Here is a 72,089-nt window from a genome sequence, read left to right as displayed (position 1 = left end):
TAGAGTATGATTTTATTATTATTGTTGTTGTTGTTATTGTTATTTGTCCACAAGAGACTCATTAGATTTACAGTACGGTTCTTTATGTGATGTACTTTATATTTCTCAACTAATTTTAATCATATGGCTGTATTAACTAATGCAACATAAAATATATTATTTTTCTCCAATTAATTGAACTATGTATGTGGTTCATTGGCCAATATAATAACATGATTGAATTTAATTTAAGGAACACAATATAAAACATTGAAGGAATTGTACCTATACTTTTTCCCTTTCCACACTACAAAATGAGAGGTACTAATTTTTCCTTCACTTTAGTACCGAAGACTTTAATATATAGTTGACACCCATTTGAGTTTGAGCTTCAAAGTTCAAACCCTTTGACTCGAGCATCTCCAACAATTTAATTAGTCATATTTTGGTGCTATTTGGAGAATAAAAGGTTTCCTTTGCCTTTTCTTACCTATTTTTTTAAATATACCTTTTAACAAACTCTCTATTCTTTTTCGATCACCTTTAAATATTATTTTGCCTATATACTTTTTAGTTCATCTTAAAAAAAATTTAAGCCAACAGATTGTTTTGCTCATCTACAGTACTCTCCACACAAAGAGAGTGACTGTAGATGAGCCAAAAATAATTGCCTATTTTGCAGATATTGTTGGACTTGATTTTCAAGACTTTCATTCTCTATTTTGCTTATAATTTTGGTTCTATTGGAGATGCTGCACTGATCTGATTACAGGGGATAACTACCTATGTAATGTATTCGAACCCACTAGTCTTGGGCTGGCTAGCAACACCAGCCATAGGCCCAATCCATATGGGGTCCGTATGTTAGTGATTGACTGACCTCATAAAGGGATCTGCCATAGCCGAAAATGAAGTCCACTGAGCCCTGGATAAAGCAATTATTGAAGAAGTGAAGGCCCTTGTGATCATAAAGTGTGTCTTGAGACCCATAAAAACTACAGTTGTAGAATGCTGCCTTTGTTCCAGAAATGCGAATAGCCACACCTTGCTCTCCAATGGATCCAGTCTCATGTGGAGCTGTGTTCTACATTTACAGAAATTTTAGTGAACAAATTAAAATTTTGTATGATATACTAATTTTTATTTCATAGTGATTGGTTTTACCTGAATGAAAACATAATAAAAAAGATAGAAAATGGTGATTGGCCTTTGACAAGGGTGAGTATATAGTTGGGAAAATTCATAATTACTTTATATTCTTATAAGTATGATTAAATTCATAATTTTTCAACCGTTTAAACTTTTGGGAAAATTGGTAATTTATTACACATTTCACTTTTTACATGGAATCTTAAATTTAAATTGTTGCCTAATGCTTCCAATTTTGAATGTTCTGATTTCTGAACATGGGTGGCATTTTTGTTTGGAGTTTTGGAATGTTTCACGCAGAATAGAATCTTTGTCTACCTTGTTATACGTGTGAGGTACTCTTAAACAATTATAAGATACAGTAGCAGTTGACAATATAACTATAATTAATATGAGCTATAAACTTCTATAATTCATTCTTGCAAATAATTTAAAATCGCAATTAAAAAAGCACTGGGATTAAAGAAATGTAGCTTCAAAATTCGAACCACATTGCACATTCCTTATTTGTAAATTTTGGTGTTGAAAACATACGTATGGCTCTGAGTTGCTTGGTGGCAAAGAATTCAAAAGTGAGTAATAGATAGTGGTGTTTTCAAGAAAGAATAATGGTTTTGAACTATTGGTGACTTGCCTAGAGAATGTGCCTAACAAAATGTTTTTCATCAATTTCAAGATACTGATATATTCACAAGTGTCATCAAGTTAACTCCAAAATAATGAACACTAAAATGACATCAAAATTATATATTCCAATGTAAATTTATTTATTTTTTGGAGTTAACCTCATGACACTTTTAACTGTATCAGTAGTTTATAAATACATGATATTAATGGACAAATGTGTAATTTTAAATTGATAAGAAAGAAAAATTATGACACTAAACCAAAAAAAAAAAAAAAAGGTCTCATCACATGCGTGAAGCACATGTGATGAGGCTAGTTTTATTACATATTGGTGTACCTCAAATTTCATGTCAATGGCCACAAAGTAATTAGCATCCACAGAAACTGTTGCACTCTCAAATGTCCCTATTGGGCTCCCATCTCTTCTAGCCACCGATGCTGTGTCATTCCCAGTAATAGTTGGTGGGTCATTAGCATCCCCTAAAAATGTGACAAAGGGCAAAGTTCTGGGGATGGTAATCTTTTCCCTACAATCCCAAGTTAGCATTTTTAATATGGTCATAACGTAATGTTATAAATCTTGCTTGCAAGGTACATGGGAAAATAAAAAAGGCTAGAATATATTTTGTAAATGAAGAAAGAATTAAGCTTCAGTGATTACTAAATAACATACCTATAAACACCTGGTTTGATCACCAATATTAGTCTCCTGGTGTTATATAATGGGATACTATTAAGAGCTTCTCTAATGGTCTTGAAATCACCAGTCCCATTTTGACTTACACTTATTGTCACTTTGTTCATCTCAGCCTTCCTTAGCTTCAAATCTAGAGCTTTCCTGCCTGCAGCCCCTGGTGCCTGAACAATGGATTCTGCTTTCAAAGTGGTTTTCTGCTGGTAATTTTTTATATTCCATGATATCCAATTGTTGTAGTCCACATTTTTCTCAAAACGCCAAGAAGAGTAGGCCAAAGTGGCATTGAATAGAAAGAGAAACAAGAGAGTGAGTTGGAGATGGTGGGATAAGAAAGCCATGAGAAAGAATGTTAGTGCTAAGAATATAAAACACAAATGGATGCATTATTTATAGTATACATTTGGAGGTGGAATTATTAAAGTTGCATTCTCTAAATGCGTAATTACCATAATGACCTTCAGTTATGCTCTCCACAACTCATGTCTGGTTTTGTTAAACACCATATTAACAGTAACACAGCTAACATAAGATATAAGATATGAATCCTGAAAAGAAGTAACCTTATGTAAACCTCTTTTTTTTTTTTTTTTTGAGAAACCAACCTTATGTAAACCTTGTCTAAACTTTACGCTTACTATTTGTGTGTGTATATATATATATATATATATATATATATATATGAAAAATGATATGTCCACAATATTTTTACAACAAATCTTAAGTAGTAGGTTGTTATTGATTATTATTATTAGAGCAAAAAAGTAATTTTAGTGTTAAGTTCAAATTTGAACCAATAATAACTAACCACCTATGATTTGTTATGAAATTGTTGTAAAAATGTTATGGATGTAGGATCTATATATATATATATATATATATATAATAAAAGTTAAAACAAATGTGTGTGTGTGTATATATATATATATATATATATCCATTATTTCGTAGTTAACAACCTTACTTGACATTATTACAATGGAAATACCTATTGGATGTGCACTCCTAACCAAAAAATAATCTAAGGTTACCAAGAGAATCAAAATTTAAGTAAAATAATTTCTTTAAATAACTATATTAAAGACTGAATTTGTTGCTTTTAAAAAAAATGTTATGTGAGGAATTACATTTTTATTGGTGAAGAATTCTAACAAATGTGTGGGGTTTTGGATATATATATAAATATATATATATTTGTCCTTTTATTATTATTTTTAATAAGAAAAGCTTATAGCCTAGATTTTCTTGATTTCACTTGAGTTTTCAATTAAGAACGAAATAAAAGAAAGGTAGCTAGAGAGGGATAGGTGATACTGGTAGAAATCCAAATTTAATGCAAAAAATTTTATTTGGTGTTTGAACTATTAATTTAAGCCTAATTCTTTTGTATCATATTCAATATGATGAACTCATATAATATAATTAGTATGCTCATAGGCATTTTAATTTCCATTATGCTAAACATTACATTAGTTTTTTGATACATCATCTTTTGATGAAAAGGCAGGTGTTTTATTCATCACAAAATCAGTTTACATCTCTATGTGTTATATATCTTTATGTGTAGAAGGTTCCGTTTAACCAAAACGGAGCATTTTAGAACCATACATCAATTTTGTTGGTGCCAATTACTTGCATATCCTTATGTTCCTTTGGTTTTGATGGCATGGAAGGTTCTAGGAATAAACTACAACATGAAGGTTGCTTTTATTTTAGTCCTTCCATCTCTATTCATTATTCCCACAGTTTCACACCCAAAACAATATTGTTTTGGAAAAAAAAAAATTCTAAAGGGGAGATTGGATGAAACTAGACAAAACACCTATAAATGAATTAAATTTAGACGATTGAAATGATAAAAAAAAAAAAAAATGAATTGGAAGTTGTAGAGAGGGAAAATTTCTGATCTATCACAAGCTGACACGTCATACTACAAAGTTCACAAAATACAGCCAATTATAAAGCACCACATGTTACTGCTAGGTTTTGCTATCACTACTCAGAAACTAACAGAAATTTGCCAAGTGTCATGCAAAAACCAATCACACATCAGTGCGTGTAAGCGATGACATAAGTAGTCCAGCATGTGTAAACGATGACATATGTAACCCAGTCGTGTAAGCAATGACATAAGCGGACCAATCAGGCTGTGACATGTGTCACCAATCAGACTTCGTCACGTGTCGCTCACCTACCCCAAACTCCTATAAATAGAAGCCTTTCTAAAGCATTTAAAGGAACCAAGCCATCTAGAGCACAAGCAACATCAGAGAAGATTCAGAAGCATCAGAAGTACAGAAGCTCTATAGGAATCAAGCCTCAAAACCTTCAAGAATTTCAAGAACTTCAAACTCAAAATCGATGAACACTCGAAGCAGAATCATCCAAACTATCTGCCTAGATTCTAAAATTTGCTGGAATCAAGCTCAAAAGCCTCCAAAAGCATCAACAAATCACAAATCAGTGAAGCTCTACGGATTCAAGCCTTTAAAGCCCCAAAGAACTTCCGCCACAAACCTTCGAAGACGAAGAACACACGAAGAACGTGAAGAATAAAGGATTTCTAACAAGCTCATAGCCAGAGATTCATTATAATTCCATTTCAGCAATCTTCGATCCATACCTCAATCAAATTGAAGGATATTTTGTGTTCAAGTCAAAATCAAATTACCACAATTCCAATCAATAAGTCTTGCAAGGAGATCGAATTAGAGGATCACTCTTTTGTAATTTCAAAGAATTGCACCACACAATCATTAATACAAATTTGCATTTGTGAAACTATTTTACTTGTTTGATTTTTTTCGAACTAGAAATTTAGTCGTCCATAGAAGCATGTCAAAATCATAGGGTTTAATGTAGCTTAAAGATTTTTAGAATTTAGCCTTCTTTTTAGAGTTTTTTTTTTTGGGTAGAAAATATTTTGAGTATGAATTTTTGTTATATTGGTCCATCAATTCCATTGCCCACATATAATTAAGGTGATACCATCTCTAGTCTTTTATTAAAGGGAGTTTGTGAGTTCATCACTCCAACATTGAAATATAAATTTACTAGGGAGTCAAAGTTGAGTTTTTTCCCCCTTCCAATCTTTTATACATAGTTCTTAAATTCCTAGTTTTTTAGAGAAAATTCAATTAGATTCTACAATTGAAGTCCAATTTTGTGCTGTGTCATAAATTATTTATTTTAGAAAGAGTTTTGTTTTCTAATTTTGGAGTTAAATGTGGGATCACATCATAAATATCCTTTTTTTTTTTTTGAGAAACCAGACTAGCAGTGCCTGGCAATTTATTCATAATGAAGGAAAAGAAAGTTCAATGAACATCAAAACTAGCTAGAGAGGCTATGTCCTTAGGTAATTCTTCTCACCAAACCTGGGTGCCCCTACAAGTTTTTTGCTTTTTTGGCTAATGCGTAGCGACAACATTACAAACTCGTGAAACATGAGTGAACACAGAAAACTGAAAGTCCAAAGCTAGAACGCGAATATCATCTATGACATGCCCGTACGGTAAGACGTCAAAAGACCCCTCCTGTATTGCTTGAATGACTGTGAACGAGTCACCTTCAAAAATGACTTGTGTAAGGCCTATCTTCTTGGCAAACTGCATTACTCTACGACACGCCAGTGCTTCCAACTCAACCACTATCTGAGCTAGGGGGACTGACGTGTATAATGCACCGATAGCCTCACCACACCAGTCCCTAATTACGACAACTAAGCCAACCAAGTTTTCTGACTTAAACACCGTCGCGTTGAAGTTGGCCTTGAAGATGTAAGCATCAGGTGGGCACCACTGCTAAAGTTTTTGGATCGGAGGTGGCTTGGGATTAACTTTGGTGGGTTCTTGAGTGTCTAGGAACTCCTGGAGTAGACTTCTTGCCATTTGGGTGATCTTGTGCACGGTTTGGGTGGGCCGCCCCACTTTTAAAGCATTGCGATGATTCCACAGAAGCCATGCGATGGTGATGAAAATCTCCTTCCTGTAATCTTCGTTGGTCTACATAAACTGCTCCAACAAATCCTTGAAGCTAGAGACCTATACATCGGCAGCTTGTTAGGTCCAGTTTAGAAAGCTCCAAACCTCGGCAAGCTTCGAACAGGACCAAAGAGCATGGAGTTCACCTTCAGGCTGAGTCTTGCACACTTTGCACCTATCCAAGACAGAGATATGCCTGTGTTGAAGGTTGACCATGGTTGGAGGGGAACTGTTACACGCCCGCCAAGCGAAGTGTTTTATTTTATTAGGAACTCTTAGCTGCCAAAGGTCTTTCCAGAACTTATTTTCTTGTGCCAATGAAGAGGTACCTGTAAGGTTAGTTGAAGCATGGGAAACTAAAAGTTTATAAGCACTCTTAGTTGTGAAAGTACCAGAGGGAGTAAGGCCCCATATAATCTGATCCCGTGGAAGTCTAGTGCTCAATGGGATGCCACAAATAGTGGCTGCTTCATGAGGCAAGAACAAACACTAGATTTCAGAGACATTCCACTCACCTGTCTCTGCCTTGATGAGTGTATTCACTCTTGCACCCAGTTCAATAGTGGGCATAGGTGATACAACATATTTGTGTGATTGGACTGGCAACCATTTGTCTTCTTTGATTCTGACAGAGCTCCCATTCCCTATCCTCCATACCATCCCTTTTTGGATTACATCTCGAGCACTTAAAATGCTTTTCCATGCATAGGAACCAATGGTAGACTCCTTGGCTTCAAGTATCGAACAATCGGGAAAAAATCTGGCTTTAAAGACTCTATGGCACAGGGAGTCCAGATTATTTATCATACGCCAAACTTGCTTTTCCAACAAAGAATCATTAAATTTCTCAATGTCCTTAAAACCCATTCCTCCTTTCCCCTTATCATCACAAAGCCTTTCCCATTTCACCCAATGCACCTTTTTAATGTTACCATCATACCCCCACCAAAACTTCCTAATGAGCATTTCCAATTCCTTAATCAACCCCTTAGGGAGTTTGAAACAAATCATCATATATGTAGGGATGGCTTGAATGACGGATTTAATCAAAATTTCCCTACCAGCTTGAGAAAGGAGCTTCTCCTTCCACCCATGTAACTTTCTCCATACCCTTTCTTTAATGTAGGCAAAGCTTTGTTTCTTCGCTCTACCTACTAGTGCTGGCAATCCCAAGTATTTCTCATATTAGTGAATAGCATGCACACCTAGGATATTTTGAATCTGGGTTTGCATATTTGGTTGAGTGTTGGTGCTAAAGAAAATGTTGGTCTTTTCCCTGTTTATTTTTTGCCTTGAACCTCTTTCATAAACTGAGAGTAGGTCAAGAATTTTTTGGCACTCCTCCTCCTTTGCTTGACAAAATAGGACATTGTCATAAAAAAAAAAAATAAGTGGGAAACCCGAGGGCCATTCCTGCATATAGAAACACCTCTGATATCCCCATTTGCTTCTGCCTTTTTTAACAACCCCTGTAATCCCATGGCACATAGTAAAAATAAATAGGGCGATAAAGGATCACCCTATCTGATCCCTCTAGTTGGCTTAATGTTTCCCACCGGTTGGCTATTGAGCAAGACAGCATTAGAAACTGAAGCCAAACAAGATATAATACAAGTCACCAGTTTATCAGTAAAACCCAATTTCTTCATTATTTTCTCCAAAAAGACCCATTCTACCCGGTCATATGCCTTACTCATATCAAGTTTTAGTGCCATAAAACCCAATTTACCTTGAGTTTTTCTCTTAAGATAGTGCAAAGTTTCAAATGCAACCAACACATTATCTGAAATTAATCTACCAGATAGGAATGCACTTTGGGATTCAAAAACCAGATTTGACAAGATTTTTTTCAACCGATTAACCAACACCTTAGAAATCAGCTTGTAAACCACATTGTAGAGACTGATAGGTCGAAAATCAAAGACTCTTTTTGGGTTATTTATTTTTGGGATGAGAGATATGAAAGTGGGATTTAGGGACTCATGAACCACACTAGAATTTAAAGCATTTAAAACCATAGTAGTTACATCCTTACCAACTATGTGCCAATAAGTCTTATAGAAAATAAGAGACATACCATCAGGCCTCGGGGCGGTAAGAGGTGCCATTTGTTTAAGAGCTTGGTCCACTTCCTCTGCCTGAAAGTCACAGTCAAGGCTGCACACATCTTAACTGTCACCACTGGTTCTATCCCATCCAGAATTGTATCAAACCCATCCGGTTGAGAAGTAGTAAACATGTCCTAGAAATATCTCTCAACAATCTTTCCCATCTCAGCCTCATCCTCCATCCACAAACCAGCCTCGTTTTCTAAACCTGTAATATAATTTCTCTTGTTCCTTTGGCTAGCTTGGCAATGAAAATACCTGAGTGTTTAGATCACCCTCCTTCAGCCATGCTGTTCTTGCCCATTGCTTCCACATGCATTCCTCTTTCATTTTCAACTTATCAATGTCACTTCTCAGTTGGTACACACGGTTCGGGTTTGTAGTGTACCCACCCAATTCCTCCACAGATTGCAACTCCTTAAGCTACTTTGTTAAGGTGTTTCGGACATGACCAAAGGTGGACTGATTCCACTCCAATTTTTCTTGGCACATAAGGATTTTCTGGTTGAAACCCATGACCAAGGCAACCTCATTGCTAACACCCCATGAATCCCGAACCACATGTTTCACATGACTCCTCTTTTATCCACATCGCTTTGAATCTAAATGGACAACCTTTGTGGTAAAAACGTTTGAATTCTGAGTCTGTGCATAACAATAAAGGCTTGTGATCAGAATGAAAGGCATCAAGGTGATGGACACGGGTAGATGGAAAACGCAGCATCCAGTTCACAGTGGCTACACCCTTATCTAACTGAATCCACACATTATGAGCTCCCGGTCTCCTATTGCACCAAGTGAAGGGAAATCCACTGAACCCCAAGTCCTTTAACCGACAAAAATCTAAAGCAACTCTAAAGGATTACATCTGTCTTTCCGGTTTGTCAAGCCAACCCTACTTTTCTTCAGCTAACAACATCTCATTGAAATCACCTAAACAAATCCAATGAAGAGAAAATTGACTGCTAAGATCCCGAAATAGAGACCAAGAGTTTTCCCAGCTGACGGTATCAGGGTCACCGTAGGAACCTGTGAATCACCAGGCGTCATCAACTCCATGGTCAATAATGGCATCAATATGACGCTCAGAATAAGACTGAACATCCATCCGAAAATCTATTTTCCACAGTAGTGCTAAGCCCCCTCCATTGTTAACCCGTGGAACTACAAAGTTATTTGAAAGCTGTGTCTTTTTGCCAACTCTCTCAATCGTAGACTTCTCACATTTTGTCTCCATCAAGAAAACCATTGAGGATCTTTGTTGCCAACCATAGCAACCAGTTCATCTTCTGTTTGTGGGTTCCCAAGCCCACAATAGTTCCAACTAAGGCAACTCATTGGCCTAGGTGGGACTGGGAACCAGTCTCCACTTGAATATTTTCCTTGGATTGCTTTCCTTCAGCCAACACCCACTGTCTTTTAATCCCCTGTACTTCTACAGAATTCGATACAGAGCGTTTTACCAATACACTTATGTTTGACACTACCTCATTACTAGGCACAATATTATAAGCAAGCTTCTTAAAAGTTTTGAGGGAAGTGGGTTGAAATAAGGGACATAACTGGTTTGTGTAATCTCCCAAAGGAACCTTTACGTGAGCCCTTTCTGCATGGCTAGTAGTAATATCTACCAACCCACTAAAAGTGGGGGGGGGGGGTCATATGACCCACGGTATGTTCCCTAGCATCATGTTTATCCACACATAGCTCTTGAATTCTTTTAGCCAAAAAAATCTGTGCTTCCATTATTTGAAATACTATTCACGACCCTACCACTGTTTGAAACAACCTCACCCTCTTGGACCGGCTTGAATGGGATTGCATCTTCCATGATAACTTCCTAAAAAGAGCTAACCACTTCCCTTACCACCACCTCATGCCCTAAACCTGGTTCTGTCCTTTTCACGGAGTTTGTGGATGGAGTTTTTTCCTTGTTGCCTGGTTTCCTCCACCATGGTGCATGTCTTTGAGCACACCCCGAAATTACCGCAACTGATTTTCTCGAAGATCAAAGCGTTTCTGCCCTCATCCAATCCCCAAATTGTTGCTCATCTTTCTTCAAACTACCCTTGCCCCTAAGCCATAGTTCGCAGTCTCTTTTGCCATGTGTTAGACGCCCACACCAATAACAAAAATTGGGAAGGCGTTCGTACTTGAGTCCCACCCAACCTAACTGCTTCCCTTCAGACCAAAGCTTATGACATCTCGGTAGTGGCTTGGTAATGTCAATGGATATATGGACCCTCATAAACTCTCCACCCTCCCCATCATCCTCTGGGTCAACTACATCAATAACCTTCCCAATGGAATTACCAATAGCCTCCCCTGTAGCTTGGTTGAGACTTGTTGGTGGGAGATTATGCAACTGAACCCAAAAGTTAACCCTAGAAAATTCCAACAAGGGGATTTCCTCCACTTCAGTCACTTCTCTGAACACTACTATGTTTTTATCAAAGGTTCACGGCTCAAACTCAAGAACTCGGTCAAGGTCTAGCGCATCTGAGAATTCAAATAGAAGAATATTTTCACCAAGATCTCGGAGTTTTAGTTTGCTAGTGGGCTTCCATAGAGGTTTGAATATGCGCGCAACGGACTTAACATTTAATGTCCGCTTCATGAAAATCGGCCAGCCAACTGGTGCACTGTCTCCTCCACCAGTTTGGCACCTCCGCCCCATATTCCTCCTCATTGTCCAAAGTAAAATAGGACCACAAGTTCTCTAAACCATCCATGATAGAATGACTCTGACTTCCAAAAACCTGTAACCCCACACGTCGAAAGATACCACACCAACAAAGACAAACCACGAACAACGATCCGTCCTACTAGATTATGAGTACTCTGGAGGGTACAAAAACCTAAACCTAGGGAAGGGACAATATTCTACAGGCGGCGTGGGAAAACCCTAGCAGCCAAAGAAACCTTCAAAATCCATAAATATCCATTCAAGTGACTTATTGTGTTAAAAAACCAAAGAGTTTACAATTGATGAACATTAAAAAAATGAAAAATTTACATTTTATACCTAATAATATTTTTACAAGACTTTATACAGACTTAAAAAAATATAAATATAAATTATATATGTAAGAATTATACTATACATCTTAATCTATTTGTATATATTAAGTGGATTCAGAAAGTTAGTTTTATTTATTTTTTTTTTTTCTATGAAAAATTAACCTAAAGTAATTAACCAGCAACTTAAAAATGGGGTTAAAATAGTAAATTGGAAAAAGAAAGTTAGTTTTTGTTTTTTTTATTGTCAAAAATACCCCTACTTAAAATTTAAAAATGAGGTTAAAATAGTAAATTAACAAAAATAATAAATTCCTACTTTTACGTTGAAATGCCTTCCTGCTTCTAATAAACTCTTACTTTTACATTGATTTCAATTCCTATTTCTACTCACTAACTCCCTACAAAATAGGATTACTCTTTTGTTAGTTTTAAAACTCTTCCAATCTACAAAACTCACCCCATGTATTAATTTTTTTTTTTTTTTTTACAATGTATTTGTTTCTTCTGTCCTCCTTTTTTTCAATTTTTCTTTTAAACAATTTCACTACACCCTTAGGATTTTTTTTTTTTTTTTTTTTTTTGGTGTGATTGGAAAAAGTAGAATTCTCAAATTATAATAAATGCAAATTATTAATCTTTACCTAAAAAATAGAAGAGCCTCTGAGCACGCGCGTGAGCGCATGCTCAAAGGCTAGTGTCTTTTAAGTATATCTATGTATATACATGAAGTTATAAGCTAGTTTATAAATAATTGATAACCGCAAAGTAAATTAAGTTTTAGAATCTGAAAGAAATTAATATTGAATTTGAGCTGAAGTTGAAGAACCAAATTGCATGAAATTTGGTTCCTTAAGTCTTGGATTCCACCATTTTTTTTTTTTTTGAATTTAGACGTTTAGTATTCAAATTTCACTTTTCTTCTCCTCTAAAGCGAACATGGATTGAATCTAGATGTTGATCGTTCAGACTCCACCTCCCTCTCACTCTCTCCAGCCTGCTTTCGATTTCCATTTTTATTTTTTCCCTCTCTCCTTTTGGCCACTTTCTTTTTCCATTCAATTCTTTTCCCTTTCACAAACAATATGACATATTATCGAATAATGAGGGATTGAAAATTCATTGCTGAAAGCCTTGAGGGGGAAAAAATCAATTCACTCTTCCCATTTTTCAAACAAAATCTTAAACTAACTTAATATGTTATATTATAGATAAAGCTAAACTTAATTTTAAACTTATTCATTGTTTAAGGTTAAGTTTAAGAATTCTACTCATTCAGTCAAAAAAAAAAAAAAAAAGGTTAAGTTTAAGTTTAACACAATCTTAAACTTAACCTTAAGCTTTTTCATTCTTCTCTTTTTTGTCAATTCCTTTTGTTTGTTTTTAGACCCCTTAAAACACAACCAGATTAACCTAGTTATTTAGCCAAGTGATTACTTAGTAAAATTATCAAATCTAGGTTAACACACATATATCATATTATTGTAAAGTGCGGAAAATAAAGAACATAACAATATGATAACCCAGGAAAACCAAACCAGTAAAAAACCTGGGGAGGATTTAACCTAGCTATTCTCAAGATAAAAAGCAAATCCACTGTGAAAGAATTGAAGTTTACACAATAGCGACTTAGACCACTAAGATCCTATTGCTACCTCGAGTAGAAAACTTACTACCACGACCCCATGATAGCTCTGAGTCCACGGACTACTTCTTTCTTTGGCCTTTGCAAAACACAAACACCCACGTTTGTGACTTTGAGATCCCACTCAAAGGTTTACCAACACAAACTCTAATGTTTGTGACTCCAAGACCACCCTTGAAGGTTTAGATCATCAGCACCTTTGATGACAAGAGAAGGCAGCAACTTCTACAACACCGGATCTTGAAATTCTTCAAGTAATAACACCGGTAGAAAATATAAGAGAGCTTTTTAGAAACAAAACCCTAAATACAAAACAGACACACTCTTCTCTCTCTAAAAAGCCTTATAAAAACGTGTTTAGGGTTTCCTTTATATACTGGGAGAAGTAGATTAGAAACCCTAATCCTTAATGGGCTTGAACTGCTGTTTGAACTTAATTAAAATTCTGCAGATACGACTTTCAATCAGTCGAGCTTGTCTTTCGATCAATCGAACCAGGCAGATTATGAAATCTTTTTTCTGCAGCTTGTATGTTCTTGAATCTTAACTTGAATCACCTTGAACATTGTCTAATAATATCTATAGACTCTAAGATCTATATCTAGACAAGTTTTTGTTCACGATTTGTCAATTGTTCTAAATATTTAGAACCTAACACCTTTATTTAAGGTGACCTCCTAGTTGATATCTTGTCTTTCTTTTAGGAAAATAATGTTCCTATTTGATTGGAGTGCTTTATATTTATCCTTGTAAAAGAAAAGAAAAAAGTCTATATTTCAACTGTTTAGGGGAAAGAAAGCATATGACTTTACATTCAATAAAAATGCAAGATGGTTTCGTCAAAGCAAATTGACAATTTAAGCACATTGCCCAACTCGTGCACATTACAGTGTTCATCAGGTCAACTTGTGCGAAAAATCGTGCAATTAGTTCCCTCCGTACTTGTCTGGAAAAAGAAAGTGAAATCCAGATATATATTCAATGTTTGGTGATAATGGATGGTAACAAATGTTTTTGGGTACATCTAGGAAGCCATATATTGTGATATATATATAGATCGAATTCGTAGAAACATTTGAGAGAAAGCATCATCCTCACTAGATCTAGAGGATTCAATGGGGACCCCTAACTCTCAATTTTGATATGTGTACTTACTGGCCTCAACCTAATCCTGTCCCAATTTATGGTGGAAATTGGAAAGGACATCGCTGTATTCCATATTCCATTTGAAGTTGGTAGGTCTTAAATAATATAACAACTCTATCAACAACAACTAGGAACTACTCAAAGTCAAGTATGATTGTGTTTGACATGGTTTAAAAAGTCAATTTTTTTTTTATTATTTAGCTTATTTTTGCTTCTATTCATGAGTTTCATTGCATTTTTTGGTACTATTCATGAGTCTCAATATACAATTTCAACTACCTTTTAATTTTACCTACAGTACTTTCAACAAAAAGTTTTCAATTTCAATTAAATAAGCTGTACCTAAACAAATTTTATATATACTATTGGGGTCAAAAGTAATACAAAACTTGTGTCCCTTCTCTTCTGCCCCATTTCATTAGGGGCTATGGACCATGCCACCACTGCACACCCAAACCAAAAACTGAATTTATGTTAATAACAATGTTACATACACAAAAAATTTCATAATAGTTGAGTTGACAAATTTTTACTGGTTCTTGTTTGGGTCCACTACTAGCACTACTTTTTTACTTATCACTAATAATCTGAGCATCAATCAGAGTAAAATTTTTTGTCAAAATTTTGAAGTTTATAGACTTTCTCTCATGTTAAAATTCAAATGACTTGTAAAACATGTTCATTATAACCTAAACAAAATATTACTAGCTAGATGGAGTTGTTCTTTATAACCAAACAATGGGCCATTTGCCTTTTGGGCGGCCCCTAGTCCAAATGGGCCTATTCTAGATCAAAGAAAAGATCCTTCGCATAGCCTCATTAGAACATAGAAACTTTTCAATGGTTTCTGACCAACCTCGATTCAAGGCCAGCCCATGTAATTTTCAAAGGTTTCTGAATTCTGACCAACTTTTGTAATCCTGTAATTCCAGATTTTCGTACCTCTTATAATCGTCACTAATATTTTATACATTTTATTATTTCAACAATTCCTTCCTCCACTTCGTCTTCGTCCTTTTGTACATTACTTTTCTTTGGTTAATTATTATTATTATACTGTATATAAATTGATTAAGTGATTAAATTGTCATTGACCAATTCAATTCAAAGCATGTGACCCGGGGTGGAGGATGCATGGAATTTACTATAATTTATTATTTTGACAATTCCATCTTCTCCCGTCCTTTTTTCCCTTAATTTTCCTTCACAACTTAAAAAATCATTGACAATTCCATCAGTGTTGGGTTTAGAATAATTGGTAGTTCATTGTGATTTGTGATACTATAACAAATAGTCTTGAGTTGGGCGCTAGACTTCACGTTGTCTTTGTTTTCCTTGGTTAATAATATAACTACTAAAATATTCAATAAGTAAATCAAATTCACCATTTTGCATGAATTTAAGATATTTTGGATTTCCTATTAACTTAGACTTTTAGGATAGTGACAATTAATTGATCAATAATATAGATTGACAATGCTAATGGACATACACGAGAGACGAAAAGAGCAACAAAACACAGACATTAGTCAGAGAAATTCAGGAAGATGCCTAATCGTCTAGCCCAACATCTCCACCCACAGTACACTGCCTTAGGATATGCGCTTTGCCACTAATACATAGTTTTGTCGCAATTTATTAAGGTGAGAATTTGTATTTTATTTAACATCATTTTCATATGAGACTTTTATTAACACAAATTTATCCACCAAATTTTTTATGTAACTTCTAACTATTTATAACCCGTACCGTTTCTTCATAGTAAATTAATTTTTTAAGTGATTGTCTTTGTATACTTAGAGTGATTTTTCCTTTAATTAAATAGTTGCTATGTCAGTTTTTTACATCGTAACCAAATCATGTGTTATTGCTTTTTATATTTCCTTACTTCATGATTTGGTACACGATGAAATATAGTAGTAGAACACGTAAACATTCTGAGCTAAGTTGATAATTAACTAATAATTTCATTTGATGTTTAATCCATGGTTTCTCACTAATTAACAGCTAATGAAGCGTACGACCTTGTTTCAACAAAAGACAACTCAGGCAAGTTGCAAGTCAACTTGCAGTACACATAAAAGAAGATATGAAAAATTCTTAAAATATGTCTTATGAGTATCCTCATTTTCTTCGACTTGTTTAACTCATTCTACACTAGTAATTAAAGTCTTCTCAATCAATTTTTATTTTTTATGTTAGCTTCTTAGCATGATTGCAATAACATTTAGAAAAGTCCCAATTTGTAACCAAATATTTCAACTTTGTCTCCGCTGCTGCAGCTTCAAATTCAGTGTTTCAAAGAGTCAGAGGCAAGGTCGTGTGGCTGCTAAAATTTTCTGATCTTGAATTTCAACTTTATCTCCCACTCACTACTCACAGTTACATTACATATAAAGATTAAAATGTGGAAAGAGTCAAATGTCAATATCTTCATCCGCCCACCGCCTTCTACCATCTCTTTTCTCCCCATTTGGTACCGTTTTCACACCCGGATTTTACATTTTTTTTTTCTTTTTTTTTTTCTTTTTTTTTTTCCTTTTTTGTAAATTACAACTTAATTCGTACTACATACGAAGTGCACAGCTCCTAACTTTTTGTTTGCTGGTTTCTAGATGACGGTTGTTTGTATTAATTTATTCCATGTGAGAGAACAATCAGAATAGATGGTCGAAAACCAATAGCCAGATAGCTCGATTGGCACTCTAGATGTTTCTAATTAATGGAAACATCTAGAGTTCAAATACATTCCACCCCTTTTCATTATCATATTGTATAAAAAAAGAAAAAGAAAAAAACAAATGGTCGAGCCAACTAGAGTGAAACAACTATCAAAACTAACGGTCAAACTGGCCAAGTTTTGAATTGTTTACATTCAAATTATTGGGTTATGTGGAGCCGAATTTGTATTTGATCCAGATTATGACCAAATTCGATATAAAAGTATTACAATTTTTAATGAGAGAGGTTTTCTGATTAGGCTTTGATGTATTGTTTTAGAGACGAAAACTATACTGTCATATTTTGTATAATTTTCCTAAAAATAGTGAAATCACTATAACCCACTGGATGTAGGCAAATTGCCAAACCATTTAATTCATTATGTCGTATGATTGCCTTTGTGTGTGTTATATTATAGTATGTTTCTCACCTCTCACAAATATAAGAATTCGTGTAAGTTCCCAACACAAATATACCTCTAATTTATTATCATACATGTCAACCATGAAGTCCTATACTTTCCTTGTGTCCATTAATGAAGAAATATTATATTTATTTGAATGTGAGAATATTAATATTTAATTATTATGCATTTTACTAATGGTTAGCATCTCTCTCAATGAATTAATACTATTGAATTTGTATTTTTATGGAAATTATTTATGGTTTAGGAGTTGTGCCTTTACATGTGAATATGTTGTTTCTGAATTTATTTTAAAAATGGTCATGAATTAGATTAAAATTATGTCTACTTAAAGGATAAATAAACACAATAATTTTTTATATTTTATTATTTTCTAGTAGGCTTATAAAAGTTGTGGAAATACATTTGAAAGTTATTTAAACATTTGTAGATATATTTTTGTAGTAAATTTTATAATATTTACAAATTTTATACCTTTATTTTTAATTAATTATTTAATTATGACATTTTCATGGTTCGATCTCTAATCAAATTATAATTCAAAGAAAGATACATCGCATTTAAATCCTTCAATTTACTCCAATTGTTAGTTGGATATAAGAGTCGTAACATGTTTTTGATATATGTGATTTACGTAAGGTATTAAAACTATTGGATTTCTTCTTATTCTTCTTTTTTTTTTTTTTTGAAAATATCACCTGCATCACGTTTGACTAAAATTTTTAAAAATGAAAAGATTTAAATGGAAAATAAGCTACAACTAGGGGTGTCAATTCGGGTTAACGTGCCGGGTTCGTGTCGTGTCGAGGTAGGAGTATTCAACTAAATGGCTCAACCCTAACTTGACCCATTTAATAATCGTGTCATGATCCTTCAACCCTAACCTAACCTGTTAATAAGGCGGGTTGACCTGACCTAACCCATTTGACATACTTAATAAACGAGTTATGTTGGGTTGACATGAATGTAACATAACCCATTTCAACCTGCATAATATTAAATATAACATTCATCTAGAAATAATTTTTTTTACATCCCAAAAGTAATGTATACACTTCAAGTCTTTATCCCACATTCTTGTAATCTTTAAAAGCAATACCCATCAAATCTAGTTTATAAACTATCTCAATAAACTCACTTGCTAGATATGCAGACGGTGTCACACACACACACACACACACACACACACACACACACACACACACACACACACACACACACACACACACACACACACACGGCACAAGACAAAAGCTACAACTATGGCCTTAATTAACAATTAATATATCTCATATATTAAAAGACAAAAGCTACAACTATGGCCTTAATTAACAATTAATATATCTCATATATTAATAACAGCACATGAGTTCAAAGTTTATAGAACAAAAACATTATGCAGAAAAAATAAACACAAGAGAGAGAGAGAGAGAGAGAGAGAGAGAGCAATAACCGATTTGAGATTTTGAGTTTGAGAATTGGGTGTAGTACGGCTGAAATTTTAAAAGAAAAAAATATATATTTATATATATATATATATATAAATATTTTTTTTTTTTCTTTTAAAATTTCAGCCGTACTACACCCAATTCTCAAACTCAAAATATATATAAGAAAGTTTAGAGATTTAGGGTTTTTAGGGTTTAGAGCTCTAGGGTTTGTAAAGTTTCAATTTCCAATTATATTTCTTGTAAACTTTTGTAATTACTCACTTTTCTTTTTAAGTTTAAAATATATGTTGGATATAAAAGGTATTTTGACAAATCTAAAATAAAATAATTATTTATTTGTTATTCAAATTAAACAGGTTGTGTTAAGTGGGTCATTTTTAGGTTGACACAAATAAATTGGCATGTCAAACGTGTCTATTACGGGTTACGTGGGTTGACCCGTTTATGACATATTTCTTATTGTGTCACTTTTGGGTCAACCCATTTATGACTCAAACCCATTAAGGCCAAACCCTAACCCGAAAAAATCCATATCAAGTTCGTGTTGTGTTCACGGGTTGGGTTGAGTATTGATAGCCCTAGCTACAATGTTTAAGAAAACAAACAAGTTTTCAATTAAGATATGAAAGTGCAGATTTTGATTGTTTTCATCAAAAAATATATATATATATATATCTTTGCAAGATTTTATGTATAAATTAAATGAATCTAATGGTACCTTTAGATTTTCAAATGAGAAAATGTTTGTGACTCCAAAACTGTTTGGAGCTATCTTTTTTCAATCTATATCAAAACAGTCTAACTTGCCGCATCATGAATTTGAATTACAACCAATTTTATATGATCCTAAATTGTTATAATTGAGGTGACTACCTAAGACTTTCAAATTGTATTTTCAAGGATTTCGGCAGTTAGTGCCTCCAATAGGGAACCCGTTGAATCGTTAATATCGTACAAATTATATAGCTGCGTACCTTTTTACCCATCACGTTTAAGGTTTTCTTAAAGCTCTAAATCAACTATATATATTGTTTATACATAAAGGCTTCTAGAGAACTTTACACAAAAAGCAATGTGGAACAAGTGTTTAACACTATCGTCAACACGGATTATTTACTTTTCACAATTTCCATTATATTCTACCCCATACTCGTGCCAGTACGGAGCCAAAAAGATATTCAATCACAGTTATCTCCTCTTATTCGTGTCAATCGGATCCATAGCCCATCTTTGATGTATAATTTTAAATTATAAAAATTTAAACTTAATTTAAATATTTAATTGATAATATAGTTATTGATTTTTGATTGCCTTGAAAATTTACAAGCATAGAAAATATATAAAAATATATTGAATTGTGTAATATTGTTTAAACTTATACTTGATGCATGTATCTTGTCCTTAATTATCCCATAATACATATATATATATATATATGTGTGTGTGTATGTGTATGTATCCTTAGTACTCCTCCATTAGTGAGTTTATTCTCCAATCAGATCAAACGAAAAGGATGTGAATAATTACGTGCAAGCAAAAGCCAAATACCCAATAACCCGAATGATAATGGGAGGAGCACTATCAAAATTTATAAATTTTGTGGAAGATATGGACCTTTTTGCTTGAAAGACAAAGGGAATAGCACGAGACTGTTAAATTATATAACATTGCTTTAGTATCTTCTTCGGTGCTCTTTTTCTTCTTTGATTTGGTATATATGTTGGTAATGGTACAAATAAAAGTAGTTGTCATATTACCAACGTTAGCATTAATGCTACTTTTGTCCCTCAAATACATACATACATATATTTTGTTTGAATACCTTAATGCGTCACGTAAAGGAATTCTATTATTAATTTTCAGATCTCATCGCAAAGCTGTTGTTGCAAAAACGACAAATTCTCTTCATTCCACAAACTATCCAATGTGTCCCCACCACCAAACCCATGCTCAAAAGCTTGCTGGATATCCACTCCCTGTGGGCAAAAACCCGACCCATTTGTCGATTCGTTCGGGTAATTACTGCCCGAGAAATCGTAACATTCGGTTAGGTCTGAGATTTGAGCCTCGGATGAATCCGATGGAGTACCCGATGATACAGCGGGCATGAAATACGGGTCAATTGGGTCGGACCCAGATGCATGGACTTGACCTGGGTCGAGGGTGACCCCGCCACAGTCAGTAGTAGTGCTATATTCCATGGTGGGTTGATCCGAGTGGGATTCGGATGTGGCCCGGATCCGCTCCATCAAGCGAGGAATCCATACGTAACGCATGGCGTCTCTAAATTGTTTGCTATTGACATCACATTTGAGTTGCTTAGCTTGCTTTTGTACCCTTGTTCTCCAATAGTTCTTGATCTCATTGTCTGTCCTACCAGGCAGGTATTGCGCTATCTTGGACCACCTATTCATTATAATGATTCAAAAACCAATAACCCAACTAAATTAAATACATATACATAAAACCAAACAATATGATAATGTAAAGAGAAACAAAAAAAAAAAAAAAAAAAAAAAAAAAAAAAAAAAAAAAAGTACCTATTGCCCCACTGAGAATGGAGCTCAAGAATCAATAGCTGCTCTTTCAGAGTGATATTTCCACGTCTAACATCAGGCCTCAAATAGTTTAACCATCTTAATCTGCAGCTTTTGCCAGTTCGTTTCAAACCTGAATTATTGATTTGGAGAAACAAATACAGTGATTAAAAGTTAAAACTGGAAATTTTAGTTGTGTTCTAATTGTGAAAAGTGTAAACTCAATACAAAGTACTGTACTTAATTTGCTATTTTACCCCAAAACGAAAGTTTCTGATAGCTAGCTATTTTTGTTGTGTAATTGTCATATCCTTACAGTTCATCAAACTCAAAACATAACCAAGAATATGTGTTCATATATATATATATCTTGATGCAAAAAGGAAAATTGTTGTGAGTTTTGTGTTTTAATTAATACCTGCACAGCGAGCAACAGAGTTCCAGCGACCTTCACCATGGAGGGTGATATGATTCATGAGCAAGGTGTCCTCTTCAGCTGTCCATGGACCTCTTCTAATGTCCATATCCTCTTCACCTACACCAAGTTTTGCAGACCCACAAGCTCTCACGTGAAAATCCATTGATTCCTCACTCAACTTTATTAAGACTCTGTGTTGTGTATTTGTTTGAGTCTGTTAGAGAGAGAGAGAGAGAGAGAGAGAGAGAGAGAGCTCTTGGGGGTTTGGAAATGGATTAGTCAGAAGAGAATAAAGAAGAAGATGGGTTTCGTTGGATTAAATTTAGGGATAAGACGGGATTATATATAGAGATAAGATGGGATTTGGAAAGCCATATTTTATATATCAAATGAAAATAAAAGAAAGACCATATCACTTGGAATATTTAAAAACACTTATTATTATTAAAGAAGGAAAAAGTGGTACACATACGTGATTGCACACGCCAAAAATTAAGAATAATTATACTATTTACTTTTATAATAATTAAGCATTAAGCATGGGTTTGACGGACCCTTAGAATTTTTTTCATTTGTCCATCACACACGCGCAGAAACTAGTGCAACTTGTGTGCTTACTAGAATTCCGAGTTGGTCTTTTTTTTTTCTTTTTTTCTTTTTTTAATTGGTCTGGTTAATAAGTGTCTTTAGAATATTTATTAACATAACATTTTAGGAAAGTTTCAGTATTACTTCAATGAAAAATATAGAAAGTTGAAAAAATAAAAAAAAAAGATCGGCTTTTTTTTTTTTTTCATAAAAAGTTTATAAAATATGCTATAAACCGATTTCTTATAGTATATATATGTTAACTTTTCTTTTTTAATCTATGGTTTTAACATTTGTTTTTTTTATACTATGTTTTATAACATGTGAAGCTGATGGGAGACCACGGTTTCTACGAGGATTATATAATTAGCGACCGACCACTACTAGTACTGAGTCTCTCGTGGTCTAAGCTAATATTTTAATCTGGCTAGGCTAGCTCACCATATAAAGCCATCGTAATTATTTTTGTCCACTTTTTTTTCCACTTGTGAAGGATGGCATTGACTACATCATATTAGAAATTTAGAAACAAGACCCATTTCGCTTAGCTCTTAGAAATTTCTCATAATTCATTTATTTGAAAAGATTTTGATATGATTCTTGTATCAAATTTATTCAAAAGTACTTAAGCTGTTCTTAATGTATAACAATTCCTTTCATGCATGAGTTAGGTGAGGAAATTAACCATAAACCAATTCGGTGTGTCTATGACTTCTGATTAAAATGAGTGAGTGATTATTTATAATGGAGAGGACTGGAATAGAGAAAGAGTTGACTCAGTTTCTACATAACATTGGTGACGAAAAGAATCGTCATCGACTTCTCAAATTTTGGCTGACGTGATGAGAGTCATTGAATAAACCCAAATAGGGATCTTGGGTTTAAAAATAGAGCTTTTTTGTTTAAAAATATCATACCGTCGGACGGATCTTGGGTTTTATAAAATATTCACTCTAGAACTAATTCATTTGAGAATTACCTCATGTTGTAAATGTGTTGTATTCTTCATTGCATACAAGGATTTCCAACCATATCTTGACTCTTGCAAAAACTGGATTCAGACTTGATAACCCAACCGAACCCAGAAAAAAAAAAAAAAAAGAATAATGGATACAAGTAGGGAATTTTTGTACCAGAAAAAGAGGCGACTTGAACCCGATGAATTGGCAGGTTGGGTCAGATCGACCTGATTTTTTTTTTTTTTTTTTTCTGTATTTTTTTTTTAAATTTTGTTTTGTTTTTTGTTTCTTGTTTTCTTGTTTTGACTTTCTAACTATGTTTAAACATATTTCACACTTTCACTTGCTATTTTTTATTTATTGCTTTTCTTTTCCAACTTGTCTTCTCATAGACACTCATACATTCTTTCTTAACAAGGTTGAGACTTGAAGATTTTTGGTTTTGGTGAACCTTAGACTATGTAAGCATAATAATTTATATAATATTTAAGTGCTATTTTTGAGTGTTTTGTTGATTTGTTCTCTTATTTGTATGGGAAAGATAAAGATAAGATTATCAAAATTCTGTTTATTTTATTAATTTGTAATTTTTTTATGTGAAAAAATACGAGTAATGCCGGGTTGACCCAACCTTAAAAAGACTAGCTAAGGGTTATAGGTTTTGCAACTCGTTTATGACAACCAATTTCTAACCCAAACCCAACAAGATCAAATTTGAACTCGAGTGGCCTGACTTGTTTGTTAGGTCCATCCATATATCCTTTACATTTCAAATATCATATTAGATGATATTCATATGTGAAAAAAAAAAAAAAAAAAAAAAAAAAAAAAAAAAAAAAAAAAAGGTGGCATGTGGACGATAAATTTTGGGTTTTCTCTAGGAGATGTTTTCGGGTACTACAATCATGGGGAGTCGTTGTATTCAAAGTAAGTGAAGATCTTAGGTGAGTTTACATAAATTCCTAGAGAGAGATATTACTGTAATTGGTGTGGATCTCAAGTATGTAAACTTGAGATGATATTGTAATTGATTTTATAATAGTGAATAAATTCAAAGTTTATCCCGTGGTTTTTCCCTTAATGGAAAAATAGTTTTCCACGTAAATTTTTGTATTTTTATGTATGATTGATGTGTTAGAGGCTATTTGGATGGCCTGTTTCAGTAACTCAATTCTCAATTTCCATAACTCATAACTCAAAAATTGTGGGACCCATAACTCAATATCCGTTTGATGCACAATAACTCTGTTTCCATCACTCAATTCTTTGATTTTTGAGTTATGAGTTATGGAAACTGAAAACACATTTTAGCTGTTTTCAGTTTCCATAACTCATAACTCAATGGCATTTCTGTAAATAACACTACATGGAGGGACCCACTGTCAATCACAGTCGCAACTTTTGACCATCTTTTTTTTTTTTTCTTCACTGGGTTCGATGCGTGCGTTCTTCATGTTCTTCACTGGGTTTAGTTCTTTCTCTTCTTCTTCTTCTTTTTTTTTTTTTTTTTTTTTTTTTAACTGGGTTTGATGAGTTTGGGTACTGAAAAAAAAAAAAAAAAAAAAAAAAAAAAAAAAAAAAAACCCTGCACCGAGTGACAGGTATGAGACCCACAAATAGTGTGAAAAATATTGAGAGATGGAAAGTAAGTGATGGTGTCAAACGAATGTGAAAAATTAAGTGATAAATGATGAAAATTAAGTGATATTTTTGCATCCAAACAGCCTCTTAGCTTGGTAAATTTGGTGATAGTATTTTTGGAATCCAACAACCATTTCCATGAATGATGTCATGTCATGGATTGATTGAATATTAATTGCAAATGTGTTGTGTGGGTGCGTAATTGTATATTGAGTCTCACATTGGACATATATTAGGTTAATTTAGGTTTTATTAATAATTATAAAGAATTTCAATTGTGACTAGAATAATTTTTTTGGGGGTATGATATAGATGGTTAGCTCTTTTCCTTATATTGTTACAAGCCATACCGTGCTCTTGGTGTGCATGAACCAAAGTTGTGTTGCTGGTCATGTGCTTGAGTTGTAGGGTAGGTTTGCATGGCCAATGGCGATCGAGCTAGAACCTAGAAAGCACCGATGCGGCTCCAAGGTCACCACACCAGAATTTGATGCTGCCCGACGCAACGTCCGGTGTCCAACTTGCCGACTCTCTCTTTTTTCTTTTCTTTTTTTCGATTTGTGCCGATTCTGACGGAAACAAGAACCGATACAGCTGAAATGACCATCGAAACAGGCTGAAATGGGCAGTGGCTGCCATTCTTCTACTTCATGTGGCCTTGTGAGAGGAAAAAAGAAGAAGAAGAAGATGAGAAGACACAAAAAAAAAATGGATGGAAGAAGAATAAAGGTATGTAACAAAAGAATATAAATTAAGTAGGTGGGAAAGTCAATTATTTAATGTGGGTGGGCTTGGGAATTGGAAAATGAGTAAAGGAACCTACTTGAAATGTGATTTTTTGTTTACAATTACCAAAAGCATTGATTTTATTATAAACAAATCATAAATAATTGTTTTTTAATAATAAATTCTACCATTTATTTGAATTTTTTTATATAAAAATATTAAATTCACTATATAAAAATATTTTTAATAATTTTTAATCGCCGAGTTCCGCCATACCCGCACCCACCTTTTTCAAAAATTTTCGAGTCCCGCACTCACACCTGCATCCGCACCTAAGTCCCGAAACGCACCCGTGCTTCATAGGCTAGAACATGAACATAGGTGGCAACAATTTCCATATAGAGAGTCTTGTTGTTGTTTTTGTTGTTGTTAGTGGTGGTGGTGGCGGTGTGCTGGCAAAGGTCTCCAGGATAGAAAGTCATTGTTATTCCAAAAGGCAGTTTTCAGATTGGTGTAACAAGTTTAGTGGCAATTATACAAGTAACTGCTATTGACAATTATTTCTGCATAATCCTTAGAATTGTTAAAGATGTCAACAGCATGAGTAATGGGAAAAAAATTGTGTTTTATTATTATTATTTTTTTCTTTTTTTAAAGTATTTGGTGGCTCGTTTTGTGTAAAGAAGCTTTGTATGTTTTAAAGATAAAATTATGATATTTTCAATAACAAGGAAATATTATCTTACATCAGATATCTTCCAATATTATGTCATCAAATTTTTTTTTTTTTGAATATGCTGCTCAGTTTGAGCAATTTATATATATATATATATATATATACACACATATATGCCTTAATATTCTGGTTAGTCCAATTCAGCATCTTATGACGAAAATGAACAACGTATGCAAATAGTGGTCCATTTATTCTCCAATACCCTGGTTAAACTAGAGACCATGGTCGATCTTATTTTAACACTTGTAAAACAAGGGAACCTTCTATTACCAAAACTAAAAAATAAAAAGAAATAAAATAAAATAACAGCTACAACAAGGGGTCCATTTCTAGTTATGGCTAATAAAAGTACGAAGAGGATTTTTCCTAGTCAATTTAGAGTATTTTAGACACATATTTCATGAATTTCCTTCCTATACAGTGACAGTCCTTCACACCCAAGATCATTAATTAGCAAAGGAGAAAGAAGTTGTTCTTGAAAGCTTAGAAAATTATATAGTCAAATAATAATAATAAGGTCTAATCAAGAATGATTCTATATGTGAAGTTGATTCCTTATTACTCCCTTTAAGGGGGTAGAAGGAAGAAAGGCCAACAACAAAGACTAGCACAGCACAGCACAGCACATATTCTATCCTTTGGACACGTACGCAACCTCCCACTTAATTATCTTTCCTTGATTTCCAAGCACCACTTCAACCCAAAAGAAAAATTCCTTCAATTTTTTAAATTCCTCAACATGTGCTTTTGAAGTTTTCATCATAAAAAAGAATTCAACATAACCTAGCATTATACTTTCAATTCCAGTATTTATTATGGAAAGTTCCTTGTACAGAGTTTTTATGACTTCACCTCATGTCCTTACCCCCCCCCACCCAACCCAAAAAAAAAAAACAAAAAACCAAAGGAAGAACCCCATCTGAGTAAATAGCAGATTAGTAGCCCTTACATAAGAATAAGCTTTTTTTGCATGAACTTATTTTTCTGATTTATAATTATGTAGTTACACATATAAGTGAAATTATAAAAATAAATAAATAAAGTTACATATAAGTAAAATCCGTAAATGGGCAACAAAAATGAGAGCAGTCAAAAATCAAAATGGTAAATGAGGAACAAAAAAGAGGACAGTCAAAAGTTTTTAAACGAATGGAAGATTGGTTATCTTTTTTTATTAAAAAAAAATTCTACTCTAATTTAATCTAAATATATATGTGTGTAAAACTCTCTCATGAAAACTTAAACTTCGACCATTACCCTCCACACCGCACAAATACTTATAGAATGATTACCGCATTAAAAATACACGATAGTGGTTATCCTTTTAAAGATACGGTCGAAGTTCCTAAGAAAGATTACTGAATGGAAGGGTATCAAAAGCAGGAATATATCCACATAAAAAAACTAGTCACTTTTGGTCAAAAGGGATAGTCCAAAAGGCAGAGTGTAGGGTTTCAGGTTCATGGCATTGGGGGGTTTCCATTACAAAATGAATTTAGTTGGTAAAAGACGATATACAATAAATGCCAAAGCCAGACCATTAATATTGTTTTTTATGGATTAGGATGCCCATTTTTATAGGTTAACTCTAAATGTACCAATGAATTAATTAAAAATGATATATAATTTGAAGAAAAAGCAAGACTTAGATACAATACTCTTTATATATATATATATATAATAGAAATTCTATTTTAACCTAATCTAAGTATATATATGTGTAAAACTTCATCCTAGAGACTTAAATCATTTACACCTTACAAGCACTTATACTTGTAGAGTGACCACTACACCAAGAGTACGCGATGGTACTTTGGTGTTATTTCTTAAGTTCCATTTTTTAGATTTTGTCATGTGGATTTTTTCTTATATGATGGAAATGTATGTTTTAGTTAAGCAATCATATAACTAAATCTCAAGAAGAACCTAAGAAATAACATCTGAGGTATTGTAACTAAGTTTTGTCTTTAAAGAAAATATTTGATTAATATCATCAAAACTATCTAAATAAATAGTGCAACAGTATGTGCGAAAATAAAGAAAAATCAAGAGTTCATTTTTTATTTTTTTTTTTATTGGTGGTGTTTATATTAAACCACAGAATCCCAAAGCAATGGTTGAATGTGGGTACTTCTACTTTATTGAGAAGCCTACAAGAAATCACTTTAACATGAATGATCACCTAGAGACTGTATTCATAGTTGTGAAACATGAATTATATCATGAATTGATTTTTGAATTTTCAGTATCGTGTATCGTATCGTATATCATAAGATATACAAACACTTAATAAAATTTATTAAAAAATTTTATATATATATATATATATATATGTATATATAAAGAGTATATTTATTGTAAATTTTGAAACCAATGTCTAATTTATTTATCATTTATGTAATAATATTTAACAAGCTAACTAAATAAATAAATAAAAAAACTAGCATTTGTTTATAGCATATACATTCAAATTGATTAATAAACTGGTTTCTATAAAAAAGAAAAAAAAATTAATAAACTCAAAAGTGATATACATTACAAATGACCCAAAATAATAATCTATTTTCATCATATTGCCTATTCAACTTAATCTAAGTCAATGTTATCATCATGTTCATCATTTTGCAAACTTATTTCTTCATCATTATCAACATTTATATATTATCTCTTCTTGTTCTTTTATTTAATATTTATTTTAAAAAATATTTTTTCTTGACATTCTAGTTTCATTAACTTATAAACATAATCACAAAAATAAAAAATAATTGTATTATCAATTAATACCTTATTCATAGTATGAAAAAAAAAAAATGTAAAGGTAAATATGAAAATGAAGTATAAGTGTGTAGTCCAAATTTTGTAGGAGAAAGAGAAAAAAAAAATTGGACATGTTATTTTATTAGTCTAAATTAAGTAACCTAATAATTTTATGTTAATAAAAAGTTTGACAACTTGTTAGATTCAAATAAAAGTACAAAATTTAACTAAAAAACTTATTTTAAAGCATTTGTCTATATATCATATGATACATATTATTTTACGGTACGATACGATACAATTCATACTACATGCACATTGTATCTTACAATTTATGAGTATTTACGATACATCCTTATAATACAAATTTTTTTACACATGATACGATACGATATGTATTGCATATTGTACGATATTGACAGTTATAACTATATCTATCATGTCTTACATATTATTATTGTGGTTCTCAGCCCGACTTTCACCCTAAGTGCTGCAAAAAATTAAAATGGACATATATAAACAAGTAATAAGCTCATTTGTTATAAAGTAAGTGTTTTTTTTTTTTATAGAGGGTTTCAACCTATAGTGTCATCTCTTGATAATAGCTCTTTATCATCAAACCAAGACACCAATCGGTTTTTGGTGTAGGCGGGGATTGAACCCCAGGTTTTTTATTCAATCATCAGAGACTTTACCAATTGAGCTAACTGGAACTAAATGTTTTACATTTTTTTTTTTTTTTGAGAAAAAAGTAAATGCTTTACCTGATTCATTATTTTATTATAAATATCCTTTATCTTTTGTTAAATTACCCTTTTGAGGATAATTATTAAAACCCAAAGATGAAACTGGCTCTTTTTTTTCGTTTCAGAAGTATATATTTATCATCCCTTCCTTTAACTAGTAAAGAATAAGACATATTTGAAATAATAGAAGTTACTTTAGCCTGACATAATTTGATTTAGTTTCGGGATTTCAGTTGTGAGAAATTAAACTTGAAGAGACCTCATTTTAATATCTCAATTTTGAAGTAGGTGATTTTAATAAAATCAAAGCTTAGGGAGCTAATTGTAACTCATTTTTCTTTCTTTTATTTATTTTTAATACCATTAAAAAGTCAATTCTCCAAGATCTCTCTCTCTCTCTCAAATAGAAAATGCATTCTTCATTGAAGTACATATATTTTTGCATTTGAAGTAGAATATTGTGTACTACAACTAATTCATTCTAAGTTAGTACCAACATTCTCTGTTTTCTACTCATTTTGGTGAATGTGTTCAGTGGACGTCATGTTTCATGTTTGGCTTGATCGTCAACCTATCACTCGACCCAAGTATGTTAGATTGAAAAAAACTGACCTTCAATAATTGACATATGAGCAAGCCATCAAACTAAACTTTGCTTTTGGATTGGTAATTAGTTGTGTCGATTTCAGCAGTTTGGACTAGAAGTTGGATACTTGGATGGTGAGTAAGAGAAGTGATGGAAGAGAGTTGGTCGAAAGGAGAGAGGACTATTTGGGGTTGCCAATGCCAAATCTAGGGTTTTCAATGTCGAATTTAGGATTGTTGGTGCTAGAGAGGGTGGTCGAAAAAAAGAAAGAGAGAAGCTACCAAAAAAGAAAAGGCTAGGGTATATAAGCAAAGCATGTTAATCTAGTTGATTCCATTAATAGCCTTACAATTTGAAAACAATAAGTTTAAAAACACAACATTATTCACAACTATTAAAAATAATAAATTTCGTGTTTATGGAACGTAAGCCCATATAAAAGTGATGTTAAGCTTTCTCCAATAATAGCAACAGTCCATATTAGAAGTTATGAAAAATATTATGTCCTTGTATATTACTCTTTTAAAATTGCTAAAGTGCATAAAATCCTGTTCTTTTAATTTACTTTTGCCAAACTTGTACTGCCACACTTTGTTATTGACACTTTAGTCTTTAATTGTTAAAGAGTGAACATACAAATCGAAGTATATGACGATTAAGAATTCTAAGCCTTGAAAATCACAAGGTCTTGATTGTGTACACGGCAAGGAATACAATTTCTTGTAAAATTTTGTTTACCTAGAAGACATAGTTTTCTTCTCGAAGGTTTTATGGTTTTACTTTTGAAACAAAGGCATCTTCATCAACTTAATTAGGAGGACAGAAATAGTGTTAGATACAAATGTGTGAGTTTTTTTTTTTTTTTTCCTTACAAGTGGAGAGACAGATTTGAACATAATTTTTTTTTTCTTATTAGAATAATCAGATAGTTGCAATGAACTGATAAAAAAAAAAAGATAATGCTACTGAGTTATAAGACTCCGAGAATATAAAATTTTAGGTGAAATTTCAATTAAAATGAAAAATAAAAAACTTAAAACATTTAGGATAATAAATTGAATGGAAAACCAATAAAATAAAACTTTTCTAATAAGCAGTGTCTCAAACAAATAGAATCATACATGCATGATCTTTATGATCACTCAAAGCATGAACATGTATATATATAGTTTACTTATATCTTCGAATCAACAAGTTATTATTCTGCCAAACATCGATCAATTCCTATCCAAATGGGAGCTTCTTCTACAATGATCTCATTGAAAACTAAGAGGAAATATATCTTGGAAATTGTGATCATGGCCAGCTATCATAAAAGAGATTCTATAATGTCAGATCCTATAGTGCCTAGCAAGAGTATAGGTGAAAGGCCGGGCATGCACTAATAATTAATGGTGGCATGTATTCTCTCGAAAGTTACTTACAGAATGTCAAAACACTTTATGTAATAGTAATCCCACCTTTTAGTCGTAATAAGTCAATCTCTTGGTTTATAGAGGACATCATATTCATAGCACATTAATATTATCCCAAAATTGCAAAAACAAACTTGGCCTTTCATGATTGCTGCTACAGCCATCTTTCGTAATATAGCTTCTTTTCGATTGGTGCCTTTTTTTGCAGGGTATGAAAACTCTTAACATAATTGCCATATCCTTTTGCAAGAATTCCATGCTAGCTAAGAAGATGGGAAAAGAAAAACAACAAGAAAAGGAAATAATAATTCATTTTGTTTTATATATCTTGTTGATTTGAATGTTCCATGCTGGTGGTGTCACACTCATGAAGCTCAGTTTCGTCCTCAGTTTTAAAACATCCTTTTATCTTTACCATGGGCTGAGCATGTAGTGGCAGTACTCCCCACGTGTTAAACTAGCCGGTAGCAGTTTGTGATTGGACTTTCTACACAATTATTATTATTTTTTTCTTAAATAAACGCACAATTATTTCTGCTACTTATTTACAACTTAATAGGAGAAAAAAAATTATTTAATGTTTGAGACGTATATAGTATCAGACTCATAACAATAAGCTTTATTTACCTATGGCATCTATATGTTGTGAGTGTGGTGTATGCATTCAATACACATAGATAGGTTCTTTGTTAAAATGTCAAATTATAAATGAAGTTATAAGTATTATTTTTAATTGGATCTATCACTTTTATTATGCATTACCAATAATTGATTACATCAATGTTTATAAAACAATATTTGTTTCATATAAATTTTCTGTTTTTTTAGCCGGTAAAACCTTCGTTTTTGCGATGGTTTTATGTGCTCTAGTATCGAACTCAAGCCGTCACAGATAGCAACATATTTTTTTTTTTTTTTCTAAGTGTACGTTACTGTGCTAATTGCTGATTAGTAGTACCAAATTCAGTGGAGCATTTTAGAGAAGGATTCTAATTCATTAGCATTGGTGATTGATGAATCATGAGTGTACAGCAGGTAGGCCAAAGTTGGTCTAAGGTAAAGGACTTGTCCTACTCCTAGGGCTAGTTGTCTGATAAAGGACATGCCATAAAAGGTCAACTCGGATTAAGAGGATGAGTAAAGAAATAGTGGAAATCTCAACAGTACAGAACAAAATCTCTTTGCTAAACCGCCCAAATTTGCATTTTCTTAACAAAATCTGCCACTTGGAAGTTAGAACTTAGAACAGTCTAATCCATGAGCACATCATGAGGGACATCTATTTTCCGAAACGTGAAAGAGAAAATGTCTGACTTTTGGAGATAAATAATTCAAGTTTTCAACCTTTCTTGTCCAACTCGTACAATATGAATTGTAGTTTTTTTTTTTTTTTTTTTTGAGAAGGTTTAATCAAGTTTCATCTCCAACAATTATATGAATTTTTTTTCTTTATTTTATAATTTTAAATAGTTAAGGATGCATTTGAATACTATTTATTTTGTTGAAAATTGAAAACAGTAAAAAAATATTTTTTGATTATTGTTCATTAATGAAATCACTGTACATTTACCTACATGAACAGTGCAGAGGAGCAGGATAAAAAAAATAAATAAAAAATGATTTCTATTCAAACCTATACTAAATACTTAAATCTTTAATGTAAAGAATTTTCCAGCAGATAAACAAAGGAAATGATATTCCAGAGGTTGGTTAATTAGTATGACTTATTTTGGTGATAACGTTGATTATGAAAATAAATAAATAAATAAAAGGAAAAGCAATCTCACATTCCATTTCAAATTGGGTTTAAAATATGTTTTGGAACAAAAGGAAGATTGGAGAAGATAAAAATTAACAAGAGATTAAAATTTTGGTGTGATAACAAAATGCCCTCTGATTTTACAATGTGTAATAGATTCCAATTCCAAAAAAAAAAAAAAAAAATCACAATTCAAGATATGATTGCCATCCAACAACTGCCTACAAATCAGAACATTATGCGAAGATAAGATTGCCATCCTACTTAAAAGTCAGAGCATTATGCACTGGATAGAGTTTAAGCTTGCCCTCCAGCGCAAAAGATAAAAATAAAATAAACAACGATGTACATTAATTGTTACTCTTTTTTATTAAGAATATTATAATAGTTTTACTTTACTAAAGTTTAGGGATACATCTAATTTTAAACCCAATTTCACATTTAATCAATGCATTAACTGTTAAAAGTATTCACATCATCTCATAAATAAATAAATAAAATATTAAGAAAAAGGAGAATTCACATCAGCTTGTTCAAAAAATTTTGTCTATTTTAGTATAAAAACATAACTTTTTTTTTTTGCTAAATAGTATAAAAATATACTTTCAAAATACCTTATATCAAATTATCTATTTTACACTACATTTTATTAAATAATCAAATTTTCTCAAATTTTTTTAATTGTTTTTCTTCCTTTACACGTAACAATTACCATCCATTATCTTCCTTTATTCTTGGAATACATAAAAAAAGGATAAAAAACTAATTAAATGTAAAATGAATAGTGCCGGTATAAATTTACATGGTTACTTTAACAACTATGTATTTTTACATAACTTTATATGGCCTGATGTGGATGAATTTTGAGCTTGGTTGGCTAAAATTTTGTCATTTTTCTATAATACAAGTATTGACAAAAGTGCTCATGTGAAAGTGATATTAATCACATTCAACTAAGAAAATTTAGTACTACAACTTATCTCACAACTTCTTTGCCACAACTATGATGTGACAGAGTGTGAGTAATAGAAAAAAAATGATAGGTTCATATATAAGTAATAGACAACCACTCACAATCTGTTATATTAAAATTATGATAAATAGTTGTGAAATAGTGTGTGATCTTAAAACTACTTCATTCAAATATTAGTAGTGCATTAACTATAGGATTAAAAGTTTTGGATTAAATGATATCTCAATATAATATATTAACTATTCAATTAGAGTCTTCTCAAAGTTATCTCCCAATTCCAACACCACCAAATAGGCACAATTGGATATATGCATATGGTTATTCTTGTTTATTATTTTGTTCCAATAATAACTAAATAAATGAATGAACTCTTATTATTAACCCCCCTTTTATTTTCTTTTTATGTTCATGAGGGTGAAGTTGACGATGATAATGATAATGATGAAGAGGCAGCTGAGTTGATTAAGTCCACGTGACTGTGGCCACAGAGGATGTGAAAAGGATCCGCAAGGGTGGTGTCAACCCCAAATGGAAGTCTAGATTCAATGGCACCTCAAGTGATGGAGGCCCACATCGTAAAGGGACCTGATGATTTGATTTTTTTTCTTATTCTTATTATCAACAAATAACAGGTCAATCAGCCTTAATGCACATGGTTTGTAGAGGCAATAGGCCAGCTCATTTACTAGCAAGATATGCTTTAGGTATTGCTAATTTTTTTGTTTGGATTGAAGAGGTGCCTTGTTTCTTAGAACAAGCTCTTACCCAGGATGTAATCATTGTTTTTCAAAGTTAATAATAGTTTGATTGTCTTTCCTATCCCAAAAAAAAAAAAGAAAAAAACAACAACAAGAAGAGTAGAGTCTAGACACACACATAGGACTTAACTTTTTCCTTCTTTTTACCTCTTTGTTTTGACCTTTAATCCTTCCTATTTTCAGCAAACTATACTAAAAGGCAAAGCTTACCAGATTTGGTTTTCATATTTTTCCAAATTTGGGGAGATCATAAACATTTATTTTTTTTATTTTTTTTATTTTAAATACAACATCATGCAATATGTACTCTTTATGCCACACTATTATTGTATGGGTCTGGTTAATGTACACTGGCAACATTTGATAAGATAACATATATAAATAATTTCCATTTCCTAATCATGGTAAGTCTATATTAATTGAACTATGTTTAAAAAATATATATTTAGCAAAAAATTGAACTATATATGTTCATTTTGTATTTATCTAGGGGCCAAATGTATGTTAGGAGTCTAAATCTTCTATTCCACTTTTCTTGCTCCACCCTATATTCTACCAATAAAAACTTGCCACATGTTCACCTAATTAATTAATTACTACCATTAATTAATAATGGTAGTATTAATAAGTCAATAATGGTAGTATTTAATTAGTTAAGTAAACATGTGGCAAGTTTTTATTGGTAGAGCATAGAGTGGAGCAGAAAAAGTTGGATATAAGATTTGAACTCGTACCAATCATAAGTACGAGTTTCTTTCTTGTAAAACAAAAACTAATCTAACCTAGGACGGCTAGAAATATTGGTGGGGTATATTAATAAAACAGCAAACTTTGGACAAGGACTCTGAATGGAATGTGACAATGAAGTTTCTTAGGACATACATTTTGTAAAATTCCATCACAAATTATAAAAAATTAAGTTGAATTCGCCAAACCAACAGAATCTCCACTAGGCTTGCCTTTTGCTTTCTTCCTTCCTTTTTTTTCCCTTTAAAGACGCAGATTTAATTTAAGAAGCATTGTCTATGAAAGTCCATGACTCCATTCTGTGGTACCTCTTTCAGCTGACTCCGAATTATTATTATTATTATTTTTTTTTTTTTTCTGGTCGTAATAGAAGCTTCTCCCACTAAAATCGTCTAGGAAGCTCTTACAAAGAGTCTTTTAAGTCAGTCATGAAATCAATATTGAACGCTCATTATGATGGTTTATTAAAAAAATGCAAAATGATATCGCACCTTTGACGTTAGGGATCAATAATTCAATATAGAAAATCTTTAAGCTTACAATTTCTTTGGCATGGTATTTTATCCTATCGCGGGAGCATCTCATCTCATATTCCAGGCAACTCTACCCAAAGATACGCAAGCCCCCTGATACCCCCTACAAGGAGCACTTTTCCGACAACATTCACATTCCACAAGGGAATGCTGGCTCAATTTCCTTCTCACTTTGCACACATAATTGACTTTTTTTTTTTATACCACATTATGGACCTCATACTTACATCTCTGTGAAGGGAAGATAAGCTAATTTTCACTGATGACAATCACATAAAATTTCAACTAGGTTTTCCAACTCTACATGCACAGCCAAAAGTACTCAGAACATTACTAAGTTTATCAATGGGTATTAACATTATCACATTTCAATGGGTTACAAGAAGTTTTAGCTTTACATATTTGTTCTTTTTTGGGTCAGGAGCTGTAGAAATTCAAGCTTCCCAACATAAGGATATACAATGAAAATGCATTGAGAAATCCTAATAACTGGTAACAACATTTATCTAATGTTGGTCATCAAAAAAATTGATAAAACAAACAAGGGCGAGAGGGAAGATATTTCTGCAGAAGCCTATTGAAAATTCAAAGAAGCCCAGTTCATGATAAGGAGTATACGGGATCAATTCATTCACTTCTTAAATCTTGGTTAAGCAGTATGACCAATATAGTTTTGGTAAGCTCTTTTCCTCTCAAACAACTTATACCACACTAAATGCTGACTGAATTGTAGATGAGAAACGAGTTGCAATTGTCTGGGAGGCAAATGTTTGAATCTGCTTCTTGGCATCTGAAAATAGACAGAACTTTTCAAGATAAGGAAATAAATAAGGCATAGTGAAGCCAACAAGTGGCAGTTGAAAATGTTAGCTACATTTTCCCATAATTCATAACTACATAAAATAATATACATATACAGAAAGGAATTTGTTTGATGAGACAAACTAATATGATAAGAGAGATGAAAAGGAATTTGTTCCATGTAATGATTCTTTTTCTATCAAGGTAGCTGAATCACTGGAAATGATGACCAAGTATTATCATAGTAATGGGATTTCAGGTCAATATGAATATAGCCAGACATGAAGAGTTATGCTGGTAACCTTCCTTAGCATTGGAGAACATTAGAATTTGTCTTCCAGAAGCATCTTATTATGTTTTGTGAGGCAAAATAGTGAGTTCCTAACTACTTTTTGTGGGGAAAAAAAAATAAAAACAGGTTATAACTATTCTAATTTGGGTGCAAGGCTACAAGTTAGATTGAAAAAAATAAGCCTTAACTCGCTGATTATACTAGATGACATTCTGCGTTGTTTATGCCTGTTTCCACAATGTCTGAGGCAGTACGAACAACACCTAATTTGAATTTTTTGACTCTTTGTGGGGCTCATTTCATCACTGACACTGTTTGATTATATATCTTCCCATATTTGCCGTGCTTTGATAAATTAAGTTGATTAGACATTTTTTTATAGGTAAAACTTTTTTTGAGAGAAGAAGGTAGATAGAGGTAAAACTTTTTGATAATATTCAGTTGATTAGACATTGAAACTTTGCAGGGGGAATTAAAGAAATAGATTAGTCATTGAAAGCAGTTCCATCCATCTAGTGCTTGAGAGTCAAAGTTTGCATAACTTTCAATTGGAAAAAAAAAAATGCGAGGTCACGCATTTGAGGTCATACATTGGAAGGGTACTAACATCTGGAACCATGCATGACAGGAATCTAAGGGAAAGGTTATTGCTCTGTGACATGGCAAAACATGTGTCCCACAAAAGTTGGTGGAGGGTGTAACAAATTTACTCTAGAGACACTATTTTTAGTGACCAATTTCATGGGTATATTGGTTGAACTTACTTTATACTAATATGTATATATAATACACATGTATGATGTACACTGTGGATCTGAATCATGGTGTAACCTTTCACCTTGCTCTTAGAAGGTAAGGATGCGTCATTTATGATAGAGGGCATTGGCTTACTTTATACTAAACACAAGCATCATGCTCATGTAATGAATAGATTCATAGTTGTCAAAACGTGAATCGTATCGTGAATCGATTTTTAATTTTTCTGTATCGTGTATCGTAGCGTATTGTGTATCGTAAAATACACAAACACTTAATAAAATTTATAAAAAATTATAAATATACATATATAAAGGGTATATTCATTATAAATTTTGAATATATTCAACTAATGACTAATTTATTTATCACTTATGTAATAATATTTAACTAGCTAACTAAATAAATCAAACTAGCATGTGTTCATAACATACACATTCAAATTTCCTAAATTCAAAAGTGATAATATATTACAAATGACCCAAAAATAATAATTTATTTTCATCATATTCATCATATTGCCTAATCAACCCCATCTAAGTCAATGCTATCATCATGTTTATAATTTTGCAAACTTATTTCTTCATTAAAATTTTCTTCATCGTCATTTGTCATTAACATTTACAATCTCTTCTTGTTCTTTTTATTTTAATAATATTTTTATAAAAAAAATTTTGGCATTCTAGTTTCTTAGACTTATAACAATAATGATAAAAATAAAAAATTTATATTGTCAATTAATATTTTATTCATAGTATATAAAATAAATTTGTAAATATTAAAGTGAAGGGTAAGTGTGTACTATATATGTAGTCTAATTGTAGGAGAGAGAACAAAAAAACACTTATGAATATGTTATTTTAGTAGGATAAACTAAGTAAACTAATAATTTTTTGTTAAAAACAAGTCTAACAACTTGTTAGATTCAAATAAATGTACAAATTTTAACAAAAAATCTCATTTTAAAGTATTTGTCCATGTATCGTACGATACGTAAAATTTTACGATACGATACAATTCATACGATACGCACACTGTATCATACGATTCATAAGCACTTACGATACGTCGATACGATACAGAACGTTTTACACACGATATGATATCGTACGATACTGACAACCATGAATAGATTAATTAAAAAAAGAAAAACAAAATTATTAAAACAAAATTTTAAGGCAGATGATTTTAAAAACTTGAAATAACTAATGCATTTCTTTTTAAATTTCTAGAAACTTTTGATAATAGATTTCTAATGAGAAAAGTATTTTTAAACTTCTTGAAACTTTGGTAGTAGAGCTTCATGTGAAACAAATATAATTTTGATGTACTTATAGTGTGTCACATGAAAATAGGAGAAAAAGTGAAAAAAACTTTTTTTTTTTTTTTTGACAAGGAAAAAATGAAAAAAACATATAAAGAAAAAAGGAGAGTACATCCACTTAGCACAACCACAGCACGTAGAACACAACTTTTATTATATATATATATATATATATATAGACACACACATTGAATTTTTTCCAATGACCCTCCAAATACATTCAGAATGTCAAGACCAATATATTGCACCAAAAACAAAATCGTTGACCAGTTCAGCAGTCCAAAAACAGTTTCCCAAAGGTAAGATTAATCTTCTAAAAGGATTCCCTACCTATCCAAACCCACTTGAAAACTAGAAAAAAAGTGGGAAGAATTTTTCGTATTCAAATGGTCAATCCAACAATAGGAAAACTGCCTTAAGGCAGGCACCACTTATGAGCGATGCATTTTCTAGGTGGAGAGGTGTCTAGCAATAATCAGCAGTCCAAAAACAGTTTCCGAGAAGTAAGATTAATCTCTAAAAGGATTCCTTACCTATCCAAACCCAAAACATGTGGGAAGAATTTGTTCATATTCAAACGGTCAATCCAACAAATAGGCAAACTGCCTTAAGGCAGGCACCACTTATGAGTGATCCATTTTCTAGGTGGAGATGGTGTCTATCATTACCTAAATCTTTCCATAACAAGAAAATCATACTTTGGCTAGTTTAGTTAAGCATTATGGGTGTTGGTGTCAAAGCATTACATTAAATTATAATGTAAATTAAAAGGTCAGGGTTCTATACCTTTGCGGCATTTAGTGAATCCAACAATGTTTGCAATACCAAGGCTCAAACAAACCCCTGTAATGAGGAGGTAATCAGGTTCGAACCTGATGACTGAAAATATTCCTAGGATGATCCAAGCAAGTGCCTGCATGATGAGAAAAACATATTGATTGTTTTATGAGTGATAATAGGATGAGTGACAGGAAATTAACTGAAAGTGTATTTTTGTGCTTAACCTATATATATATATATATATATATATATATACATATATGTTACATGTGTATTAGGATTAATTGATTTGTACCCTAAACATTTTTAAATTTACTCTGTTTATATTGATTATTACTTATCTACATTGTTTTATAATGCAAAAGGTGCCGAAGACATAAATATAACTGTAAACAAAATTTGATAGAAATTTATCAGTATTTTTAACTCTAGACATGCATTCATTTTACTCAGAAGTAAGACATAGTGCAATAAAGTGTAGTTCAGACTTCATGATACCATATTTTAAGTCCAGGAAATGAAGTACAAATCATCAGTCAAGCCTTTTGCTAACCTTCCTATCTTTTAACAGCTATTTATTCCACATAATATGATAGCTTCCAAATTCTTTCATTTTCCCCCAGCAGTCACTCATCTGCTAAACATGCAACTCCAATAAGGGATCCTTATTGATATTTCATGTCTCCACTTATATCAACCTTAGGCCAACATCATTATTTCATTTGTTAATGCAATAATCCTTGTTTTTTCATGGCCCTCCCCATGCTCATACTGAGTCTTACACTGTCCTTAAGCTGTAAAGCCTCCCCTATGTTCAGATATTCAGTTGCCTTCCACTCTTACTTATACATGACCAAGCTTTTCCCAACAAACTTGAAGTCTTGAGCTGTCATCAATTGGAAAATATTCAAGTTTCCGTCCTATCATTGTAAAATATCATGCTTGTCTTGTAACTTATCTTCCTCAACATCCTCGTATCAACCAGGGCAACACGTACATGTTTTATTCCTTAAGGACCCAGCATGAGTTACATTTGATTACTACTATTTTAGCGATTTGTCCTGTAATTTTTGTCCTTAAATATGATAGGTATAAAAATAAAAAATAAGCCTCTCAGACATATCCATCCATCCTAAAATTATTTTTCTTTTAGACAATTAAAGCATTAAAAGAATGGGAAGTGAACAACACTGCCAAAGCACATATACAAGAGAAATGAAACTACCTGCTTTTGTGCTTTTGAATGAATTATACTTTCGAAAAAAAGTCCAAATTGCTCTAGTCTTTTAACAGCATAATCCACATACAACAAGTGAAACATAGTTCCAAAAGCCAATTTTGCAGTCTATATCTTTCATGCTCATTGAATTCATTATTGCACAAGCTTGCCTTCTAATTTATGATCTCCATGAAAATTCAAGCAACTAAAAAGTACTGCAAGACAGTCTTATGCAACAATTTAACCTATATATACTTACACTAATGTACAATGTCCACCAAAATAGCCATGAGTCCTTTTTGTTCATCCGAGACAATGACTGCGGACAAGAACCAAAAAAAAAAAAAAAAAAAAAAGGTAAACACATAATGCTTGAAAAATATGATGATCCCATAATAAAATATAATGACATAACAAAGGCAAGACCTGTTGGTCAAGGCTCTCAAATTTCCACAGGCTCTCACCCTTCTCATCTATTTCATTCCACCATCTAAGCCCGACTAAGATCCGGCCACTGACGTTCTTGACTACCCAAAAATCAAGAGCGGCAAGAATTACAGTGACCACAAAGATTATAACAAAGCTATCAAAGAAGAGTGTAGAGAGAATGTAGAAAGCCAAAGCTGCAGCCTGTCACCAGATTTACAATAGCAAGTTAAAAGCTGATTGTTTGTGAACAAAAGATGAAGACATAAAAATGCTAACCTTGAAAAGCACGTGAAAGAAGCATGTCTTTGGGTTGGCATAGTTCTCCACAGGCTGCACAACCACAAACAAACAATATCAAATCCATGAAAAAGATCTTCTCCACTCCATTTAAATCTACATTTTCTAAATTTCTAAAACTACATCTTACATACTCCATTAAATAATAATCTCTCTATGGATTTCAAAAATAAAATAAAATAAATGTAGTAGTAGTAGTAGTAGTAGTAGGGGATCCTAAGACACAAAATTTCGCCGATAGAGATAGAGATAGAGATAGATCCACCATGCCTTTTTGTCCAATAAAATAAGAATTCACAGATCTAAGATGTAGCTAGTAGTTTTCAAGAATTGAGCAATGTAAATGTAGCGAGAGACTGAATGAGGATGAATTTCGCTTTAAAAGAAAAAAGAACGAGAGATCTGGTTGGGATTACCTGGCTGAAATCCATTTTGCAAAACGATCTGTGTGATTACTGAATATTGCCAAGTTTTCTCCTTCCTCAGTTTTCGTTTTTGTAAATTTTGTTCTCTCTGCTTTCTATTTTCTGCGCCTTTTGCCCAGCTTTATTGCTTTGCTTTTTCTTTCTTTTTCTTTTTTTTTTTATAATTAAAAATATATATATTTCCAAAAAATCAAGCCTGTTTGATAAGAGATTTCTAATAACATTGTTTGTATTTTTTGAAAATACAAGTGGGTTAAAAAGTGTGTAAAAATACAAATAATATTATCTAAATACTGAAAACTGTTGTTTAAATAACGATAACAAACAAACCCCTAATATCAGAAGCACAATCGATACAATTTTACCAAAACTCTGATGTAGTATAAACTGCATGTGGTGGATGAATAAATCATTGATTCATGTGAAAATGAAAGTCAACTAATTATAATTTGTCATATAAGATAGTTGTAAAAAAATTTGTGGTAATTACATCACCAATTGTATTGTTGATTTGGCACGTTTTTATTGATCTAATTATCAACAAATTTCACAATTCCTTGCAATTATCGAGGTGCCAAATGGTTATTGGTGTCCAATGTTAGTAATAATCTCATTTAAAATGATATTGCATTAATCTCAATTTACCATTTTATATATTATGAAAAAAAAAAAAGTTATGAAATTTGTTATATTCGTACTATTGTTGTATTTTTATTGACTAATAATTGTAAGAAGAAAAAAATACACTAGTATTTCACAATATCAATATCAACGGCACTCAATTTAAAGTAAATACAATTTCTTTGGTATCTTGGTGTTGTAACTTAAGTTTCTCATTTAAATTTAATCATATGGTTGCATTTATTAATGCAATACAAATGATGTTATCTTTTTAAAGGACAATTAAATTTAACTATGTTCCTCGTGCATAATTACCCGAATTATTCTTGAAAAAAAAAATCTTCACATTTGATAATTAATGAATTTAGGTTTTTTAGGGGTTGTTTAATTAGAAAAACAAACAGCTCATTTATGGGGCTGGACAATAGATTGGGCTGAGAGATTAGTTTAAGTGAAGCAATGATATAGGTGTAGAGCCCGAGCCTGTTTCAAGTTTGAATGGACTGTAGGTAGTAGAGACACGCTACAAAAATAGACCCATTTAGTTCTATAAATGTTCACCGCATCTATGGCCCAAACATTGGCCGGTCCAATAAAACTCAGCCCATAGTTAACCATATAGGCCGAGGTCTAGCACAATCCATAACTACCCCACATGAACACAAGCACGATGGCATAATGTATCTACTATCACTACCAAGCAAGGATGACCAAGTAGTTTTTGACAACTCCGGTGACACGGGTACAGGATTTTTTTTTTTTTTTTTTAGGGTCATTAAAAAATTTAAATTAAACAAAAATTAATATATCGAACTATCGATAAAAAAAAAAAGTTACACACAAATACATAATATTTTACCATTTCCTTCTACAAGTTTTCATATTTTGAAATTCTTATATGATAATTCATTATGAGTTGTCATTATCTATTGTCAACGTGGATATGTGTAACCATTTTATTTTATTAAGTTTGTATAATATTTTTATTTTTATGCAATTATAATTATCTGTTTGTTATTGTTTTTATAAAAATATTTTAAACTGAATGAAAAAAACTTAACTCACGTGCATTGTATTAATTATGGACCCAAAAAGCCACACCCACCCATACAAATATAAATAATACACTATGTGTTTACTTAACCAATCAAATGCTTGAAGATTCATTAACTTTACAATTTTTTTGAATCACTAACTTTATAACAAAATGTTATTATAACATGATAACAACACACACACACACACACGCGCGTAACAAACCCTTTATATTTTCTAATTATTAAATTATATAAAATTATATTATATTTATACTATACATGCACATATTCACACAAATAATATTATAACAAAAATAAATAAATAAATAGCACATGCAATCAGTATCAAACACATACTCACAAAAATAATATATAAATTTATAATAAAAAGAGATATACTTACAACTCACAAACACTCACTCTTAGGGTGTGTTTGGTAGAGTGGATTTTAGGGAGGATGAAAAAAAAAGAAAAAAAAAAAGAAGAAGAAGATAGAAAATAAGGCTGTGTTTGTTTTGGCTTCAAACTAATTTCAGAAATGCTTTTCCGTAAAATAGGCTGTTTCGTTGGTCCAGAAAATTGGGTCAAACTGAAAATATTTTCAGTGTTGACCGTAAAATAAGGGACCCAAGGCGTAAAACAATTTCCGTTCTCATTTTCACTTCAAACAATTTCCGTCTGAGCTCTCTCACACACACTCGAAGCAGCAAGTGCTATCCAAGCTTAGTCACACCGACCTCCACCATCTCCCTCATGCCAAGCGCCTAAGATCCTCTCCCTCGCACAGCCGATCCTCTCCACGCACAGTGAGTTTCCCTTTTCCATTTCTTAGTCCGATCCACATAGCTCATTTCTCAGTCTGATCCCCAAAATTTCTCAATCCAATCCACCCTCATTTCTCAGTCCGATCCACCCTCTCATCACTTCATTTCTCAGTTCGATCCACCCTCTCATCAACTCATGCACTCAGTTCGATCCACTCTCTCAGTTCATTTATCAGTCTGATACACACAGCTCCAATCCACACACCAAAAATACAGAGAAAACAAAAGCCGACCCACCCTCAAACCCATAAACAACCCAACCTCCATCCCTCCCTCATCTCTTTTTGAAACCAAACTCCATAGAAGTCTTGTCTCTATGCCTCTATCATCTTGCTCTCTTAGTACTGGGCTAAGCCATGGCTGAGACCCATTGGCCTTCCACCACCGCTAAAGCCACCAGTGCCATTTATTCCTCTTTTTGTCCCTTTTTATTTTCCCCTTATTTAGCTTCTTTATTATTATTATTATTATTATTATTATTATATATACTTTTTTTGGGCTATGACTGAAATTTCCCCATTTTTATTTGGTTGATAATGAGTATTGGGTGTAGCTAATGTTGAGTGGGTTGCAAAAATTTGATGTGGGTACCATGGGTTTGGGTACAAATTTAATGTAAAAATAGTTGTTGTGGTGAGAGTTGGTTATTGGGTACAAATTTGATGTGGCTATTGTTGTTCTGTGAGTTGTGAAATTTGATGTTGGTTGTTGGGTTTGAGTTTGGATTGTTCAAGTTTGATGATATGAGTAGAAAATATTATTGTTCAAGTTTGATGGTATGAGCAGTAAAGATTAAGTCTAATATATTTATTTGTTTATTTATTTATTTATATAATTATTTACTTCATATAATTATTTATTTATTTATATAATTATTTATCTATTTATATAATTATTTATTTATTTATTTACTTTTTTTAATTATCCATTTTTTATTTAAGAGATAAACAAATAAATTATCCATTTTTTATTTAAATATTGATTTAAGAATTTAATTTTGTTGGTGTTACAATTATACAGAAATAGAATGTTGTGATTTGTTGGTGTAAATATTGATTGTGATGGTGTAAATATTGATTGTGATGGTATTATGTTGTAACTTTTGTTGGTGTTACAATTATACAGAAATAGAATGCAATGTAATTTGTTCATAGGTGTAAATATTGATTGTGATGGTATTATATTGTGTACGTTGTTGATGTTATAATTATACAAAAATATATGTGCATAAAAATTTTGGTACTCGTTATCAATGTGGTTTGGATGTTTTCTGTTTGTGGCTGTTTTTATTTACTGTGTAATCAATAGCATGCTTGTTTACATACCTCTTAAACCACAGTGTTTGTGATTTTTTAGATGAAGAAAAAAACCAAAGTCGCAATTCTTGCCTCAGTTGCATCTGTCCTCCTTGTGGGGGGTTGCATTGTTAAGGAAATTGTGGCGTAGACGTAGATAACTGCCTAGAGCGCCTTATGTTAATCATGCAGCCGAGAGAGAGGAATACATAAATAGTATTCTGCATGGAAGTGAGAGATATTGTGTGAATCAAATTAGGATGAAACCTATAGCTTTCCACCACTTATGTCACATCCTCACTGAGGGGGAGCACGTACGCCCGATTATTCACATGTCTGTTATGGAGCAAGTGCTCATTTTCTTACACATTATTGGTCATAATGTGAGGTTTCGTGTAATGGGTAGTCAAATCTATAGATCAACTGAGACTGTTCATAGATACTTCAATATCGTCCTTAGGGGGGTTCTGAAATTATATAGAGCTCTAATAAGACTACGTAGCGAAGATACACCCCTAGAGATAAGGAATAGCAGAAGGTTCTACCCATATTTTAAGGTAAATATTGCGACTTGTGTATTTTTGTAAATTGTGAAGATTTGTGTGATTTTAAACCATTATGTTTGTCGAAAATTAGGATTGTGTTGGAGTAATAGATGGTACACATGTTCGTGCATCTATGCCACCTGAAATACAAGGAAGATTTCGTGGTCGTAAAGATGGAACCACGCAAAATGTGTTAACTGCCATTAGTTTTGACTTAAAGTTCACTTATGTATTGGCTGGATGAGAAGGCAATGCACATGATTCACGTATGTTAAATGATGCATTTGCTAAGCTAGGGAGATTTTCAATTCCTGAAGGTATTATACAATTACTTCACCTTTTAGGTTTATTAGTTTAATAAATATTGTGCGTTTTCCTAAGCATAGTAGTGATTGGTTTAATTTTTGAATATATGTAGGTAAATATTATCTTGGTAGTGCTGGGTATGGTAATAAAAATTGAATATTGTCACCTTATCGGAGTGTGCGATATCACTTGAAAGAGTTTAGTGATTGTCCTCCTGAGAATGAGCAAGAATTGTTCGACTTCCGACACTCTTCATTGAGAACTACCATTGAGCGACGGTTTGGAGTGTTGAAGAAACGTTTTCGAGTCTTGGATGCAGAACCATTTTGGTCTTTTGAAACCCAAGTGAAAGTAGTGTTAGCATGTTGTGTGGTTCATAATCACATTATGGGGGTTGAACCAAATGACCATATTATGGAAGATGTAATGAACCAAGTAGAGTCTAGTGACCTCCAATAAGAAACACAATCACGTCGGGAGTCCATTGAAGACAGTGGACTATGGAATGCTAAGAGAGATGAGATATGCCAAGTTATGTGGTCTAATTATACTAGGAGTGAAGAGTAGTACTTTATTTAGATTTCAATGATTGTAATATGTTTTTTTTTTTTTTTTTTGTAAAGACAATGTATTTACTATAGATTTTTGGTGGTGTAATGAAAAAGTATTTTCAACATTACATTGTTATTTGATGGTATTACATTGTTCTTTCCAGTATTAGCATGTTTCATTCTGTTGTGCACATCTATAAGCGTGGTTGAATGTGTGTTTGATTTATTGTTCATATTTCGAGCGTAATTACTAAATGCTACTCTCATTTTTAAATGCTACACTCACTATACAATTTTCATATGTAGTAATGTCAAAGGGCAAAAAGAAGGTGAGCAACAGCAAGCAGTTCAGGTGGCTGCCACTCATGCACTCAACGATGCTTAGGCTACTTGCGTAGGAGGCTGCAAAGAGCAACAAGCCGTTTAGCACTTTCAAGGCAGGCTCCTTTGCTACAATAGCAAATGAGATAACTGCCCAATTTGGGGTTGAGTGGCACCCCTCTTATGTTGAAAATCGGATGCGGACTCTAAGGACCATGTGGTTCATTATTCAGACTATTAGAAAGAAGAGTGACTTTGGCTAGGATGATAACCTAAAAACAATAACATGCGACGCGAAGACATACCAAGAAGAAGTCATGGTATGGCTTCCAACTATATTTTCTTAATATAAATGATAATATATGTTTTTGCCTTTTATAATCTATGAATTGAGAACAAGACAAGGTTGCTCAAGTACCCTCTTTATATGAAATTTATAGTGTCATTCTTTTTAGGATTCCATTGCTTTTATAAAGTTTTTCAAATATAACTTTCATGCGCGGATCTATTGTAAAATCTGGTCTTAGATTTGTACATTATATTTTCTGTTGTACTTATCGTCAAAATCATGAGTTATGTCTCCTGTTCCCTAACAAATTTTTCTGTTTATCATTGACCTAAATCATTTAATGGCATCTATATTGAATTTATGAGTGAAGTGATTATTGCATTGTTATTATACATTCCTTTCTCCCTTACAGGCGCATCGAAAGCATGCAGAGTATCTAAACAAAAAAAATTGAGATGTATGATGAATTAGCTATTGTTGTGGAGAAGGAGACAGCCATGGGTGGCTTTTCTAAGTCCTATGTGGATATTGAGAATGAGCCAGACAATAGGGATAGTGCTGAGTTTGTTACAAACAATATGGAGGAAGGTGTGATCGAGAAAGGGAAGAATGCAGTCGAGTCATCCACCACTGGGTCGGGAATTTCCAAGTCCCGCAAAAGAGGGCGTGCACCTTCTAATGCTGATGATAATGTGCTAACTGATTTGTCTGATCAGTTGAAGGAAATAGTTGTGGCTCTGAAAGAAATCAACCGGGACCCAGTGGATTACACAGTTCTTTACAATGAGGTCATGGCTATGATGGCGGATGGGTATAGCGAAAACATGCTCGCAACTGCGTTTGACCATCTTTGTGAAAATGAGAAGGTAGCACGGGGATTTCTAGTCAAGAATGTTAGGCTGAGAAAGATGTGGTTGGATGGTTTTTTGTTCTCACAACTTTGACTTGTCTGTTTCATGTTAATTGTGACGGTAGCTTTAGGAATTAACTTTTGTTGTAGTACTAGTATTGACCTACCATTGTATTATATATGTAGTCTTTTGTATTATTGGGACGATATAATTGCCCAAATTATGTATTTGTACTGTTCATATACCACGAGTAGGTATTATTTTTGTACACCATGGAGGTGTAATACCAATGGTGAACGATTGATGTGGCTGTTTTTATATAACTATTATGGGTATATTCAAATGATTATTTTTTATGTTGAAGTGGATGATTATTTTTGTATTGTTACAGATATGTCTAGGCAATGCAAGTGCTTGAATTTGGATGATTATTTTTGATGTTGAAGTGAATGATTAGTTTTGTACTATTACAGGTTTGTCTAGGTAATACAAGTGCTTGAATTTGTAAGGCATTTCATATTTTCCATAAAATGATCCACAAACCAAACATGGGAATTGATTTTCCGTAAAAAAAGAATTCCATTTTTCGTAAAATGTTTGACCGAACCAAACATGGGAATTGATTTTCCGTAAAACAGAAAGCATTTTCCGTAAAATGTTTGAACAAACCAAACACCGGAATTGATTTTCTGTAAAACGAATTTCGAGGCAGCCAAACAGCCTGAATACATTTTCCTTTTCCGAAAATAGCATTTCCGGAAAATATTTTACATGAACCAAACACAGCCTAAGAAGGGAAAACTTTTTGAAGAGTGTTTGGTTGGAAGTGGGAAAGGGGAAAATGAGGGTGTTTTCTCCTTGGACTCACCAAAAGTTTTCTTCACAGGTCTACCAAAATGAAGAGAAAACTTGGTGGAGGAAAATCTGATAGCTAAATGACAAAAATGCCCAAATGCTATGTTACTCTTTTTTTTTTTTCTTTTTTTTTTCTTTTTTCTTTTTTAAATTCCAATTATAACAAGTGAAAACTTTTTGTTCTCATTTTTTTTCTTTTGCTTTCCACTGGACGTTGTAGTTGCCTCTTTCTTTTTCTTTTTTTTTTTTTTTTTTTTTTTTTTTTTTGGCCTTGGGCATGAGAATGTTTGTTTTGTTTTTCTTCTTTGTTTTGGTTTAGACGTGATTTTTTTTTTTAATAAATTTGGGTGATTGTATTTTTCTTGGTTGTTTGTCATTTTTTTTTTAATTGGGCATCATTTTTATAAGGATATATAAGTAAATTTATAGAAACTTACTTTTTCTATCCTTCCAATTTTTCACTTCCAACCAAACAAAAATGAGAAAATTAAAATATTTTCTATCCTCTCACTTTTCCATCATTCCACTATTTTCTATCCTCCTACTTTTTCACCTCTTTAACCAAACGGGCCCTTAAAGTCGGAGATACCGATAGTCAAATAGAGAAAAGAGATTCATGAGAGAGAGATTTGCTATTTATGTTGTTGGTTGGTTTTTAGATGGATTGATTTGTGTTGCTTAGTTTTGGGCTAGATTGATTTACGTCAAAGTGTGCAAGATTTAAGTTTGGGTATAAAAAAAAAAAAAATTTAAAGGTAAATTAAATTAGTTAAAAAAAAAACTTTGGTTTATAATTAAAGTACAACTAACGCGGAGCTAGACAAATCCCGGCCCCCTTAAAAAAAAAAAAGAAAAAAGAAAAAAAAAAGGCAATTAACTTGGAATGATATTTGTATTGATAAGAAACTTTAGCTATAAGTTCTTCGGCTTGTTTTCTAAATAAAACTTTGGCAATAAGGTTTTTTTTTGGATAAAATATTGGCAATAAGTTTCTGAAGTTGCATTAGATTTAGCCCAAGTGTATAAACCATAAAATAAAGTCCCATATGGAGCCAAAATGAATCATAGTGTTAGAGTCAGAAGCCAATAATGCATATATTACGACCTTGTCCTGGACAAAAAAATTAAAGGCAAGTCTGGTAGTTGTCGCCGTCGGATACTTACACAATTTAGAGATTACTTCCAAGGATCAAAATTTGAGGGTGATGTCCATTGTCGATACCTTTTTTAAGTTACTGCTGATTTGAGGCATAAGCATGGGGAGATTAATTTGTCCTATGTAATAACTACTCTTCCCGTCTCTTTCCCCCTTTAAAAAAAAAAAAAAAAATTTATTTATTTTTAACAAATTGCATTCTTAGATTTGTAGTATTAGTCTAATCCTTGCATTTAAAAAAGAAATAATATAAAATTTGAAAGATTCTTGCATTTTCAATTTAAGCAATCTATCATTGGATATTATTATTTTGACAAATAAAACCCCATGTCAAAATCCTCTATTAAATTTCGATGGAGTTAATTACATCGAATAATTTTAGGAACACCCTTAATTTTACAGTTTATTAACTTGTATAATTGCGAGTGATAAATACTTTTTACTTACTACTAATTATATGGATCTACCAATTGACAAAAGTAGCACTCATGTGATATATAGGCCTTCTTTTTTTTTTTTAAACAATATTTAAAAGTGGGAAAATTTGAATAGTGAATATTTTTGTTATGAATATTAATTAGAAGATAATAGTTGAATAATAAGAGTTTTGATATGCATAACACATGTATTAAATTAACACACAAACATACTATCAAACAAAATGGTTAATTATCAAAATTGAAACTCGCCAAAAAAAAATTAAGTATGATATTTGTATTTTTAAGCAAAAAGTTGCTTGCTTATGTAAGATTCTTAACCATACGTTCTTTAATATTTTTTTCCTTGCCTTGAAGAAAAATACTGAGTGGCACGAACATAGTATAGAAATCTCCACGTATTTACAGTAATGAGGAATTGTGAAAAAGCACCTAGACAGTTTAAGTTCTTCAGGATTTTGATTGAGATCAAAATTTATCTTTATTATTTTTTGGCATGTAGAGCAACCTGTGTTCACAAATCAAAAGAAATTTAACAGTAATGCTACTCTTGCCTTTCTTTCTATACTTTTTCTCAAAAAATTCAATACCGTTAGTACTAAATTTAAACTTCTCATAATTGAGTTTTAATTTGGAGAATTAATAGAGTAAAGTTCATTAAGGACATGAATTGAGGAGATAAAAATGGTTAATTGAAACACTTGTCTGGAAGAGTTTTCAAACATATATAAATCATCCAAAAGACTTGTGAGTTGTGAATTGTGATAGGATTGTAGAGTTTATTTTATTTTATTTTATTTGTTTGTGTATGCATTTTTTTTCTCTCCCATTTTTACTTTCTTTTGGATAAGAATCAAAACTTCAAAGAGCTTATGCTTATGTCATGCATTCCATTTTTCTTTAAGCTCTATGTCAATTTGGAATTTTGCCCAAATATAGGATGATTTAATTAACAAGACAATGATACATTTTATACAACCCATAAAATGATTTGTCTTTAAAGTTTAAACAGGAAAAAGGGTACAAATCTTAATGAATGATTCGTAGAATTATAGTCAGTCAAGCACAAAGAAAGTTCGAGGCAATAGACCAAAATGTTTAGCAAAAAAAAAAAAAAAAGACAATAGACCACAAGTTTGAATTGGCTCTTTGGATCTGACAAGTGTCATCATCTGTACCCTCAAATATCACATGGCATACTGACAGTCATGAAACTGAAGCCTGAACCACGAATTATTTATAAAATTTCCTTAAATATGAGGTTCCTTTTTAAATTTAAGTCCATGTCGTCTAGAAAGTGGGTAGGTATATGACTGGTATCTTTTCCTAGTAGCTTCCATGTACACGTCTTACATGTCAAATCTTTATCAATAAATTGTTAAGTCCCTAAAAATTAAAATATTTGACAAGTCATTATTTAAACACAAATTAAAAATTTATTTATTATGGTGTTAATTGTTAATGTACACGTACACCAAAAAAAAAAAAAAAAAATTGTTAATGTACACATCAATCATTCAATTAATAAGTTAAATAGAGAGCCATAAACAATTCCGAAATTAGCAAAAATAAAACAATTCTGAAATTTTGAAACTTAATTGATGTTAACTTTTTATTTTTTTTTTATTTTTTATTTATCAATAATTGTTGTTAACTTGTTATAAATGTATGTGATCTCAAGTCCTCCATTCCATAAATTGTCATTTTAGTTTCTTTTATAAAAGTTGATAATATTTTAATATTTTCCACAAAAGAAAGGAGCATTAAAATTCTTATTAAAAGTCAACAAATGAACAACCACAATCAATGGGTTATGAATATTAGAAAATCTAAAGTTTGAGAGCTTCCCAAATCTAATTTGCAAATCCATCTGCACATTGATTTGCTTTAAGGTAAACAAGCTTCATTGAAGAATTATGGAATGTCCTCAAAAAGTTCCCGCAATTAAATAGAAGAGATTCCATCTGTTTTCAATTTAAACCACCTAGGCATGGTTTTTTATCACTTCACTTGATTTGGGCCTGCAATCTAGGAGGCTTATTTGACTCCTATTTTTATAATATCCAAACACGTATTTCTTTCACATTAAAAATTAAATAACAATAATTAAACACTGCTACTAGACGGCCCCAAAATGTGAGATATGTCACCAGGAGAATGAAACTACGATTTGGCAAGAAATGCTTGGGCTCGGGTGAGAGGTAAAATACAAAAATGGCCTACTGATTCAAACACTGAACAGTTTCCCCCTATTTAATAGAGCTTCCATGGTATGTACTATGTAGTATTGAAGAAACTAAAATATGTTGGTATGGGCAATTTGAAACGCTGGGAATAAATATTATTTTCACCTTAGCAAATATTGGATATGGCTCAAATTCTATTGCTAGATTACAAGAAAGTAAATAAAGTTTCTTTGCTTAGGTCCAGCAACAACTCATTGTCTTTGGACCTCAAAGGAATCCGTTTTTAATTAATTAAAGAAGAAAATTACATTTTCGCCCCTACATTTTCACGTGTTTCTCACTTTGGTCCCTATCTTTTATTTTCATTACTTTTAGTCCCTATTTAGAAAAATGCTATCTATTTTAGTCATTTCCATCAGTGCCTTAATAGTAAAATCTTACGTGACAGACAAAATTATTAAAATAATAATAAAAAATTTTATTTTGACATTAAAAAATGCCACGTTAGCATCTAAATTTAAAAAAAATTAATTTAATAATTTTAACTAAATAAAAAAATTTAAAAAAAAATAAAAACAAAAAATCACATTAATTAAGATCTAAGTGCGTCTTGAAGAAGAACAATAAAAATACAAACTCAGATCTAAGAACACAAGATTAAAATCCAAAAATCACAAACCCAGAAAATAAGAACAGAAAATTAAACTACAGATCAACGTCAAATTAAACATACTTAGATCTGGCTTTGTAGTGGGGGCTTCTTCTTTTACTGTTGAAATCAAAGGGGGACATTGTTGGGACTTTCTGACTAAACATTGAGTGTCGGGCTCTACATTTTTGGGTTCTTAGATCGAAACCTCGAAGGCCCTCTTTATTATTTCTTTCTTAGCTCTCTGATTTGTGTTTCTGAAGCTCAAAAATCTTAACTTTCTGAAGAAATTTCTAGGTTTTTGCTTTCCACACTTTACCTTCTCAGCAAATCCTATCATTTCAGCTAGTTTTTTTTGTCTTTGCGTCTTGGGGTTTCTTTATTTACCAATGCCAGGGGTGGCTACACATACATTTCAGGGGGTTCATTTGAACCCCTTGACTTGGGAAAAAAAATATATATATATATATATATATATATATATATAAAATATTGCTTTACTAATTTAATACTTTTAAAATATTTTTGCACACTTTATTTTAAATCTTGCACACTCTGATCATATATCAGCTTATCTCACAATCAAATAACAATTTATTGTATTATTTATGGATGAATGAGTGTGGTTGTGTGAGTTAATAATTATACAGTGTAAGTGGAATTGAGTTTTTTCATTTAGTTTAAAATATTTTTATAAAAAAAATTGACAAATATATAACCACAATTTGCATAAAAACAAAAAATTATACAAACTTAACAAAATAAAATGGTTATTCTTATATTGACAATAGATAATGAAAACTGATAATAAACTATCATGAGACGATTTCAAAATATAAAAACTCGTAAAAAGAAATTGTAAAATTTCATGTATTTGTGTGTTTTTGTTTTCGATAACTTAATATATTCAAGTTTTTTTTTTAATTAAATTTTTATTTAATTTAAGCTTCTTAATGACCCCCTTAGAAAAAATTTCTAGAGTCGTCATTGACCAATGCTACTTCTTTTTTGGTATCTAGTAGTTTCCACTTAAACATTTCTTGGTTTTCCGGAGCTACAAATCTAGCTGTTATAGAAAAGTTGGTCTTTTGCTTTTGTTTTCTTCTGTTTTTGAAATTTCTTGGGTTGTGTATGCGTTTAGGTTAGCTTGTTCGTTTCAAAGCTAGGGCCTGTTTGATTAGTTAGTTTGAGTAAAGTTATTTGAGTGTTTTTGATATACATGTGAATAAAAAAGTGTATTGAAATGTGTGAAAAGTTGTTTAAAATGTGATAATTGTTGTTTTGAGTTAGCTAACCAAACGGGCCTTAGTCTTTGAAGCTCAGTATGAGTGATTTCAGGCTCTATTTTCTTCTGTGTCGACACTAATTTCTCATGGCTCTGTTAGGTCTTCGAGTTTCTTAGAACTACCAGCAGGCAATGCTAGCATTGTTTAGAATGAAATGCCAACTCAGTTTGTTGTCGTTGTTGTTGCTATTGCTAACTGTAATCCCAACTGTTGTGACTCTTGTGAGATCTTTGTGTCCATCATTAATTTTTTGTTCTTATTTTCTGGGTTTGTGATTTTTGAATTTTAATTTTGTATTCTTAGATTTGGATTTGTATATTTATTGTTTTTGTTTAAGACACACTTAGATCTGGATTTCTCAATTAATGTGATTTTTGGTTTTTATTTCTATTTTTAATTTTTTTATTTAGTTAAAATTAATAATTTTTTTTTAAAAATTTAGATATTGATGTGGCATTTTTTAATGCTAAAATAATTTTTTTATTATTTTAATAGTTCCGTCTGTCATGTAGGACTTTGTTGTTAGGACATTGACGGAAAGAATTAAAATAAATGGGCGTTTTTCTAAATAGGGACTAAAAGCTATGAAAATAAAAGATAAATACCAAAGTGGGAATAGCGTGAAAATATAAAAACGAAAATGTAGTTTTTGCCGTAATTAAAAGCATCTGTTTTATTTTTATCTTTTTTTTTTTTTTGAAAAGGTTATTTTTATCTAATTGATTAGCATATTCTGTACGTGTTGATGCTGCTCTAGTTATATATAATACAGTTTTTCTTCAATGATAAATTTTGTATGATTTATCTCTTAAAAAAAAAAAAAAGAAAACCCCTCTCGCACGTTCTCTTCCTTTTACTTTAGGGAAAAAAAAGTCTCGTACGTGAGATGCACCGAGTCAGACTCACAAACCATATACTAAAATTAAAGACATTTCTAGTCTCTTCCAAAGCTACTGTACTATTGACGTAGGCGGTAGGCCCCCACTTTCCAGAACGTTCATATGACCCACCAACCACCGTTGGATCATCATTGAAGACACGTGTTAGTCACACAGCCCAAATATCAACCCAAAAAAATAAAATATGTACAACGAATTTGGTCGAAATTTCTAGCTCATTTCCATTTATAAATACTCTTACACCCTCTTCTCTCACCGCTCACACAAAAAACTCCCACAAGTCTATAGCCATATCCCACCGAACACACAAAGCAACCAAACCCTCTCTCTCTCTCTCACACACACACTCACAAGCATAAACGCACACAACCTTCATTCTAAAGCTTATCACAACCTCGCGTTTGAGCTTTTATTTTTGGGTTTTGAAATGGCTCCTGAGCTAGTTCCTGCTGCTGTGAAACCAGCTAGCTTTAGCAAGCCCGTACAGACCATGTTGAACAGAGCATATGTGACTTTCCTAGCTGGTAATGGAGACTATGTGAAGGGCGTTGTTGGATTGGCCAAAGGGTTGAGAAAGGTCAAAACGGCGTACCCATTAGTCGTTGCAGTGTTGCCCGACGTGCCTCAAGAGCACCGTCGGATTTTGGAGTCCCAGGGATGCATAGTCCGTGAGATTGAACCCGTTTACCCGCCTGAGAATCAGACCCAGTTCGCCATGGCCTACTATGTCATCAACTACTCTAAGCTCCGTATTTGGGAGGTACGTACCTAATAATATCACTACTTTACGTTGTTTTTACGCCCCATCCGGACAGAACATTCACTCTTTTTGTAATTGTGGTTCTCCTCGGTGCTAACACGTGCCGATCTGGGATGGGAGACTCGTGTGGACTTTGTTTGCATCATTTTTTTTTTCCTCGAAATTAATATTAATGTTGCTTATGGATGCAGTTTGTGGAGTATAGTAAAATGATTTACTTGGACGGAGACATTCAGGTGTTTGACAATATTGACCACCTCTTTGATCTACCTGATGGGCATTTTTATGCTGTGATGGATTGCTTCTGTGAGAAAACATGGAGTCACACCCCACAATACAAGGTTGGGTACTGCCAGCAGTGCCCTGACAGGGTCAAGTGGCCCGCTGAGATGGGCCAGCCACCTTCTCTTTACTTCAACGCTGGAATGTTCGTGTTTGAGCCCAGTTTCTACACCTATAATGACCTCTTAAAGACCGTCAAAATTACCACTCCTACCACATTTGCTGAGCAGGTACGTATTGCGAAATTGATATATGGTTAATTGCTCATGGGTTTCTTAGTAATTTTGGGATTGTGCTAAAATTTGTGATTTATTTATACTAAATTTGCTTTTGCAGGACTTCTTGAACATGTACTTTAGGAATATTTACAAGCCTCTCCCTTTAATTTACAATCTTGTCCTTGCTATGTTGTGGCGTCATCCCGAAAACGTGGAATTTGACAAAATTAAAGTGGTTCATTACTGTGCAGCGGTGAGTATTTCTATATCATATATTATTCATATATGATCAATTTTATTGTTGGGTTTGGTTAGTGTATATGTGTATATATGTATATATATATATATATATATATATGTATGTATAGAGTCTAATCTTTTTGATTTGTGAGACTATTATAGGGATCAAAGCCATGGAGGTATACAGGGAAAGAAGAGAACATGCAGAGAGAGGACATAAAGATGCTTGTGAAGAAGTGGTGGGATATATACAACGATGAATCATTAGACTACAAAAAGCCAGTAGAGGTGGCTGATGGTGAAGAGGTGAAAATGCAGCCATTCTTGGCTGCTCTTTCCGAGGCTGGTGCGGTTCAGTATGTAACAGCACCATCAGCAGCTTAGCTAGCTTGGGCATCTAAGGATGAATTGGACACTAAAATTACTCAGAAAGTTAGAAATGCAGTTGAAGTGAGAGAGTTAATTTGTTAAGAAGAATATATATTCCTTTTTTCCTTAAGAAGGATGTGAAAATGTGTCGGGGATTAGGGAATGGGAATAAGCTTTTGCTTTGTCTATTTTAATCTTTTTGTTGGTGCCGTAGTCCTTTCCTAAATTAATGTTTATAATGTGTGCTGTAGAGCCTTGCAATAGTTAAATATGAATACATGTGTTTTTTACTTGCCCTTTTTTTCTCTGGGTTGGTGTGACATTGTGGGCTTTTAAGAGCCTCTTTAGGAAATTTATTAAATTTTTTGTACTGAATGAAAAATAAACAGTAATTTTTATCTTTTATTTATCTATTTTTTAAATATAATTTTTAATTGATTTTCTATCTCATTTAAATATTATTTTTTATTAAATATTTATTTTTTTAATAATTATATATATATTTTTAATATATTTTTATTTAACACCTTGATTATTATAATAAAAAAAATTGAAGAATAAACAGTGATCTATTATATTTGATGAGTTATCGATCATGAGTCAAAAAATTATAGAAAATATTTTACTTTGGATCATGTTAACAAGTGCTTTTAGAGTACTGATTAAAAATTTAACTATAAAAAATTTTTATGAAAAAAAAAAATAATTAATGTTTTGATAATTTATTTTATTTCTTATAAAAATTATGTTAAAATTTTTTTAAAATTAATTTTTAACCAGTATTTTAAAGGTATTTATTAGTTTTTTTTTTTACTTTTATATAGACTTTTAGAGATGCTCAGGATGAAATTGGCTTGTTGTGTGTACGTGATTCGTATTCCAATTGTAATAATTATACCCAGTTCCCCATTACTGCAGGAGCATGGCCGCATGGGTGTATGCCTATATCCTCTTTCCTAGCTATATGTGTTGGGAGTTCACGAGTCATTAGTCATGACTTATAAATTACATGTGAGCTCACCTCCCATTAAGTTTCTTTTGTAAGTAAACAATCAAAACAAATGCATAATTCTCATGAAAGGAGGGATTTTGACTTTTAAAACTTCTCAAAACAAACGCATTAATTATTAAACAAACGCATTAATTATTTCCAGCAGCTTATACAGTAACCTTTTTCTCTTGTGGTCCAAGTTAACTGATCTCATAGATATGAGGGGTGGGGTTTTGTAGGGTTGAGGAGACAAGCCTTGAGAAATACTACTAGGTGACATACTGACATGGTATTCATGACCCACCTTGACATGTCTGCTTATTGGGTACATGATTCAAGGGTAGGAAAAATTTCAGCACAAATTACGTCTTAATTAGTTTGGCCCGTTAGGGAGGGTATTTCAAGTAATTTTTTGAACATTTTAAATAAATTTATACATATTTTTACATATTTTTATATTTACACGTATATAAAAAACATCCTAATAACATTATTCAAATTTTTCTACCAAACATCTTTCAGTTTTCGGATTTCCAAATCTCCAATAGCTCGTCAAACTTGATTATCCAATTCTTAGACATCACATAAAGCCTGGTGGTAACTATCCTGAGGATAAGATAAATCAAATCAATATAATCGATCCTCTAAATCTAGCAAAAATCATAACTAGCTCACTCATCCACTCATGTTCACTGCCCAAGACTGAAAAGAGCTAGCCTCTGATCTTTCATTCTCAGAAGTAAGCCCGCTATACGTTTACAAAAAGGAGAAGGATCATGATATCACTTGGATGGTAAATAAATTATTTGAATTTAGTTTGAGATAGAATAGGGTTTCTTAAATAGATTAGTATTGTTATTTATTTGTATTCAGATTAGCTCCTATGTTTTAGGATATGATTGGTATCTAAATAGGTTAAATACATTAATGAAAATTAAACAAAAAATTAATCCAAAAAACCTATCTTCCTTCTTAAATTGAGGAGGAAAAATTAGCTCGCGTCTTTCTTCACCATAAAATCTCATTGTTATTGCTGGATGCTTTATGTCATATTATTTTATTGTTCAAATTAAAGGGGAAGCGCAACAGTTAACAGTGTCAATGGGTGACCTAGCTATTGACACGAGTTCCGTGCTTACTCGACTTAATTTATTGTATCAACAATCAAGGAATATATGACACGAATTCAACAAGCTACTTGCTCAAAAAACATATAAAAAAATTCAACAAGCTACAAAAACTCCCCTAGCTAATACCATATATATTATTGGCGAGTGGAATGTATTCATTCATACTAGTTAGGAGCATGAAAACCAAAGGCCAACCGAGCAAACACGTGATAAACAATCCCAAATTAAAAATAATGCTGTTCAGAGATGGGCTTTCATATTCACCTGTTACTTGCTGGACACCTTGATAGGCGTCTTCGCATTCACATGATTACGAGATAATAACTAGTAATGAATTTGGTTGGTACAGGAAAAGCAATCAAAACTTTGCTTCCAGGACTCAGGAGAATGATATTTGACAAATCTTGCTAATCTTTTCAAAGGTTAGAGAAAATTATGACGTTGATAGGGTGATACTACCATCAGCTTTAGCCCTGACCCAAGAACATCTTCACAAATATAATTTTTGGGGTTAATATATATGATAGCTAGAATTTTAACTTATGACATTTGCTCAATGATAATTGATCTTTATCGTTAAGGCAAAACAATTAGGTTTTGGCATAGGCCAAGAAACCAAATATTTAAACTTTACAAAATTAAGATGGCTATAATAGTGATTTCAACTTCTTAATTTTATAGTCCATTTGGAATGATAGAGAGGGAGAGAGAGTAGAGTAGAATTGATCGAAAATTAGTTTCTTTTCAATCAACTCTACTTTACTCCCTCACCCTCCCTTCTCAGTCCAAATGGGTCCTTAAACATCATAGCCAATCTAAGTGGTAACCTAAAGTCTAAACCATATATGTACGGCCAGAAGTTTAAATAATAATATAGATTAATTCAGTATTTTTTACCTTTTCCCCCAAAGAAAAAAAAAAAAAAATGGAAGAAAAGAATTGACAAAGTATAACTTAGTGGCTACAGATCTTCTTTTGGATTAAATTCTTTTTTATGGTATGTTTTAGTTAACTTAATTGGTAAAAAAATTTGTGATCAAATAAGACATTTGGGGTTTGATAATTGGTTAAAACAAAAAACTGATCGATGTCTCTTGATTTAATGATAAATAATAAACATTAAGAGTAGGCGTCATAGGTTGAAAAAAAAAAAAAAAAATTCTTACCTATCCGTTCTCCCAATTGGATTGTTTATAACCGCAGGAACTGTGAGTACCATAATTTTATGTGTAAAGGAATCAAATTACATTCACTATTGCGTGTATTTGAAGAGCATGATATCTTAGCATCTAAATTTAAGTTAGATGCTTCTTTATTGGTAAGCTTTCAATTCATCTATGGTAGAACATTCTTTCCTGCTTCAACAAGAGCATTCACGATGTAAGAAGGAAGGTACATTGTTATTCACTAAGTAAAATAGAAATTGTTAGGAAATGGCCATCACTAAAAAGAGTAATGTTATAGATACAAACTATTTTACAACATTTTTACAAAATGTTGATGTGTCTAACTTCTTATTGGTTTTTATTTAGGTCCACTATTAATATTACTTTTTCATTTACTAATAATCACTTACCACATTAACAGTTTATAAATTTTTTTGTAAAATAGTTTATATCTCTAGTATTATTCCACTGAAAAACCTTGTCCATAATTTAGTTTAAATGGCAGTGAGACAGTTATTCATGGAACAACAGATTTTGAATTTTTATGAACGAACAGGAAAGACTGGGTTTTAATTTTGAATTGCTCTCCCCATTCTAATCATCAGGGCATTAATCATTGAAGTCAATTCTATTCAATTAAAAATTCCTCATTGTCGAATGGATAAAATGTCAATTGACAAGGTTTCTAGGCCAAGATCTCTAGGAGAATGCTAGGCCACCCCACCTATATTGGAAACCACATCCGAACCTCATGACAACAATTTTATCATTTTCTATATAAATATGCTAGTATTTTATATATAATTTTTTTGTACTACCCCCATTTATAATCATTAGTTCAATTTACTCCCACCCCAATCAATTTTAGTTTTCATATGTTTCAATTAATTTATTCTTTGTTTTTTCAATATATCCTTTTTTGTACTCCATTTTATTCTGCAACCATGCATTCTAAATTTTAGTATCATAGGATATATATATATATATATATATATATATGAATTTATTATCACTCAAATTGTTAACACTTTAAGCATTTACACTTTTGCTCCCTAACATAACCCCTGCTCTGCTGATGGGGGACCTTAATTGCATGACAAAATTTAGTAGAATGATGATGAATTTCATATTAGTTAATCCTCATGAATATGTTTCGGTTTTTTATGAAAAGAAAATATATATATATATATATATTAAATCTATACACGCAGTCTATTGATTGGATTAAATAGTCTTACTCGTTTTCAATCCTAAGCACTTTATTAATTTTTTATTAATTTCTTTTTTTAGCTTTTAATTTTTTTTGTTAATTTCATTTTTTTTTCTCTCACTTTTCACCAAATAAATAAATAGTCGAACATATTTTTTTTTATTTTTAATAAATAAGATAACCTTTTTAATTTTTTTAAAACTTATCTTTATTCTTTAACAAAAGAGACTTCCAAAAATGCTAGTATGCCAAACTCGAAGAGTTCTCAAGATGGAGTGATCAATTACATCGTCGTCCAGCAACGTAGAAAAGATTCCATCTTAATTTTGGCGAAAACTGACGTTTTGTGAAAATTCAGGCGGTAGGCTTATCTATGCAGCAATAGAGAGAGAGAGAGAAAAAAAAAAAAAAAAACACTATCATGGCTTTTGGGTTTTCGCGACATATGTATGTGTCAAACAACTAGGACCTCCTTAAGTAAAATCTTATTGTTGCTCACAATAACACGTAGCCAACACTTATGCAGCCAAGTGGTTCTGTGACGCTTTTATAAAGCACCCTTCGTCACCAAGCATCAGAACAATACATCAAAAATTCTGGTACAATTAAGATATTGACTTACTAGTCACTACTCCACGTGACATTGACATGGCTCCTCAGCAAGTTATTCCAGCTGCTAGTGTTAGGTTTGGCAGTACGCCAAGTCGGGCTTACGTGACTTTCTTGGCCGGTGATGGAGACAGTGAAAGGGGTTGTTGGGTTGGCTAAAGGGTTGAAGAAGGTCCAAACGGTGTACCCATTAGTCATTTCAATGTACTCTTGTTGGTTTGCCACAAATTGCCAAAGGGAAGATTGTAAGAGCATCAGCATCTCGAAATTTCAATTCTACTCTATTTTTCCATTTAAAAAAGTCACTTTATCATTATACTATATCATTTTATAATACCTCCAGCATTTCAAACTTTTATTTTCCTATTCTACTTATTAAAATAATATATCTACACAATAAAATATATTTTGTCTTTTTTTATTTTTTTCCAATTTTCTCTTCCACCTTCCCTCAACCTCTATCACCGCACCTCCACTGCCCAGTCACCACCACCGTGCCTCCACCATGCCCACCACGCCACAACTGCCCACTGCCCACCAAAATCCCATCGAAACAAAAACCCATATTAAAAAAAAAAAAAAAAAAACCCCCACTCCATGACCCATGTTGACCAAACACAGAACCCAGACCTCGCCAACCAAGCATGACCAAGGCCTCGCCGACCAAGCACAAACCAGACCTCCTCGACCAAGCACGACACAACAACCCATGGTCAAACACAACAACCCACCCTCTCCAATTCAAACCTTTGTCAAACCCATCGAAGCCATCAGAGTCATCTCCAGCAACCCACCCTCTTCGATTCAAACCTTTGTCAAACCCATCGGAGCCATCTCCAGCAACCCACCCTCTTCGATTCAAACCTTTGCCAATCCACACCGATCCAAACCCACCATCAACCAATCCTAACCCACCACCATGCCCAGATCAAACCACGAACCCAACCCAACTCCGATGCAAGCCTTGAACGAGAAAGAGAGATGTGAGATGAGAGAAAGAGGGACTTTGCACGGAGTGGGAGACGGAGAGACAAAGTGGGAGCAAGAGGGAGAGAGGACTGAAGGAGAGAGAACTGATGGAATAAAAAATTAATATTTAGCAATTCTAAAGGTAGAATTGTGTTATAGTGCAATTCTAAAGGTAAAATTGCATTGTAGCAGTATTGCAAAAAAATTTGCAATACTTGAGTTTAGCATTCCCTAATGCAGAGCATTTTGGGGCTTGAAATGCCAAATTTCCCTTACATTTGGCATTAGCATTCCCTAGTGCTGATGCTCTAAGAGTCAAATTTGTGAATTGGTATATCCCCAGACAAACGCACTTTATGTGTATTTGAGTTTTAGTTTCTAGTGTGTTTAAGAAGACATTAAAAATAATTTACAAGTAGTATTATTGAAGAAAAAATAACACTTATGGAATAGCTCAAGAAAAATTGAAACTATAGACGTTAATACTTGCTCGATACTTGTCAATTTATTAAGATTTAATGAACCTCGATACCTTCTTGACGCCTATCATTTTATCGAGCTTTGGGTATTTCGAATTCCAAGAACAGTTTTCAGCCCATGATGACAAGGCTTCCTAGGGTTTTATGTACTAGGGTTCCAAAGCATATAAAAGCTACATTTTATATCTGTTGTCAGATGTACAGAGAGACACAAAAAGATACACACACTTAATAGAGGTTGTCGCAACTTTTTGTGCACCCTAGAGTTGTGTGCAAAATTGCTTCTAGATCTTTAAGCATAGATTGAATAACCTTGTCAAACTACAACAATCAACAATTGTTGTGATGTTAGTCAAGTACTAGGATCCATGCAAAGGAGAAGTCACTTCAAGAACAAGTCCAATTGCGTATTGAAGTTGATATTGGTATAGGTTAGTAGATTCTATTGTAGGAAGGTGCTTTGGGATAGGCCGGTTAGGGTAAGATTTTTTGTACTTGTAACCGCTTGATTCTTGATTAATGGATTCTTTGGTAGTGGTGACTTGAAATTCATTAAGTGGAGTTTTTGCTTGTAAGGGTTTTCCCCATTGTGATCAATTCGCCATGTCAAACTTAATTTTTGCTGCACTCTAATTTAGTTTGGTAATTTGATTGTGCCTTAATTTGATTTGCATGTAACTTGACTAATTAATTAATTTGGGTAATTGGATTAATTAACTGTGTTCAATATATAACCTAACAATTTCTTTAAAAGTTGTATTCAATCAAAGTTTTTATAGATGAGAGAGAGAGAGAGAGAGAGAGAGTTCCTGTAGTAGGCATAAACTAATATATCTACCTAAATGCTATTTACAGGTTGCAACATATGTAGAACGTGATCGGTAATGAGATTCAAATTCCCTATAAATTTGAATAGTGCAGTTTCTAAACTTAACTAAAACCAATAACCCAAATACCTAATTATAATGGTGGCGAGAGGCTAGGCTGAAGGTGAGTGATGATCTAACATGGTGCCAAGAGGTTGGGCCTGACCAAATCTTTGCAAGAGGAGAAATTTCATGAGTTTCTTGAAGTTTTGGAGGTTATGATGCTATTTCTTTTTAAGTAGTTTAGAGACTAGTTTTGGGAAGAAGCAAATGTGAGAGTAAAATGCATTCATGTAATTGAGTTATTCCAAATAAATAAGAGAGAGAAAACTAAAAGATACTATATTAATTAAGTAAGCTAAGGTGGATAATATTGTTTTTTTATATTGTTAGATTGCTTAGAAATTTACGGTGGGAAAAAGGTATAACTCTTGTAAAGTTACATCAAGTGTAATTTGAACATATATATATATATATATATATTTATATCATTCACCAACTCTAGCAAACGAAAAATTTACAGCTGACATGTAACCAAAGATGTATTAGGGTAGAAACTTGAACTACTACAGGGAGCGACACGACCAACTTTGTTGTTAGATCCACCCCAACATTGTTTGTTGACATGTATTGTATTGTAGTGCGAGTAGTATTGCGGATATGCACACATCATCATCATCATCATCATCATCACATGCAAATTGGACTTTGTTCTTGATGTTAGAACCAGTTTTCTCTTGCGAGCCAGACTTTTCAAAGAATAAAAACTTTGTTGATTTACCCATCTTTTCAAACATTTTCATGAATATTGAAGGGACTATGTCACCTGTATATAATAGTGATGGTCCCATTTTGTTTTGAATCAGTATTGATAGAAGTCACTCATAATTAAAATATATGATATATATAAAAGTTAAACTCATCACATATATGTGACAAATTATGGTACAAGTGAAAAAAATAAAAAGAAATAATAAAAAAGAAGAAGGAGAGAGCATGAAATTGAGCATGAGTGTATATACCTCTCCTTCTATTAATCAATATGGTATAATTGCATTATATTCAATAAATCTTTGGTTACATGTGTTTTAATAATGAACTATAAATTTTGTGGTTTACTAGACAGGTTAATAGAAAATGCATTAATGACTTTCTTGCTAAAGGATTTAGTTTTTTGCATATTGGCTTGGTACAAGTCGCTGTTAAACCTCTTACTCGAAAAGGTATTAATGCTTTTGTGCTTTTGTGCTTAAGAGATGCTAGATTTAAAGATTTTCATACTAGTTTTCTTGGCATGATTACTTCATCTTTGTTTGATGGTCCTGTCTATTTTAATTGTTATCCTGATCTTACTCTTGCTTTGGATGATCCTAATATTGTTTAAGCTATAACTTTAAATATCTTGACATTTGATTATGATATGGATGAAGGCAGCAAGCCTCTTGCTATCATTTATCACATTTATTATAGATTGTTAAAAACTAATCTTAATCCTCATGCTAGATTAAAAAATACTAGTGACAAAACTTTGTTAATCCAATGTTCCACTCCTGATGCTAGGGTTCAAATCCCAAGAATGATTGTTGGAACGAGAAGCTTAGCCTGCTAAGTTTGCTTCCGATGAACTAAATCTTGATCATATTCAACAATATTTTGATGGAACTGTCAAAATAAATTTTGGTAATAGCAAACCTCTAATGATTAACGAAGGAAGACATTCTTTTGCTGGATCTATTGCTTCTGAAAATATTTCAAAATGAGATCAGGATCTCAATGATTATAGAAGAATTTTCAAAACCCTAATTTAAAGCTAAAAGGAGTTGCAAGTGATAACTCCTAAGTAATCACTGCTTATTATTCTACAAGAACGAGACATCCTTCTAAACATGGCAAGCATGTCATTGAAGAAGAAGAAGAGACAGAATCTGGGTCTCCAACTGCTTCTGATTTTCAAGCCCCTACTGCTCCCGATTTTCAAACCCCTTATTATCCATACCTAACTAATAGTTTTAAACAAAACTTTTGAAATTGACATGGTCGCTTTATTTGACGAATTTAAGTCTACAAAAAACAAGGAAAAGAGAAAAACTTATCATGCTATTTTTGAACAAAAAGAAAAAGACGGTGTTAAAAGAAAACGGAAAGAAAAAAAAATGCCTGAATTGCAAAAACATATTTTGTTTTTGTTTTTTGGTTTTTATTTTTGTTTTTGTTTTTTTTTAATTTTGTTGAGAACTATTATGTTTCAAAACATATTTCAGAAAACTATTTGAATATGGTAAAAAAAAAATCAAATTTTGTTAAAGAAGATAATATTAATGCTCGGTCTACCCATTTGCCCCTTGATACAGTTATTATTAATTGTAAAGGGACTGAGATAAAGGCCTCCCCTTTCAAAATTACTAAACATGATGTTAACACCCCTATTTCTACTCAAATGAAAAAGATTATTGAGCAAAAAATTTTTGTTAATAATTCCTTACATATTATTGGTCAACAACTAGATCGTATTGAAGAGAAAGTTGAAAAACCTATTTCTTCTATTAAAACTGAAAAACCTCTGATTGATTTACCTGGTCAAAGGCAAAACCTGAGTCTTAAAACCACTCAGACTAAAACTATCGAAAAAGTTGAGCAAATGCTTTACAAAAGATAAAAACCAAGTAGAAAAATACTTCTACTAATAATGCTCGTGCTATTTCCAGGAAGGGAAAGGAGATTTCTTCTTCCAAAGATTCAGATACTTACTCCTCATCCTCTGCATCCGATTTTGAAAAATCTAAAAGTTTTGATAAACTTGTTTTTGAATTGCCTGAAGTTAAAAGATTTGTTGGAAAACCCAATCCCATGTCTTTCACAAAAAATTGGTATTGAAAACTTACTCCTCCTGATATGCAGTTTGAAGAAAGATTTTTTCAAACCCAGTTTTCTTTTTCTAGCTGATAAACTTTATGAATGGAATAGGTTTACCTGAGCATTAAATTATTAATAAAACGGGTCTTATGTCTATTGTTGCTAATGCTTATAATACCAATCATAATCTTGACCATGTTGAAATTTTTGATCTTCTTACTACTGGTTATTTTGAAACCCCTCATGGTTGGTGGGAAAAATACCATACCGAAGATTCTAGAGAATCTATCAAAAAGGTTGTTAAAAAAGATGATGATGGTTTACCTATTTTTGATGAAAGAATTTGTCAAGGTAATCCTGATGGAGTCAATACTCTAATCTATACTATAATTAAACATTTTGTTGGAATTCCTAATATTTCTTCATGTATTAGTGATTATTTAAAAAATTTGCGTTGTCCTACTATGTCTGACTACAGATGGTACCGAGATGTTTTTATTTCTAGAGTGATGCTCTGGAAAGATTGTTTAAAACCTTATTGGAAAGAGAAGTTTATTGCTGGTCTACCTTCTCATTTTGCTCAAAAGGTAAAAGAAGAATTAACTGATAAAAATGGTACCATTAAATATGATGATTTAACCTATGGTGATATTTTTAGCATTATTAAAAAACTTGGTATTAACATGTGTAATGATCAAAAAATGTCAAAGCAACCGTTAAAAAATAGTAAAAAAGCTATACACACACACACAAATAGATATTAACACAAATAGGTACTTATTTGTTATTTATTTATAATAACAACAAGAGTTAGTAATTGAGCTACAAGGGCCTTGGCAAGCCTAATTTTATTATAGATCACATATACATTATGCTGACATGATCTGACCAACTATAACGAAAGTAATATTGATTAGCTTCTGCGCTTTGAGCGTGTCATCTAATAGTGGTGATTCATGTTTTAGGGGGTTCAATGTGTATTCACGATCACATTCTACAGATTTCTTGAATTCATCCATAATAAAATCTAGCCCTTCTAGATATTTGTATGCAATTGAAGCTATGAATGCAGCATTCAATTTCACTTGTGCATCACTAAAATCAACTTGGCAATTTTGAAGTCGAGTTTTATCCATGGTTGTCAAAATTGCGATTTGGATCGTAAGATTGCATGATTTTACGATTCCACCTCATTAAAATGTTTAGAATCGCACTAGGATCATAAAAAAGGGTAGGATCGTATAGAGGATTATGTAGGATCGTATAGGATTGTAGGATCATATGGGATCCTACCAATCCTACCAAAAATGAATTTTTTTTTTTTTTTTTATGGGATAATTTTTTGGTTTTGATGAACCTTTAAGGGTTTTTATATTTTCATGTTGTGACAGTATGACTTTTGATTTTATTTTTATAAAATTATGTTAAACTAAGTAAATCTTTTCTAATTTCTAGTTCACTTGTAATCAAAATGAATGAATGCTTCAACATTTCTAAATGAAAATTTTGATGTTAGCTTTGCTGCCTTTTAAATTATAATGTTGTTAAATTTGTTTGATCAATATACTAATTTTTGTTCCAATATTACTAAAATATTTTTTTATATATAATTTTATCAGTTATGCTTGTATTTTTATATTGATTGATTGATTGATTTTTTTTAGCATGCTCTTTAATTGTTGCTGAGTGGTATAACTTGAATAGTTGAGTGTGAAATTGTATCTTGTTGTCTTTTGCAGCTCTAGTATACAAATATATAATGTCTACATAGATGATGATGATTAGGAATTTAGGACGGTGGTTATAATAACCTTAGAGTAGGAATAATTAAATGTTCACTTCACCTTAATATTCATCTTACTTTTGGATTTCATATTGTAGTTAGCTAGTTTCCATTTGCTAACTTATTTTGGATTTCAAACTTGAAACTTAGAATTTGGAAAATATTTTCCATATGTTTGAAAACAACTTTATCTATGTTTGAATTTTCTTTTTTTAGCTTGGCGTGAGATAAAGTTATTTTCTAAAAATCAACTCTATCTCATGTTAAGCTAAATAAGGAAGCCAATAGATGGTTTTCCTTTTAACACATTTTTTTTCCCTTTTTGTTGATACTACCAAATATAGAAAAATGCAAAAAACTATTTATACACAAGATTTTTCATCAAAACAACTAATTAACAATTCATGCAATGCATGAGAAAGTTCAATAAAATATGGTGTAAGGACACAATTCTCTGGCGGCCCAATAAGGATGTTGGGCTCGCGTACGAAAGATCCCTCACAATATGATTTGTAGAGAGTGGGCTTGAAAAGCTAGCCGCTGGTCACGGGGCGATGTCCGATTCTGGCTTTAGAGGAATTCAGGTAGAAAAAGGAGTTGGGCCTGAACATTTAAGCCCTAAGACGTCGCACCCTATGGGATGGGACTCCTCGGAGGACCATTGAGGCCTTACCCCGGTTATCCAACGACGGACTTTCTTCAGTGAAATCCGGTGTTGTTGAGATGTTCTCCCCTGTGTGATCTTTTTTTTTTCCTCCGGTGGGATGGGGTCCCCCTCAGATTTATTTACTTTCTTCTTTTATACTCGTCCGTGTTCATTGTCCTTCGTCCACGTGTAGGGTCAATCTTTACAAGACTGATATTTGTCCCATCAGTCTAATCCCAGAATTGTTGGGTATGGTTGATAAG

At 32.4% G+C, this 72,089-nt stretch overlaps 5 protein-coding genes across 5 annotated transcripts in view; 1 reads left to right on the top strand and 4 right to left on the bottom strand.

Annotated features, from left to right (window-relative positions):
- LOC115971068 (probable pectinesterase 53) overlaps positions 1 to 2,790 on the bottom strand; it is a 3,482-nt gene extending 692 nt beyond the window's left edge. The window contains exons 1-3 of the mRNA XM_031090748.1: positions 2,429 to 2,790; positions 2,093 to 2,282; positions 860 to 1,063 (exon numbers count right to left, since the gene is read on the bottom strand). Coding sequence (XP_030946608.1) covers positions 860 to 1,063; positions 2,093 to 2,282; positions 2,429 to 2,790 — 756 coding nt within the window. The remainder of the gene's footprint in view (positions 1 to 859; positions 1,064 to 2,092; positions 2,283 to 2,428) is intronic.
- A 3,069-nt stretch (positions 2,791 to 5,859) lies between these two features.
- LOC115970339 lies at positions 5,860 to 8,870 on the bottom strand. The gene is made up of 6 exons (XM_031089986.1): positions 8,799 to 8,870; positions 8,052 to 8,570; positions 7,862 to 7,901; positions 6,948 to 7,592; positions 6,538 to 6,896; positions 5,860 to 6,249 (listed from the first exon to the last, which is right to left on the bottom strand). Exons 1-6 carry the CDS (start codon positions 8,868 to 8,870, stop codon positions 5,860 to 5,862), a joined length of 2,025 nt encoding a protein of 674 aa, XP_030945846.1.
- An 11,725-nt stretch (positions 8,871 to 20,595) lies between these two features.
- LOC115972061 (transcription factor MYB108) lies at positions 20,596 to 22,268 on the bottom strand. The gene is made up of 3 exons (XM_031092210.1): positions 21,901 to 22,268; positions 21,486 to 21,615; positions 20,596 to 21,351 (listed from the first exon to the last, which is right to left on the bottom strand). Exons 1-3 carry the CDS (start codon positions 22,061 to 22,063, stop codon positions 20,805 to 20,807), a joined length of 840 nt encoding a protein of 279 aa, XP_030948070.1. The 5' UTR covers positions 22,064 to 22,268; the 3' UTR covers positions 20,596 to 20,804.
- A 14,885-nt stretch (positions 22,269 to 37,153) lies between these two features.
- Positions 37,154 to 43,270, bottom strand: LOC115969818 (Golgi apparatus membrane protein-like protein ECHIDNA). The gene is made up of 6 exons (XM_031089436.1): positions 43,139 to 43,270; positions 42,702 to 42,755; positions 42,423 to 42,626; positions 42,256 to 42,315; positions 40,784 to 40,910; positions 37,154 to 37,614 (listed from the first exon to the last, which is right to left on the bottom strand). Exons 1-6 carry the CDS (start codon positions 43,151 to 43,153, stop codon positions 37,526 to 37,528), a joined length of 549 nt encoding a protein of 182 aa, XP_030945296.1. The 5' UTR covers positions 43,154 to 43,270; the 3' UTR covers positions 37,154 to 37,525.
- Positions 43,271 to 57,494: 14,224 nt separating this feature from the next.
- Positions 57,495 to 59,426, top strand: LOC115969798 (galactinol synthase 1). The gene is made up of 4 exons (XM_031089410.1): positions 57,495 to 58,015; positions 58,207 to 58,527; positions 58,634 to 58,768; positions 58,918 to 59,426. Exons 1-4 carry the CDS (start codon positions 57,683 to 57,685, stop codon positions 59,137 to 59,139), a joined length of 1,011 nt encoding a protein of 336 aa, XP_030945270.1. The 5' UTR covers positions 57,495 to 57,682; the 3' UTR covers positions 59,140 to 59,426.
- The last annotated feature ends 12,663 nt before the right edge of the window (positions 59,427 to 72,089 follow it).

Source organism: Quercus lobata, chromosome 12 (assembly GCF_001633185.2).
Source record: "Quercus lobata isolate SW786 chromosome 12, ValleyOak3.0 Primary Assembly, whole genome shotgun sequence".
NCBI lineage: Eukaryota > Viridiplantae > Streptophyta > Magnoliopsida > Fagales > Fagaceae > Quercus > Quercus lobata.
Note: the sequence above shows the minus strand (reverse complement) of the source record. Positions and strands in the feature narration are given on the sequence as shown.

Excerpts from the sequence above, each read along its gene's own strand:
- LOC115969818 (XM_031089436.1), bottom strand. Across the intron at positions 40,911-42,255 it reads GGTGGACATTGTACATTAGT|GCACTTGCTTGGATCATCCT; the intron begins GTAAGTATATAT and ends CTCATCATGCAG. Across the intron at positions 37,615-40,783 it reads ATTCACTAAATGCCGCAAAG|ATGCCAAGAAGCAGATTCAA; the intron begins GTATAGAACCCT and ends GTCTATTTTCAG.
- LOC115969798 (XM_031089410.1), top strand. The coding sequence starts at position 57,683 with ATGGCTCCTGAGCTAGTTCCTGCTGCTGTGAAACCAGCTAGCTTTAGC. Across the intron at positions 58,016-58,206 it reads CTAAGCTCCGTATTTGGGAG|TTTGTGGAGTATAGTAAAAT; the intron begins GTACGTACCTAA and ends TTATGGATGCAG. Across the intron at positions 58,528-58,633 it reads CTACCACATTTGCTGAGCAG|GACTTCTTGAACATGTACTT; the intron begins GTACGTATTGCG and ends TTGCTTTTGCAG.
- LOC115972061 (XM_031092210.1), bottom strand. The coding sequence starts at position 22,063 with ATGGATTTTCACGTGAGAGCTTGTGGGTCTGCAAAACTTGGTGTAGGT. Across the intron at positions 21,616-21,900 it reads CTCTGTTGCTCGCTGTGCAG|GTTTGAAACGAACTGGCAAA; the intron begins GTATTAATTAAA and ends TCAATAATTCAG. Across the intron at positions 21,352-21,485 it reads CATTCTCAGTGGGGCAATAG|GTGGTCCAAGATAGCGCAAT; the intron begins GTACTTTTTTTT and ends TATAATGAATAG.
- LOC115970339 (XM_031089986.1), bottom strand. The coding sequence starts at position 8,870 with ATGAAAGAGGAATGCATGTGGAAGCAATGGGCAAGAACAGCATGGCTG. Across the intron at positions 6,897-6,947 it reads ACTCATCAAGGCAGAGACAG|CCACTATTTGTGGCATCCCA; the intron begins GTGAGTGGAATG and ends CTCATGAAGCAG. Across the intron at positions 6,250-6,537 it reads CCTGTTCGAAGCTTGCCGAG|TGGTGCCCACCTGATGCTTA; the intron begins GTTTGGAGCTTT and ends AAACTTTAGCAG.